At 36.6% G+C, this 54,385-nt stretch overlaps 1 protein-coding gene across 1 annotated transcript; it reads right to left on the bottom strand.

Moving 5' to 3' along the window:
• Positions 1 to 491: 491 nt before the first annotated feature.
• LOC117409518 (WD repeat-containing protein 36) lies at positions 492 to 50,354 on the bottom strand. The gene is made up of 23 exons (XM_034015700.3): positions 50,006 to 50,354; positions 48,434 to 48,461; positions 27,821 to 27,921; positions 21,937 to 22,054; positions 20,076 to 20,208; positions 17,558 to 17,612; positions 17,103 to 17,235; positions 16,688 to 16,863; positions 15,388 to 15,508; positions 14,584 to 14,649; positions 14,221 to 14,304; positions 13,653 to 13,807; positions 11,193 to 11,307; positions 10,170 to 10,335; positions 8,716 to 8,824; positions 8,539 to 8,618; positions 7,902 to 8,009; positions 7,213 to 7,310; positions 6,536 to 6,681; positions 5,790 to 5,909; positions 5,324 to 5,405; positions 4,639 to 4,826; positions 492 to 1,345 (listed from the first exon to the last, which is right to left on the bottom strand). Exons 1-23 carry the CDS (start codon positions 50,159 to 50,161, stop codon positions 1,196 to 1,198), a joined length of 2,688 nt encoding a protein of 895 aa, XP_033871591.2. The 5' UTR covers positions 50,162 to 50,354; the 3' UTR covers positions 492 to 1,195.
• Between the last annotated feature and the right edge of the window lie 4,031 nt (positions 50,355 to 54,385).

The following is a 54,385-nucleotide window of genomic DNA, read 5'->3' as shown; positions in this document are numbered from 1 at the left end:
GAAGATACCATAAAACCTTCAATTTAATTAGTCACACCCTAGAAATAAATGTATGTTGAAGTTAAATTTGAGTCCACTGTTGTCAGTAAACATGCACTTCACTACACTGGACAGGCAGTGTAATTACCTATTCAAAAAAAGGACCACGTGTTTTCCATAAAATCTTGAGTTTAGTTAAAACCAAGTGCTTTATGTGCAACTCTTGTGCAGCAGTGACCCAATTACACACAAAAAAAAAAAAAACATTCAGGAATGTGACCATATGAAGGATAAATCCCATTACGCTGCATTGCACTTCCTGTGTTAAATTTGCGCTTGAAATTGAATTTAGGAGAGTTATGTAAAGGATAGTAAATTGTGAAGATTTAAAGTCAAGAGTGTCATTATATATATTTTTACACCTAATCTAATATGCAGAGATGATAATGTTATTGTTTTGTGCCCCCCACCCACCGAAAAACAAACAAAAAAAAAAAAACACTGGACAGAACTTTGTGCACATACAGAATGCATTGTTTATTACTCAATATAAGAATAACCTTCTGTAATATACAGAATACAGCTTGCTAACAAGGTGATAAGCCCTTTCTCCATCCCACTCTGCTGCCACTGGAGCTGACAGCCCTCCCACTCACTCTAATAATGCAGCAAAGAAAATGCGTCAAATGATTCATGTGGGTGGACATATATAATAATAACAACAAGAAGACACCTAAAATCAATCGTATAGACTGACTTTTCTTGTTTACCTTTCTGCCTCTCTCATTAACTGATTTTAAATCTTATTTGAATCATGTGCAACTGTGTTGCTGCCCAGTTACTGTACATTATCTCACTTATATGTGCTTTCTTGTACAGGAAACCAACACAAAAGCATGTGGTGCTATGGCACAGAGGGGTCTAAAGAGGCCATGGTGAATCTGTTCAGAACTATCTGTCATTAATTAACAAAAATTGCCACATTGAATACAGACACTTAATGAACAGTGCAGCAGTAAAACTGGTTCAAATATTTTTAGCAGCTGGTGGTATAGCACATGGTTACAGTAAGCGGATACAACTGACAGGAGGTGTTCCTGTAAATATCATCAAGGGATAATCCAATGCATGTTGTTTACTGCTCTTTTTTCTAACCTATGAAAACCTATATAAAAAAAAATTCAAAGGGGAGTGTGATGGGGGGAAAAAAAAAGGATCATAGCAAAGCACTTTTCATGTATCCCAACAGACACAGGCTCTGGCTGAAAAGCATCTGCATGTGCGTCCAGGTTTCTTCCAGTGGCCCCAACACTTTGGCTGCTTCTTCCATCAGTGTTGATTCTTCGGAAATCAATTTAAGGTGCAGCTGTGAACAGAACAGGGTTGTTGATCAACAAAGGGATAATGTATTTGTGTTTCAGAATTATAGCACAAGACGCACACACAAACACAATAAATATTTCATTTTATAACACAGAGCGTTATGAAACAGAATAAATACATCAAGGCAACTGAGGTAAAAGGCTTGTTTGTTAACGGATGTTAATCTTTTACAAGAATCGTCATGACTGGAATTGAGTGTTGGTTTTCACAGTATCAAAAAAGGTAAGTGGTGACACATTATATGGTGCGCAGTACGGACATACAACCTGACTTTAAATTGACTGCAGATTGTATATTCAGTGAAGGTCTCGAGAACAGGAACAACTTTACCCTTTAGATCCTACAATACCCGTCAGTATCTGTATCCTTTTAAAAAATGGCAATGATTGTGCAGTTAAATCTTTAAAAATCACAAAAAGACATAAAATCAAAAACATTGTGTTTATGATCCTTACCCACTGATACCGTCTGTCTTTCTGAGCACTTCTTAACATATTATTATCAGCATCAAGTTTTTATTTTGAAGTGCAAATTACTCTTTAAGATATCTTTCATGGTTACAACCTGTCTCTGGTTTGCTTTGGTCACTGGAAACACAGTATGTTAAAACTGACACACTAGAAATACTCCACCATGAAAGAATAATGAAAAAAGCTATTTTATTTCTATTCTCCTTGCTCCCATGGTCATGCATAAATCATTTTACCTGCAGTGTGTAATAATTCTTTATGCAATTTCTAAGAAATGTGCAGAAACCACATCAGGTTAGATACAGATGGTTTGCTTTCACTGAGTTTTGTTTAAATTATTCTTTTCTTCCAGAGCTGTGAGATGTGGGTGTTTGGTATTTAGGGCTATGAGTTGATTGGACTGTACGTAGGTATGCATTTATTTTAAGCTGGATCAATAAATACTAGAAAAAGTAAAAAGATGGCTAGAGCATGGTTTATTCTGAGGAACAAAATGTGAATTCTGACTGTGATATAACACTTGCTGAACATACAGCCACTAGACCAGGTGCACTAATAACTAGGTTACATTTCTTGATGTGAAATGTTTTACATTCCAAACAAACAAAATCTTGAATGAATAACTGGTCTTAATGAACTTATTTAAATACAAATAAATAAATAAATAAATAAATAAATAAATAAACAAACAACAATTCATTAGTATTTGTTTGCATGCAAGACACTTGGGATATCATGCATCTGTCCATTAATATCCTAATACTCATTTTAATTGGAAAAGGGCTCAAGTGCACAAATAAAGATACAACAAATAAAAAACAATGAAGAATAGTTTAATTTGCGGAGTCCTTGAACCCTCAGTACTTCACCACCAGAGAGGCTGGAACAAAATCAGGAAAACTCAAATTAGACAAATTAAATCAGAAGAGGTGCCCACTAAGAAACACAACTCTGGAACCTGGGACTGTAATTTGTTGAGCAAAAAAATCAATCATCCACTAAATCTATTTAGTGGCACCATGCCAATTTTTGGTATTTATGGAGCACTTTAGAAAATACCCATTACTGACAATCTGCAGGTCACTGTCAGTCAATGCCATAGCCTTCACTCAGACTGCTTTAAAAACCCAGTGATTTGCAGATGTAGAAAATCCAAAGGGCAGGTGCCCGGAGAGCTTAAAAGCTTAGGTGCTGTGGTGGTGGTGGTGGTGGTGGTGGGTAATATCTTCAGTCTGTAACTTAACCCTTTGCACCTCTTACTAAATGACAGCAAAACACTCGAAATGAGGACTTTTCATAACCTTTTAAACAAGCATTAATACCAAATAGTTTGGCAAGTTTACCTACCAGCACATCGGACCACTTTTTTCTCCTAATTTATTATCGACCAATTAACAGTCCGTATAAATGTAATCACGTTGTGCCATTTGAATGTATACATTGCACAAAGTGTAATTTGTATTCAGAAATTAAATGTTTTATCTAACCACGTCAACATAATAGTAACTAGTAACTTGCATAATAGTAACTAGTAACATGCATAATAGTAACTAGTAACTTGCATAATAGTAACTAGTAACTTGCAGTAGTCATAAAGTGGTTCAATCCAGATGCTGAACAGAAATCTAAAATTCCAACACACAGGGCTGTCTTGAGGTTTGAACCAGGCGAGCATTGATGGGTCAAATAGCCTCATCTTAGTCATATCTTTTCTTACACTCTTATATTCTTTTATTACACCTTGGAGTAATGCTATAAAGCAGATACCCTGAACAATTGAAAACATATAATACATTATTTTGAACAAGGGGCAGTGGTAATTCTTTCACCTTTTGTTTGATTTTCCATCTCAAGAGTTTAAAACCTAAAATACTTAAAATGGACACTGATGTTAAGTTAAGTTATCTGATCCACAGCTACATAAAGTTTCACTCGGAGTGCTCTCTTTTACACCTGCCTCTCATCTAATGGAGACCATAACACTCTGCTGCCATCTGCTGCTTCTAGTGGCCACTGCAGCCAATCTGTTTTGTTGATGACCCAAAATATAACTTCACTGAATAAAGCAATATAACAAGCGCCAAGTCTGTCACCTTTCATGAAATGAATAATGTATTCCTATCATTTACATTCTAATTCTATACATGCAATAGGCTCCTCTAGTTTAATTGTGAGGAAGTGAGTGTTCCCCAGGCTTCAGTGCACAGTGCTTCACCTACAAGCTTCAGTGCACAACACTGGTCTTTTCAGAGACAATTCTCGCTGGAATACATTCATGACCACATCTAGTCGATTTAAGTACAATCAGTGCCGCCCACAGCTGATAAAACATGTTCATGCCTGTACTCCTACAGTACCACACGCACAGAGCTATATTACAGTTAATTACCCCTCGCAGTCCATTGTTGTGCACAAGCTTTTACTGAACAGCAACGACATTAAAATACGGTAAAGCCATAAATATTTGCAAGCCTTTTATTATGTGTTTTTCGCATATGAAAAAAAACCCAGGTATTTTTTCAAACGATTATATTTTGTGTGCCTCATTAATCGATTGCTATTTGGAGGCTTAACCGACAGTCCTAATGTTCAAGTTCTGGGAAAACATTCTTTGGTTTCAGTCCCAGTATCACTGTGCAAAAAGGCAATAGAGTAGGGAAGCAGACTAACCTATCAGAGATGCCCTTCTTTCCTATGCAGAGATCTCATACCTGAGGATCAACCTGCTTCAGGATCAAGTTCTGTTGCCTGAACACATCAGGCACATCTTTTACATGCATCTTCAAAACAGTACTATCTGAAATACCTTTAGAAACAAAGCAAGGTAGGCTTGGGCCAAGTCAAAATCACGTTTGGAGTCCAGAATGCTGCCAATCATTCTGATGAAGCTCTGCATCACATCCAGGGATCCGCCACCTTCAGGGGCTAGACTTCGCAACTCTGTTTCAATACGAGAGGGTCCCATCTCCTTTAAGAGCCTCACTGTAGAGGAATCTAAAAAAAAAAAAAAAGAAAAAAGACCATTAGGTGTAATCTCTACACAGCCAACACGCATAGAAAAAAAGATAGAAACAAAGGGTGTTTTACAGGACACCCTTGTTTAGTTTGCAGTATTCATTTAGGGTTCTGCCACTCACTTATATGGACAAAGCTGGAGGATCAAGTGCAAAAGGGGATGTTTGCTAAATATCAGTCGTTCAGCCCTTGCTCTCTATATGAGAAAGCACTTTCTTTAAGTCAGCCTAGGTAATGTGATCAGGGAAAAGAGGTGTGTTGTGAAAACAGCAGGAAAGCAGGACTCATTTTAATTAAATAACCTTTCACAGTTATGAACACAGACCTTGATTTAAAAGGCCAAAAACGTAGTATGCCACATTAATCCTGGGTGCTACCTAGAACATCAATTATTTCAGAAAGTGCCGCAGCCCGCATTTCACCTTTACCAACAGGTTATACTTCTTTGAATTAATCTTTATTCATTTATCACTTACAGTTGTTGCTGACTAAGGCATCCTCGAGTTGCATGTAGAAATCAGATTTCTGTGCCAGTACTCCAAGATTTACAATTTTTGACTACAAGATAAAAAAAAAAAAAAATGTTAAAACAATCTTAAATCTCAGATAAAATGACTAACCTATAAACCTATCCTAGTGGTGACTATATAAATGGAATAGAAGCAATCTATTGGCAGAGAGTTACAAAGTGACATACAGCATTCTATTTTATTGAAATAAACGTCAAATATGATGCAAATCCTATAGGCTCATATCTGTTCAGGTTGTTATGCATTTTATTGTAGGTGTAACATACTGTACACTACTGTGAAACATACGTGTTTTCTGTCTGTTAATGATCTCTTCTCTTACAGATGTTGTGTACCTACCCAGCTATTCTTTAAAAGCAAACTCAAAACGACTTACTGCTCATCTATTCTGCTTTGTAAACGTGTTCCTCACCTGCTCTTCAGCATTCTGACCCTCGGACACAGCAAAGCGGGGAACAAGACCGGGCAGGGTAGGAATGAAGAAAGGGGCAGATTTAGGCACCTTCGGGGGCTCCTTGGGCTTGTTTCTTTTCTGAAAATTCATAGGGTTACAAATGTGCACTGTTAATTGTAAGCCCAAGGCATTTTATTGCTTCAGGACATTATAAAAAATACAATTTAATCAAGACACCAAATAGCTGTTGATATTTTTGAAAGTCAGTTTTAGCCAAGTTTCAGTAAGGTCAGTCTCTGACTTGTCTAGTGAGTGTCCCTCATTCATAATATATAGCTTCCATATGTTAACACCAAGACTTGGAAACTGTTTTGATACTTACAGAACAATGCTAGGATCGAAAAATAAAATAAAATAAAAATTATGCTCATTTTAAGCAGTCATTTCAGCAGCACAATATTACTTACGAGGATATGTGGTAATGACATTAATTTTGCATGAAAGGTTTAAATAAAAGGTAAGGTCAAGGTTGTGTTACAGACCATAAGGCAGCTCTGAATATTTTCTTCTTGGTTGTAAAATACTGTTACGTGCAAAAATAAAACATAAAATGTCCGTATTTCTTAGGGCTTGTTGCCTTTGGAGGGGGAAAAAAAAAATCAATTGGTCCCATAGCTCCAAAACTATCTATCATGCAACGGTCCACACTTACAGACACTTAAATAGTCTGTAATGTACTGTACAGCAAGTCTTCAAATAAATACCTTGATGACATCCAAATTGAGGAGGTTTTTCCATCTTGAGTCTGGCAGTAAAGAGAGTGTCACCAACTGCTCTCCCAGCTGCTCCGGGGATTCATATTCGATCATCTCATCACTGGGCTCCTCGTCAACTTCGGGACTGTCCAAATCTGAACACAGAGAGATAAGAGTCACAGACCAAAACTTTCTCAAACTTAACGCCAAAATCTCTGAAGCTGATTTCAATCATGTCTTATAAATCCTGATGAAGGTGAACGGCATAGAAACGTTGATTCGACTTGTTCACTTTTCAATCTTGATGCAGAATTAAAAAAAAAAAAAAAAAAGTTACACATATTTTGGTGAACAATCCGGAATGCGGAGACCCTTTGTTCAACATTTAAATTGATAAAATAAAACAAGCCACCACGTTCACAGGAATGCAAGCAGTTATTTGGGTGCATCAATTTATATTTTATTTGCTACCTAATAACAGCACTTGGTATTACTTTTTACCAATAAGGATTAAAAGAAATCTGCAGAATGTTGGCATGTCAGAATAAGAACATTAAGAGGATATCTGCCATTCAATATTCTAATAAATCTTGAGTGAGAGGGCATATTTTACAATTTATTATATCAAATGTGAAGTAATTATTTAATTACAAAACCCAAAGATTTTGTCCCTGCAGTGCAATTACCTTGTGCAGGACAAGTTCCAGGAAGTGTCACCACTGGGGGCTCGTAATCAGAAGGCAAGGGGCGCAGGGAAACCAGATTAAACAGCGTGTTGTTGGACCTTTAATAAAATAAAAACACAATTCAAATTAACTGTATAATACACATGTATTGTATGTAATAATTAATACACCAATTAATTGTGGTTTGAGATATTATCAAGAATGGAGTCAGAGGTTATTAACAAAAACACAAATAAAATGTGCAGCTTCTGATATATGCCCTTCTACCTTTTACCACTCAAGCAGCACATCAACCTGGAGTCCATCGAACAGATGTTACTGTCTGCTGCAAATGTAAGCACACTGTCCAGGGTGTTGGCTATTCAGTGTTCTGCATTAAAATACTGCTATATTATTTCATGTTCCTGTCCTAGGGTTATTACACTTTATACAGTTGTTGGGACAAAAAAAAAAAGATTAACTGGATATATTAAAACATATATTGCTTAATTAACTAGATTGTACTGCATTATCAGTCCATTAGTGCCACCTTGTGGATTACTTGGGTATGCCATTTTAGATCAAACCCTTTTAGCAGTGTAAAATCATTACAACTACAATATTATATCATGTGCAGAGAGGATATTGTCATTGCTATACATTAGAAGAGAAAAAACAACAAAACCATAAGCACGAAAGAAAAGCCTTACCAGAGATAAATTCCCACATCATCTACGTGCGATGAGACCAGGAAATCTCCAGTAGGTGACATTGTGATGCTCACAGCTGCTGAATCTAACAAAAAGCAGTCTACAAGGCTGCAATGAAGAAAAACATGAATGCATTAGCAAGCTAGGGTGTTTGGATGTAAATACAGCTATCATGATCATGAATAAGTCGACCACCATGACCTACATCCACTGTAAGCACAGCAATCATCCCTGCTGTTCTAATATGTCCTAGCTTGTGTAACCTGTTATACGTCTAAAAAAAGGTTTATTTTAATAAGCCAGCAACTGTCAACATAGGTGAAAGAGTGTGGCCGCTTGGCATGGGAACCTCGGAGAGTTAAAGAAGCTGCATTTATTATTATTATTATTATTATTATTATTTCTTAGCAGGGCGACTTACAATTGTTACAAGATATCACATTATTTTTACATACAATTACCCATTTATACAGTTGGGTTTTTACTGGAGCAATCTAGGTAAAGTACCTTGCTCAAAGGTACAGCAGCAGTGTCCCCCACCTGGGATTGAACCCACGACCCTCCGGTCAAGAGTCCAAAGCCCTAACCACTACTCCACACTACGTAGTTACACACACACACAGAATACAACACTTACCAGCCAGATGGAAGATCCCATGTCCTAATAGTGCAGTCCATTGAGGCAGTTACTAACCATCGACCGTCCGGACTAAAGGCCTGAAGAAGAATTAAATAAATAAATAAATAAATAAATAAATAAAACAAACAAAATTAAAGTAGTAAAAATCAGGAAAAAATAAACAGGATGCTTTACCATATCATTGATTTGTCCTCGATGTCCTGAAAACTTTCTAACTATCTTTCTTGTTTCAATGTCCATAATATTAATACTGAAGTCATCCAGAGAAACGGCCAACATTCCACTGTAAACCAAACAAAAAAATTGACAAGAAATGTCAGGATACACACCAAAATCAACACCACCAAATAGCAGCTAACATCCGTTTACTGACTAGTCAATCTCTCAGTGTCTAAGTAAAACGACAACGTTATACAAGACAGAACCCCAAGCCAGACATATATTGCAAAAGTGGTTAAAAATAAAAGTGCAGCTTAAAGTAAAACGCCTGCATGAATGACAAAATAAGTAAGGCTGTATTTTTTTTTCACGGTTATCACAGATTTACATTAAACCTACCCATTACTATGTAATATGTAGTTCCCTGTGAAAATTCTCAGATCGGAAATAAGTGTAAATATACATATTTTTTATCACGTCAAATAAATACAGCAAACGTTTGCCTTACTGACACACTGGATGTTACACATCATTTAGGAACCTGGCAGCCGGATTAGTTTGCTTCTGGTAAACGACTGAACACACTGCACAGATGTGATTCAACAAAAAAGACACCAGCTGCTTCAAAGATCAGAAATATTTCTGCTAAAGATTGCTCTGTCCAGTACAAGAAGGGGACATGTGTGTCTTGTTATTTTTACATTTATGTTTATTTTGTTTGATAAAATACAATGTCTTTAAAAAAGACAAAAAAATAAATAATATTCTACAATTTAGCACTTCCTGTTTTTCAAGTAAGCAATTATTTAGAAACATTTGTTGTATAATAACTCTTAGAGAACATGATCAATTTTGAATGTGACAACACCAGTTTTTTTTTCAGCTTTAATAAATATTTTATTTAAAATTGTGAAAGGTCTTGAAATACCTATTTTAGACCATGAAATAAGCCATTTTTTTACTGTGAAAAAAATACAGCCCTAAAAATAAGTGATTGTTATATTGGCAAACTGTTACTGATTACTTCAGGATGCTGTGACTCAAATGATTCAGCCACCAGTGCTAGATTGTGCTGCTTGGATTTGGGAAATGTTTTTCCCATTTTAGCACACTGACATCACTTTCTGACTAAACATCTTGATATCCCTGAAGTGGTCACTTTTCTCTCTTGGAAAGGGTGTAAATGTTATTGGTGATTGCCAAGACTGGTATGCATACAAAAATGAAAACCCCTAAAAATGAAATGCAATGCTTGGCTTGGTAGTTAACAATGCAGAAACCCACTCAAATTAAGAGAAAATGCTCCACACAGCCATTGCTAGTAAATGGTCATTGATGGTCTATGGTCAGGAATACAACTATATTTAGGAAGGAGGAGCATCACAAACCAATAGGGGTGGTTGAATATACTGGATCACGGTACTGTGTGTAACAATAATCCACAGCCAGTATGAAACTGTTCAGCTCACCTGTCTCTATGTAAAAGCATGGAAGCAGGTGAGGAACTCAGTGTAGCGGTGTGAACCAATTCCTTAGACTTGAACTTCCAAAACTTGATGAGTCTGTCTGCACCAACACTGATTGTCAGCTGGTTTAGCCCATCTACAGCAACCCCTCGAACAGGACCTTCATGGGCTGAAGAACAAAGATAGTCCACAAGGCATTAATGCCGAAAGAAAAATTTGCACAGCACAGTTTAAATATTTGCCCTTAAAATGTTTGACGTAGAATAAAAAATAGTTAAGTGGCTACAGAATCCAGCTTGACTTGCAGATGAATTCAGTCTTAATGGTACTGAAATGTTTCTAAAAATGTAGCCAGTTTCCCAAAATAGTAAAAAAAAAAAAAAAAAAAAAACAACCTCTGGCATATAAGAAGCTAATAAAGCAAGTATTCTCATGGCATCCATGTTCAGGTTACAGTAAATTATTACAGTTGTTGTAGAAACATCAACTTACATTCAGAAATTCTGTTAATTAATTTGTTCATGTATTTCAAGCTGAAAATGTCCTCTCTTGTAATATTTAGCATTTTTAAGTTATAATTCTCAGCATTTCATCTGTCCCTATACGTTGGGGAGTCTTTCCATGACAACTGGGAACACTACAGCTGGAAAAAATACAGTTTCTTCACCTTCCGTAATTTCCATATGCACAGGGTATTAAGTAACTACTTTGGTACAGTTACAAATATTGTTATACATGCTTGTTAGAAATGTCACGTGTTGGTAGAAAAGAAACATTTTATGATTCAGTTCACTGCCAACTTAAAACACTACATATATAGCCAGGAATTCATTTGTATGAGATTTATAAAAAATACATAAGAGGGGAGCCCACCTTGCTCATTTGTTTGTTAGTAGCTTATGGAACCCAGAATCTCTTAAAAAAAAAAAAAAAAAAAAAAAAAAAGCAGCTTCTTGAAGGATTCCAGGGTGTCAGCTTCAACAACATTACATATAGAAAGAGAAACGATGTGATTAAAACTCTTACCTTTCTCTTTGCCATATTGACCTCTATGCATGCCTGACTGCATGTTATAGACATCAATGTGTCCTGTTGAAAGTGCTACCACACCAAAGTTGCCACAAGATGTTATATCCACAGCCTTACATGGAAGAAAAGAAAAATTCAGAAATAAGACAGACCCACAAAATAAACAATGAATCCACCACAACTGTATAGACACTGGGGCCACTGAAAAGGGCAGCACAAGCTGAACAATAAGATGTACCTGGTGCCAGAGACAGATACCGGCACTTAATAACTATGTGAATACATCTGCAGCATCCATACTACTGCTGGTGGCCTGCTTTGTTCTATTGGCTCGAAGATGATGCTATTGCATTGCTGGCCACCTGGTATTGGTTGTTGCTTTTAGAGTGGACTAGTTGTTTCCCTGTTGCCGTTGCGTAACCCGATACAGCCATACAGCCAAACGGTACAGCCATATTCTTCCTCCATAGTGCTCCCTGCCAACAAGGAGGACTCAAATGATCTTCCTAAGAGAAATTAGTAATATATCTTTTAAAAGAGGTTTCGTGGAGACCACATACTTTTCCAGCTAGTTTCAACACAAGTTGTATTTCTGCCACAGATACTACTCACCCCAAAGTGATTGCAGCTAACAAAATAATTCCATAAATTTGACATGCCACGCACATCCATTTACCACTTTGTTTTCAAACCTACAGGTTTGAGACCTATCTGTTTTAGCAAACATGTATTTTCATTTTAAAAAAAACAGTACCTGGTACTGCACTCTTGTTTGCAGGCCTTGCTACTGATGGTCTGGAGAGTGAAACTGTCCCCACCCCTTCAGGACATTCTTTCCTGTTAGTAACCAATCAGCTGCGTGATCAAATGACTGACATGCTTTAACCCTTAGCGGTCCATTTATTTAGCGCGTCAGGTCCAATTTATTTTCACACGCACAGTTTATCTTAGACACGCTGTTTAAAAGTATTTTTTTTCACAGTAATACAAGTTTAACTAGACACTCAGTACTGCATCTCCAGCCCTGCCCCACCCCTTGTTCGCTGTATTTTTTACATACCTCTACATAGTAGTGCATACCGATAAATCATCTCCTGATCACTCTTTTTATCACCAAACTCCTCAATAATGCGATCCAAGTCATTATTTTATTACTATAAATCTAAAAAAAAGCTCTGCAAATGTCTGTGATATTCTTTGAGCGCTGGATGCAGAAGCAGCTCGTTTGTTTATGTCCGTGTTATCTATGTTGTGTCGGGGCTATCTGTATTCATGAGATACGCCCCTTTTTTTTTCGGCTTCTCTCGGCTCCTATCGGTCTCACTCGGCCATTGAATCATTTTCTCGGCTTTTTCCGGAGAAAAAATGACTAGAGACCTGTTTTTTACGTCTTTTTGATGACTGGAAAGGGAATACTGCAATGTCGGACCAGGTCCAACATAGGACCACAAAGGGTTAAGTAAAAGTGCAAATTATTTCCTGGGAGACAAAGCAAGCAAACCGACTTTCTTTCAGTGTAGTACAGTGTAGTAGTTTTAAAACGAACATATGTATTTGCAATATCTTATTTTATTTCCAAGCTGCACATCTGAAACCTTATATAGTGAATAGAAGTGAATGTTGAGTAAGACTTAGGACAGTGCTTGGTAGCTACAACCACTTAATAATCTGTTCATAAAGCCACTTCCTTGGGCTCCCGAGTGGCGCATCCAGTAAAGGCGCTCCTCGCAGGATGTGCCCTATAGCCTGGAGATCGCAGGTTCGAGTCCAGGCTATGTCACACCTGACCGTGACCGAGAGTTCCTAGGGGGCGGCGCACAATTGCCTGAGCGCTGCCCGGGTAGGGAGGGCTTATGTCGGCAGGGGAATCCACGGCTCACCGCGCATCAGCGACCCCTGTGGCCGATAGGGCGCCTGTGGCTCTGCAGCGGAGCTGGCACTATAGGTCTGGTGGCATTGCTGTGGATCTGCAGTGCGAAAAATGACGGCTTGGAAGGAGCACGTTTCGGAGGACGCGTGTTCCAGCCTCCGTTTCCTGAGTCGGCGGGGGGGTTGCGAGTGGTGAGCCGGGGATACAGATACTAATTGGGCATGCTAAACTGGGGTGAAAACCGGGGTAAAATAATTGGCGACGACTAAATTAAAAAAAAAAAAAAAAAAAGCCACTTCCTTTAAGTATATTTTGGCTTTCTCATGGCATGGATCAACTCAAAATTGCACCACTATGACTTTAAACTTGTTGATGGAAGAAACATTTTCTCTGCCCATTGACACACTGCACAAGTTCTACGGAAGCAAAATCCACAATAAGGTGGTCCAAACGTTATCAGAAACACAGCCCATTTCAACTGTAACTGTAAGTGGAAAGTTGCCATGTGGCTGTTTCCTATCACAAAGGTCACATCTCTGCACGCAGCATGTAAGATAACAAGATCAGTAAAAACAATCAAAGCGTACCGTGGCATGCACATTCAATCCCCGATCTTTGTGGAATCGCTCTGGCTCCAGTTTGTATGCTCCCATGGATGTCTTCTGGTAATTCCAGGTTGTTGCGATAAGATAGCCTCTATGGCAGGCAATGATACCATCCCAATCACTCTGGCGTGCTGTTTCTGTATTAGTAAGAAAAGCATATTAGTCAGAATTCTTAGCAAATCTGAACGGTTAACATTCCCAGAAAACTACATATAAAAAAGATACTGGTATTTATTGGAGACTATGAGTAAATAAATAAACTACGATATAAAAAAAATAATATTACTACTGTATTAGTTTCCAGGTTTGAAAAGCAAATGTTTCATAAAATGTTACACAGTTTACCACAGTAACACTTTTGTTGGCTAATATCATCATTTAAACTGCATAACATTTCTTGTGGTTGCCCACATGTTTATGTTAAACTGAAACAAGAACTGCAATGTTAACTCAGTACAGCAAAATCAAGTTGTTGTGCAGTTTGTGCCAATCTGCTCCCATGCAGCAGGTGCTGCAAATCAACAGATGTTGTAAATGAATGGGAGAATACCTGAAGCAAATGCTGTAATGGGAGGGAGTTTCATGGTATCATACTGAAGTCCTTTCTTCTTGGATTTCTTTTTGTTAATGGAACCTGTTAATTAAATATATTTGTTACAGACACCTAAGCTAACCAAGTTTCATTCTCTACAAATACTTCCTTGTTTCAGAAATACATTACATGTCTTGCATGGCACTTATGCCAGTGAAATTTGTATTTAAAAGACTGAAGCAATTCTCTCTATGAAATGGGCCCTGTGAAGAGCAGTTCATCAGTACCTCCAATCTCGTGTGCGTAACTTTGTACACACTAACACATGTAAAAAACTAAATAAACTTATCCAGGCTAGTATTCAATGCACTGAGGACTCACCACGCCCCAAGCTCTTATTGAACCGTTCATGAACAGTAGAAAACGACTGTAACGTTCCATCTTGACCTGAACAGAAAAAGGTTGGAATGTTAGTTTTTCAAAATTACATTTTTATATGTACTGTTTTTCAAATTGTGTCTGATGTTTTCTGTACAAATGTCCCAACATGTTGGTTACAGTAGCTGGGGTACACATAATATACTAGCTCCTTGTCAAGGCATTCCCTTATTTTTGAGGCAGGGGTTTCCCTCTCATAGATCACAGAGAACTGAAGTTCAAAAATCTTCCCTTTCATGGCTGCGATGAAAGGCTCCCTGATTGGTCAGGTGGATAGCCCCACTTTACATTTCAGCGACAAACGTTTACATAAATAGGGCAAGTGTCTATTTTCATTTAAATATCCTGTCAAAATGTATTGTGCAAATTTGTTTTTGATTGTTGGTTTATTTTGGTTAAAAATGTGCAACGTGCCGCCTACATGTACTGTATCATTAGAAAAAAAAAAAAATCCATGGTGGTAATAAATGTGAAGAGGTATTCATACTTCTTGACATTACAGAACTTTGCATTTCAAAAAGCAAAACATCTTTATTACAGTTACCACTGGGTATATCTTTAATTTAATATACACGTTACTTGACCGATATGTTGAATGATGGGTACATGCTTCCCCTGTCTCAATTAGGTTTTTACAAGTGTACAAAGTAGGGACCATCAAATATATTGTAATACGTATCATATCAGGATTTTAATCCATCAGTAGATCCCTTACTGACACTTAAGTGAACGGCTTTTGGTACTTACCAGCACTGAGAATCTGCTGTCCGTTTTGCCCATGGTGCTGTATTTTGGTAGGAGGAGCACTGTGTCCCATGCGGCTTCTCAACAAGCGGCCACCACCTCCCGGGGCATCAAATATCCACACCTATTCAAGACAACACACAATCTTATCATGAGTATCCAAGAACCAAAACATGCAAGTACTTCACTTACTGAAGAGGTTTACTTGATCAACTTATACTCCACCGGGATGAGCCACTGTGGATCTTAAGAGCATTTTACAACCCTGGGAAACCAAACAAAAGGTGCTTTTAGAAGTCACTGGAAATCCACAATCATGTAACACTGCACAGTGAAGTATTTAGGCTAACGGTGGTATTGGCCGAGGGACGAAGGGAGCCCAAAAAGTCCTACTGTAACTAAATCTTCAATCTTCCATGTCCAATCAATAAATCAAGATGTAACGCAGACACTTATTTTGTTTCTTTTGATCCTTGTTAATGCTAACAATCGAATGAGGTAAAAACAACTTGAGTTTTGCATTTCATTTATTCAGAACAAATTAACTTAAATACTTTTTTTTCAAAATTATTTTCAAAGCAATACTTCTGATCAGATGGCTTAAATCCTGTCACATTCATTGATACATTCGGCCTATTAGAAGAGATGAAATAGACTGTAATTCTAAGAAGGGTGGATTGACTAAGGCAGTTGTGTGACTAATATTAAACCTTTATATAAATTAAAAGGGTTTTTCCCAAGTCTCCCATTTGGTTTACAGTAGATGAATCACTTATAATGTGGTTTAGTGCAGAGAATGTTAGTTTTCCCTTTAACAGCATGAAAAAAGACCATCTACTTCTCAGTATTACTGCACAAAAAAAACATTGAACTTTTCATTAGAAAGCTGTGGTCACACAGTATGTGTAATGTACAGTGCAGTAATAAAATCACAGTGAAAGTGATATTCAGACTGACCCAAAGTACAAAAAAGTAAAAAATAAATATCTTTCTATTTTACTTCAATAAATTTTCTATTTTTTTTGTTAGGATGTCCATTTTGTTTGGGTAATTGTGTAAGCAGGTATTTAAGCTACCCCAAAATTAAGTTACATTTTACACTAAAATAGTTTTTTTATGGGTGACTGCTGACAATATTCTTACATAGTTCATAGTTGCTTGCAATACTGCATTAAAGTAGTTTTAGCTGCAGGCATTCTTAAAGGCTTAACACTTACACTCCTAGATGGGTAGATGGGTAGAAATGTCATCTTGAAACTTTGCTTCGGCTCAAAGAAACACAATTGAATTTGAAAGTACATACCCGTATGGCATTATCAGCACCATTTGTAATCAGAAGTGGCTCCCCATGGACAAACGTCATCCCTGCGATTGCTGTTGTATGAGCATGTCTCATCTGGCTGATTAGTTTCTTATCATCCAAGTCCCACAGTCCAATGTGTCCAACAGGGCTCCCAGCAGCCATTACTGGATGACCATCTAAAAATATAAATAAAACAACATTGGGACATCAACCTGACTTTCAACACTGATCTCCACATGTAAAGTATGTAACAATTAAACTTCAGCCAGTGAGGCCAAATATGTATATTAGTAGTTAGGCTTACATTTTATATTGTACAAGGATACAGGCACCAAAATAAAAATAGATCAGATCAAAGCATTTTCTGCACAGACCTAACTTCAATGTTTGTAGCAGTATTCCTTTGCTGTATCACCTGTGCGGAAGGATATTGCTGTAATTGGGCCCCAGTCTTGCTGAAACTTCATGAGCGACTCGTCACACTTTATGTTGTGAATGACAATCTGCCCCGATGCAAGTCCTACTGCTATTACATCCACTGCTGGAGCCTGTAAACGTACATCAAAAACAACATTTAACACAGTGCTTATTCGAAGAGTAAACACAGTATACAGTTCCCTGTATCCTTTTAAATTGATTTCTTCTTTATTATGTTTTTATTTTTTGGTGCTGGAATCTAAACTGCACTTCAGTGACAGCAACACACTTTCAAGGTTTCCATTAAAAACAAAACAAAAACATAGGTAACAAGTTCCATTAAAATCTGAGATGGTGCTGTGCTAAAATGACCCTTAGGTGTCCTGATTTGTCATGTAATGGCCCAAATGACATTAGATTATCTTGTTAATAAAAGAAAAGTACACCACTCACCTGTTGAAGTACTGTCACTCCTGAACCCCAGCCTGAGAATGTGTACAAAAGTTTGCTGTACAAAAAAAAAAAAAAAAGATGAGATATTTTAATTGTTACTATTAGTTGGTTTCAGCGACTATATGTGCAAACTGTTGCTTACATCAGTGCCACACAGTTAATCCCAAACAGAGACGTTACACATTTTGGACTGCTTGCTATCCTAAATGTTATCTTCAAGTACTACTGTATGTGCCTATCCATAAAATCCAGCTGTTACATGAAATTGTTTATGCAGTCTAATACTTTAACAGCAGGGTGCAGTGTTGATTGACGAACTGTACTAACAGACCTCAAAAATGTGGTTGGTTTGGTTTAGTGTTACAACATAGTTTCATGCCACAACATAGTTTCATGCCCAGTAGCGATGTGTATGGTGTACGTTATACATAGTGAATTATTTCAAGTGTGACGTGGTATACTGAGAAACATCATTCTGTATCTCCTAATGACATTGCTGTGGGGAATTTGTAATGTCTCTTTATGGTACCAAATGACCCCATTATATATATGTGTGTGTAATTATATATATATATATATATATATATATATATATATATATATATATATATATATATATAAAATCAGCTTATACACTATTCCATTAAAAAAAAAACTCATTAGGAGCCATTTGTTTTCTTAAATAAACAATACATTTCCAATTCAGATCAGAATATTAATAGTTTGAAGTGATCAAAGTCTTTGTGTTCAAAGCAAGTTTATCTTTCTTCAGAGTGAAAGTGGGCTACTGCTTTTACAATAAAATATGGTAAAAAGTGAACTTTTTGATTTGCTATTGGTAAAATGAGTATTAGCTCTGCAATAAACAAATACTAGTCCTCAGCAAACTACTACTGTATGTAGACTACTACTGTAAACCATTTTTATTTGGCATTTCCTTATTATTGAGAAAGTGTAACAGTTTGAGTTGATACATTAACTAGACATCAATTTGGAAAGTTATTTTCTTTTTTACTTAATCAAGAAAAATGCCTCAAGTATTTGAAAACATGGTAAATATGATTTTATGAAGGAGGTCATCTGTTGAGTCCACATCAGTAATTACTTTAATACTGCTGTGAAGCCTTGGGCCACAATACCCCTAGACTGTACCCCTACTGTCGGGAGGTTTCAGCTAAAGTACCCTTTATAATTTTCACTCACTGAATGGTACCACAGTTGCAACGAAAGGCAGAATAATCTTATTTACACATTTTTTCCCTGTTTATTTAATATATTGTTTTTCACAACAGTCTGGGGCTGACAAACTGCTGGTTTAAGTCAGGATACTAAAATTCTTAAAACTTAATTACATGTCTTTGGATGCACAGAATTAAAATGACAGTATTTAGGAATCTCTTTGGAAACACTGATATTCGCTTTCTATTCGGCAAATCATTATACGAATACAAAATAGTCTGCACTGTAAATGTTTATCACATTTACTTCCCACCTTAGCATAACTGTGTGCCATTTAAAATATTTGCAACATCAAAAACATAACCTCAAGATAAAACTATAATACCTAACAATGATACACTTTTTTAAAGCCAGCATAATTATCCAAAGGGTATATAACTTTATTGCTTTGTACTTTGTGTTTTCTTCCTTTGTTTTTGTTATGCAAGTAAGAAATAAAAACATAAGAAAGTTTACAAAATGAGGAGGAGGCCATTCGGCCCATCTTGCTTGTTTGGTTGTTAGTAGCTTATTGATACCAGAATCTCATCAAGCAGCTTCTTGAAGGATCCCAGGGTGTGAGCTTCAACAAAATTACAAATCTTTGCAAACCTTTGTTGAAATGCATCCACTTCAAACATCAACATAATCAACCAGTCGCTATTGCTGTTACTAAAATGCAGCCGCAGTAATGAATGAAACAAGAAAGTCAAAGTATGGAGTATGAGTATTGTGATTAGCCTACTATTAAGTTTAGAGGTGCATTTATACTTGCAAAAAAAAAAACAAAAAAAACACAGAAACACTGTGCTTCTACAAGTTAAAAACAGCAAAAATCATGAGCAGGACAGAGCTCTCTCCATACGAACAATCAATCAGCAGACGCCTGCTTCACCTATATGAAAGCCACTCAATCAAAATCATGCGTGCGTACAGGTGGAAAATATGGGCGTGATAGATTTTGTGTACTTGTTTTCATCTGCGGTTCACATTGAGCTGCTAAACAAAGAAATAATTATACACAGTGTTTTACAGAATATATAATACTGTTAAATAATTATTTTCTTTTACTTTCATTCTTATTTGTGCATTTCTGAATCATCCTGAGTCCCCATATGACCCTTAGAAAAACCCTGCCCTAGACAAAGAGTAGCTGTACTCATTTTGGATGGCTTTCAAACTCACTTCTTAGAAATGAGGATTCATAATTCACTAAGTATCTTGTTTTTTCTTTCTTTCATCTTGCATTGGCATGAAAGGTGCTAAATGATTGTTGTTCTTCTTGGAGTGAAATACCTACTTTGATTTGACATTCCATAGCTGAAGACCCCCCTGCTCGCTTCCTAACAGAATTTTATTGAGATACGTGCTTGGATGCATTATGGCAGAGACTGCAAACACCATCTTATCAAAGTTTAACTGTAGGTACTCCTCTGGAAAAGAAAACAAAGAACAAAAAATGTTAGGATATATAAAGCAAAATGGTTATATTAGAACATTTTACTGGAGGTTACCTTCAACCTGATTGGTCAGCAACAAGTACCTAATAGCTAGCATAAAAGTATGTGGCATCTGGAAATATGCTTGATGACCAATCAAGTGAAAATACATTTCTGTTCTAGAAAAGGCTCTCTGAATGTTGTCTTTGAAAACATGCAAGACCATCCTCTGGGTCTTACTGCATTCTGTATTAAACATCTTTATATAAAAAAAAGAGGCCTACAATATGTTATCAATGCAAGAGGAACTAAATAAAAAGCAAAAACATGTATTTACATTTAATTAGGAACACACAAACATCCTAGCAAAATACTGTCCACTCTTTAATATGTTATTGATTGGTGTATTGGTTCTGATAAATCACAATAACAAAAATGAGCCTGCACTTAAATCTCAATTTAAAACTTTTTTTTTTTTTACTTCGAAAGTCACATGACCACAATTCCATTTTGTGGTCAGCTACACATTTAGAATGAAAGCTTTTATATAACTGAGCAAATGTGGCAGCATCAGCTTTGCAAAAAAGAATGACCAGAGGACCACAGAATACAACAGTGTACAGAGTATGAAAGCAATATCTCAAAGCTTTAAGTTAGCTTTATCATACGGAAAGCACAACAGTCTGCAAAATGGCGACCATCTTGGGTCAGGTCAAAGTGAAGGGTGAAATTAGATTCTGTCAGCAGAGTTTCCACAACACTAACAAGAAATTATAGTCGAGACAATGATGTGGGGGATACAGATAAAGCCTGGCAATACATTCTGTAATGACAGGCAGAAAGACATGAAAGACAAAACATGGGACATGAAAGACAAAACATGAACACCACTGACAAAAATATATCAAAAGCAAACCTTACACAAAACCTCATGCCCAGAAGCTAAAAGAAATATCCATTTGCAAACAGATTTCACTGAAAGTACTTTCTGCTTTCATCTAATCTTTTTATAAAAGAAAGTGTTGCATTTAACACTGATGCAAGTGTATTTCTTTGGATACATTATCTTCATTGATCATATAGAAATTTGGTCTTGACTTAACAAGATCACGGATTTCTTCTGAACAGGATATGCCCCCTGAGATGACCGTTCATTTCTAAGGGGGAAAACATTATTCTGACATTAAATAATCCAGAACCTTGTTTCCCCAAGATTTGCTCTAATAGGAACTCGATGTAATTGTGAGCAGCAGCAATGGCAATTGAATAATGACCTACATTTGTAAATCCCTGGTCTCGAACTTCCTATGAGACCTAACTGACTTATGTGTATCACAAATATCCCAGAATGTTCGGTAGGAAGCACCAGATATACAGCACAAAGAGTGCTGGATAGCATTCCGAAGGTTTTATCATTCTCTGGTTTGTCATTCTGGATTTTACCTTTGTGCGCTACTTTCAAAAGATCTGAGTTCCTAATTGGTACATGAGATGCACATTACCTCTAACAAGACATCAATCTGAAGAGTTATTTGCTTTTTTTACCTAATCAAGAAAAATACCCCAAGTATTTGAAAACATACTAAAATATGATTTTATGAAGGTGGTTGTCTCTGTTTGGTCCACATCAGTAATTACTTCACTAGACAATGGTAGTAGCTGGACTTTTTACTATTACCATGAATAAAGGTGGGAAAGTAAACATTTCCAAATAAGTTGTACCTTCAGACTGTACATCCCAGATAACAACAACATTATCTCTATCCACTGAAATCACATGGTCCCCAAATGGCTGCAATAGATGAACTTCTGCATTGTGGCCTTTGTAAGTGTGTACCACCTGAAAAACAAAAACACATTTACATTATACAGGACTAAGACTGAAACCATCAGGGGGGAAATGCTCATGTTACTGTCTGATAAAAAACTATACCACGTCACCACAGCCCTGTCAAAACAATAACTTGGTAGTTTAATCAAAGGAGTGAGTTTGCACAGATCTGTTGTGAGGAGTCCCCCTTGTTGCATTGCAAATGCAAAAAAGGAGATTCCAACCACAAGGGAGTGGCTGACAATTATTACAATGAAGCCTTCCGTGCAATGTCTGTTTTACTATCTGATAAAATAAAGATACTTCCACAATGGCACAGCCTAGTCACAATTATAATCAGTAAGTGAAAAGATAAAACAAAATAAGAAGTGAATTTGCAAATTCCAGGAGTGTGAACTTCCCCTTGTTAAACATGCAAATGCTGACTGAATGACCGTCTAGCTTCCCTCAATAGGTATCCCTCGTACACAGGGGTCTGCCTTGTGGATCACCCCAGTCGGGAAAGTACCCTCTCTCATTGTTGGCCAGCTCATTGAAAACGTCGGCATGAATCATCAGAAAGCAAATCTGTTACTGATGGTGTGATAAAGCATGCATTGAAAAAGACAAGAAAGTACTTGCAACTGAAAATAAAACAGCAAGTACAAAGGAAACAAGGAGAAATTTTTTTTCTTCCCTTTCATCCACCACATCTAACATTAGAACACCAATTACTGTAAACTGGAATTTGAAACATGTTTTGTTGAATCATTTTTCAACAAAACTGAGGGGGAAGCACGACTACATTATGCAGGGATTTAAACCCGCCCAATCAAAGTCAAATACATTATTTACTACATCCCAACCAACCAATCATTTTACAGTAACTGAACAACTGACCAACACTTTGCACCTTTCTTTCAAATGTTAAACAAAAACACGAAATCTTCAAAAAGTACAAAAACAAACATACTCCACTGTTTGTGAGAAGTTTTACTGACAAATTAGTGTTTGCAGCTGTTTTTGACATTTGTTTGCTTGTGTGAGTCACATCTGCGAGTACAAGGTGATCTGCATCATTTTTCAGTGGCAGTATTCCCATTAAAAGAGCCAGTTAATGCACGTTATATGTAAATTAGCAATGTGCATTTCTATATGCACTGTACTCCACTACAAAAGTACCTGAGTGCACAATAATGCTTCCTTAAGTAACCGATTTATTTTTATTATTATTATTATTATTATTTATATCTTAGCAGACGCCCTTATCCAGGGCGACTTACAATTGTTACAAGATATCACATTATACATTATTTCACATTATACAGATATCACATTATTTTTACATACAATTACCCATTTATACAGTTGGGTTTTTACTGGAGCAATCTAGGTAAAGTACCTTGCTCAAGGGTACAACAGCAGTGTCCCCCACTGGGGATTGAACCCACAACCCTCCGGTCAAGAGTCCAGAGCCCTAACCACTACTCCACACTGCTGTCCATTTTTGTATGTATTATGTACTGCTTAGTAGTAAATGTAAATATATTTTTTTAATCTTTTAAAAATGTACACCGAGAAGACCCCTTTTTTAGATGCCAGCCCTCATTTCTATCATTTCAGCGCCAAAAACAAAACAGTAAGTACAAAATGGTGAGTCGACCCTACATTTAACACCAGAGCTAAAGAAAAAAATCTGCATGTCTGCATCTGAAAATAATAAAGCAAGTCAGCAAGACATCGCAAATGTTTTCTCGCCTAAGTGAGGCATATACTGTTAATCAAAGGACAATTGGAGACATTCTAATGGATAAAAACAAATGGCTTACCGTAATGGAACGGGTCGATTTGTTTAACCTGAAAAAGGCTTGACGCAGTCTAAAATAAGTGACTTTTATAAACCACAGTAAATGTTAAAAATAAAAAAAGTACAGCAAGAGGTTTGTTTGCTTACATGCAAGTTTTGCACAAATAATGGTTGACAAACCAAAGCATCAGTTTTGTAAACAGCAGAATAGTTTTTTTTTTTTTTTTTTACTTTTCTTTAAAGAAAAAAAGTGGTTTGCCTGTACATAATTTTTTTTTTTTTTTTTTTAACTGCTTAAAGAATGCTTTTGACCTTAATTTGTGTGTGTTTTTTTGGGGGGTTTTTTGACCTTCACTTATACCTGGCGGTATAAAGAGGGTGGACTGTACAAGGCTTTTATTAAATGATGTAGTTTTGTAGTAGCTATTTTGGTTTTGAAAAATGTTCTGGGATGTGTATAAATGTAACTGGTGTAATCATGTATTGGTATAAGGGTAATGGCCTGGTGTTAAATCAGGGTTAATTAGGAATACAAAAGCCAACTAACACCTGAAGCAACAACTCTACTCAATAAGATACACATTACCTTTTAGCTGATCAGCTAAAAGGTAATGTTGTACACATTTTGAATACTCATTTTGGAGGTACCCACTCCCCCGTGTTTCTTGCATCCTTGATCTAACAGGGTGGGGTCTTTAAAAGGGTAAAAAGAGGCACTCTGGTTACAGATTCGGACTCCTGGCAGTGAAATTAGGTTAAAAGCTCTATAAACTACAAATGCAGATGAGCAGGGCTCTTTTGCAAGGTGCTCACTTGCGCCCCCTTGATATCATTTTTAATAACAAATCTATTAAAGTAAAAATGGAAAAATAACACAGCTTCATAGTTGAGGTTGACAGATTCCAGCTACATCAGTGGTGCACAGTGTGGGCCATTCAAGCCCATATATTTGATCCAATTACTCCCCTATTCAGGAAATAATTAATTAGTTATTAAACCCATAACCTCGTAAATCTGGAATGACGTTCAAAGACCCAGAGATGTGCACCCTGGGTTACACCATTCCTTTCATAGAGATTTGGTCAGGACCAAAAGATCGATCCAGGATGCCGATCTGCAAAGACTGGATTAAACAGGTTTTACTGTAGCTTCCCTTATGAACCGACTACTCAAAACACTCTTGGCTTTACAATAGAAATACACATTTGAGAAGACAAGCTTCAGTATGGAAGTGGAGAGACAGAATTTAGTAAGTCAGTAACTGGCTTTTTTTTTTTTTTTTTTGGTCAAGAGGTTAATAAAATCTTCACACCTTGTCTTTGTTGATTTAATAAACAAATAAAATGTATATCTGCAAAAATCACATTTACTAATTATTCAGTAGAAAAAACTCAACAGGAAACTGTTTTCGCTTCTTCCATCTGTCATAATTACTGACAACAAGCAAATGTTTCTCTTTTCTGCTAATTATACAGTGTGCATTTGTTGTTTTGTCAACTACTTGACTCATCAGTATACATTTTTATCAAAGGCAAATAAGTAACATCATGGTTTATTTACTTTATGTACCGATGAAAAGGTTCCTCTATACTATCTTAATAGATAAGGCTTAAGGTTATCATTCCTTATCAATTGTTATTGCTGTGTTTGTTTCTATGGAAGCATTAGCAACTAATGCAACATTATACGTGCACCCTATTGGTACTGTATTGCAAACCCATGTCAAACAAATAAAGCAGACAACATTTGAGGAGATAACAGAAAAGACCTCTTCATGTTGACTGAAAGTACCGTCAAACTGAACAGAACAAAAGGACCGTCTGCTGAGTCAGCAATACCAGTTGGCCTGTGCATTCCACAACTATCATGTACTTTCCAAATACTCTCTTACAATACAAAATGCTCTTTCTGATCCAAGTACTGGATTGGAGATCTGTAATTTCCAAAACTACCTACTCAGTGAAACAGAAGAGACTTCTTTATGCCGACTGAAAGTTTTAGAAAATGTGACAGATACAAGATTCTGACTGGCTGTCAGAAACCAGCATCTGATTTAAAAGTTATTGACCCTTTGTCAGCAGCAAGGGGTGCAAATCACCCCAGCATGATTAGAATGAACATATCTCCTAACTTTCTGAAGCTCGTGGAATATCCTTAAATGTGATTAAATGTTAAATTGATTATTTTTATTTTGATAACAAGCACGTCCTTGTCTGACTTGGGGAAACGGGAGTAAATAAAGAGCACATGGTAAACTTTTGGGGTGTAACTGTTGACTTGCAGAATAGTGCAAAGAGTTGTACAGGACCTATGGTAGCCTTACAGATTATTTTTTTAGCCCTATGTAGTCAATTTCCAATCTCAAAATGAGTGTCTATGTGTATAATACATTAGGTTCAACCACTGTATTTGATTACTATATTCTTTACAGGTACAATATCAGTACTTAAACATCTATCCAAAAAGTTGCATAAAACATTAGAAGCATGTGAAGAGGCATTGGAAAAGAGAGCAGATAAGAACATGATACCTACGGACGAAATATTAAATATGACCAAGATAGTTTTAGAAAATAGTTATTTTACATTTGGAAATAAAAGTTACAAACAGAACGATGGCACAACAATAGACTCAAAATTAGGTATGCATTTTGCAAGCACGTATATGGGCAAATGGGAGGAAATGTTATTGAGTAAACTAGACAAGAAACCATTAGAATACAGAAGATATGTGGATGACATATTTGGAATATGGACGCATGCAGAAGTAGTTTCATAAATTAGAAAATTATATTCACCCTGACATTTCGGTGGATTTAAGGGGGACAAAATATGAAACTGAATTCTTAGACACCTTGATTAAACTTGATCAAGGATCTATTAAAACAGATCTTTACTCGAAACCTACTGATATGCATCAATACCTACATCTGTCACCTGCACATCCTATCTATACTAAAAGAGCAATCCCTAAAGGACTGGGTATAAGGATAAAAATAATCTGTTCTGATGAAAATGACTACAAATAACAGAGACAGGAAATAAATCTTAAGAAACGAGGATATAAAAGAACAAATTAAATCAAGAGAGAATTGAGAAAAGTTGACAAACTCAATAGGAATGAACTACTTGATTAGAAGAAAAGAGAACAGAGGGTTAAGAGAGTACCATTAATAATTATATATTCTAAATGATTACCCAACACTTCAAAAATAGTTTGGAAACATTTTCATATACTTCACAATTTAGAACGAAAGCACCGATCGTAGCTTTTAGAAGAGATGCAAATTTTAGTCCACAGTAAACAAAGGGATCATAGATACATGAAGGGACATTGCAACTTGTAAAAGCACATATAATATAATATTCAGTCATGCAAAAGATAGCAATCTTGCATATGGTATATTTTGCATAAAATGTAATAAAATAAAATGTAGGAGAGACAGGTACATCATTCTATAAAAGAATATAGAACCACCTATCAAACATAAGAAATAGAAAAAAAAATGAAACAATAGTTCAGCACTTTACAAGGAACAGCCACACCATGGAGGACCTAAAGTGTGTGGTTTTAGTAAAAATAAAATTAGATAATGTACAATATAGAAGAATAAAAGAAAATAAATGAATAAATAGACTAGATGCCTGTTTAAATAGAAATGAACAGTAGATGGTTATATCTAGGTGCCCAGAATAATAAGTTTAAGTTAGTTCTGTTCAACTATCTGTTTTGTTGCATGCTGAATATGTTAAAAGAGGTTTCTCTAAATGACTTCTCAGTGGCATAGTCTGTGTTTTTTTTTTTTTTTTTTTAATAAATAAATTATATATATAAGAATGCTCATATTGCAAATAATGGAAGGCCCACCAGCATCCTTTTTTGTTGCTAGATTTAATGGCAATTATCAGGCCATCTGAATGCGAGTATTTGTTTGTATACCCTGTGCAATCCCCTTAGACCAAAAGTGTCAGATTTAAGTATCAAGTTACCTCTTTGCTTCTGGCAAATGCCTTCACAATTGTTCCATGAGCAACGAAGACCAGCATTCTATCAGCTGCCAGGCAAGTGATGTCCCCAGAAAGTGCATTGCCTTGAAAAAACAGAATAGTGTTTTGTTAAACCAGAGAGAACAGTTAAATAGAGAAATAGAGATACAGTAAGAGCAATTCATGGAATGGAAGATGTTTTTTTCTATTCCTTGTGACCAACAGACAAACGAACATACAAATGTAAATCAGTGCATAAGGGCTCCTGATTTTGCTAATCCAAAAAATATACAATATAAATGCCTAGCCAAGGAACAATCGGCATTTCATTCACCAGCAATAGCTTGAGTTTACAGCCGGGCAAGCCTTATTTTCAACAATCATAGCACAGCTGTTTCTTTTAAAACACTTGCTTCTCTTACTTGGTTCCTGAAATTTTGCATTTTTCGACTCATTAATCCTAAATTTACAAGTTAAGTCTCGTTCTCCTTATCTGCATATGGATTTTGCATTATTTCTTGATGTGGTTTTCTATCTTAATTTATTTTTGCTTAGGTAAGACATGCATTGTTCTGTACAATTTACTGCAGAGATGCCACATTTCTACAGAACCAAGCATAAAACAAATGGTTTGTTACCGTAGTTTGACTGTTAGTTAACAGGTTATACTGTATATTACGCCACACTGTCAGATTGTTATTAACTGGCACTCAATATAGTATCCCACCAGGATGGGATGGTTCTCAACCACATAAAAAAATGTAAAAAAAAAACCTGGAAAAGAAGAAAAAGAATATCCACCCAACACCCACAATGTGGCCTAAATACTGAATTTCATGAATCAGTAGATATGAATCACTGGTGAAGTTGTTTTCAGGCCATGCATATTATTTATTTATTTGCAGTTATGATTTATTTCTATTCAGGATTGCAAATCCGCATTAATAAATGAACTTGGAGATGATCATCCTGAAATCAAACCTTGTTTGCTTAAACAAATGACATACCTGTATGTACATGATATAATATTTGCAGTAAGCATCACTTTCGGCTTACTGATGATATGTTAGGCCAGTTTCAGACGGATGCTCCAGAGGCATGCCGAACTCAATTGAAATAAAGTACGCGTTAGAGCCGCACTTCATTAAATTCCATGAACCAACTGGTTTCATAATGGCGAACCGAAAGCGTATTGCACTTATTCCAAAGGTGTCTTAAATAAAGTCGCATCGCAGACAAATGATGACATATGGGTATTATAAAGAAAAACTCTGTTATTTGAGAACAGTAGGTCTACACAGCGCAGTTCGCTCCTGTCAAACAAATACAGCAAAACAAGTTTTAAATCACATTTAACCATCATTAATGTCTCCTTTATTGTAAATAATAATAAGTCTGTGTTCACGTTAATATATATGCAAACGAGGACTGATTTCCGTGGTTTATTTATTTATTTTAGTAATAAGCTGTAATACGTATACGGGTATAAATACAGTGCCTATAGTAAGTATTCACCCCCCTTGGACGTTTTCACAGGTTGTTATGTTACAACCTGAAATCATGATGCATTTAAACAGGATTTTTTTTCCTTTGATTTACACAACCTACTCAACACTTTGAAGAGGCAAGAGAATTTTTATTGTGAAACAGTTAATGAAAAATAAAAAAAAAACTGAAATGTCTTGGTTAGATAAGTATTCACGCCCCTGAGTCAATACTTGGTAGAACCACCTTTGGCAGCAATTACACCTGTGAGTCTTTTGGGGGTAAGTCTCTACCAGGTTTGCACATCTGGATCATGCAATATTCGCCCATTCTTCTTGGCAAAATTGTTCAAGCTCTGTCAAGTTGGATGGGGATTCCCAATCGGTTTCAAGTCTGGGCTTTGACTGGGCCACTCTAGGACATTCACTTTCTTGTTTTTAAGCCACTCCAGTGTCGCTTTGGCTGTGTGCTTGGGGTCATTGTCCTGCTGAAAGGTGAATCTCCATCCCAGTCTTAGGTCTTTTGCAGACTAAAGCAGGTTTTCCTCAAGGATTTGCCTGTATTTAGCTCCATCCATTTAGCCCTCTACCTTGACAAGCTTCCCAGTCCCTGCCGATGAAAAGCATCCCCATAACATGATGCTGCCACCAAAATGCTTCACAGTAGGGATGGTGTTACCTGGGTGATGTGCTGTGTTGGGTTTGCGCCAGACACAACGCTTTGGATTTAGGCCAAATAGTTCAATTTGTGTTTCATCGGACCACAGAATCTTTTGCCACATCTTTTCTCCCACATGCCTTTCTGCAAATTCCAAATTACATGGGCTTTTTTCAGAAATGGCTTCCTTCTTGCCACTCTTCCACACAGGCCAGATTTGTGCAGTACCTGAGCTATTGTTCACACATGGACAGTTTCTTCCATCTCAGCCATGGAACGCTGTAGGTCTTTCAGAGTTGTCATTGGCCTCTTGCTGGCTTCTCTGACCAATGCCCTTCTTACCCGGCTGCTCAGTTTGGATGGACGGCCTACTCTAAGCAGATTCTGGGTGGTGCCATATACTTTTCACTTCTCAATGATCGACTTGACTGTGCTCCAAGGGATATTCAATGCCTTTGAAATCTTTTTATACCCCTCCCCTGATCTGTGCCTTTCCACAACTTTATCCCAGAGTTGTTTTGAAAGCTTCTTGGACTTCATGGAAGTATCTTTGCTTTGAATGCACTACCCAACTGTGGGACCTTACAGCGACAGGTGTATTTAATCTGAAATCATGTGAACCACTTATTGCACACAGATGGACTCCATTTAACTTATTGTGTGAATTCTGAAGGCAATTGGTTGCACCAGAGCTTATTTAGGAGTGTCATAGCAAAGGGGGTGAATACTTATCTAATAAAGACTTTTCAAGTTTTTATTTTTAATTGATTTGTTTTTTCACCCCCCACCCCCATTTTTTCACAGCATGAAGTTGGTTGTGTAAATCAAAGGAACAAAAATCCCATTTAAATGCATCAAGACATCCAAGGGGGATGAATACTTACTATAGGCACTGTAAATACATACATACATACATACATAAATTAAAATAATGTATGTTTAGATAAATCACAATGTATTTTAAATTCAGTTTGTCTTAGGCCTATATTACTCAGGAATTTTTTTTTTTTTTTTTTTTTTTTTAAATGCCTGACTACAATTGTGTGTGTGTGTGTGTGTGTGTGTGTGTGTGTGTGTGTGTGTGTGTATATAAGTCAGCACGGGTAGAAAATCCGGAACCGGGTACCCACTGTGAAAAATACCCGGGTACTTGGATCTTTTTCGGGTAATGATTTAAAAAAAATCACATATATTAAAGTCCATGATACATATTTAAATACTACATAGTACACATGCATTTAGTCCCTTCAGATCTTTTTTAGTACTGGAAACATTTAAATATTATTTATTTGTATTATTATTATTATTATTATTATTATTATTATTATTATTATTATTATTAAATTTAAAAAAATCTGCATTTAAATAGTTATTAATGTTAAATGCGCATCATGCTGCAGGATTTTTTGTGACACATATTGGCCATATTCCGCTGTTGTTGTTGTTGTTGTTAACATGGCTGTTATGTTCAGTTTGAAAACTAGTGCAGTAGTACAGCACCGCTATTATGATACGGACTGTCGCAATAGCTACCGTAAATTGAGCCAGCTGGGTTTTGATGACAGTCGCTAAGGAGACATGTGCGTCTGTTTGGAAGTGCCGTTTCTGATCACTAAAGTCTGCCTTGTGAATACATAACAATGGCACCCAAGCAAAACATTAGGTGGAATTTCTTTACCAAGCAGGAGAAAACGGAATTTGCAAACTCTGCCACGGAAATATTTCATTCAAAAGGAAGAAGCACACTTGCTTAATGTGTTCCACATTATTTCATTTTTATTTGATTTATTTGCTTATTTATCTTTAAATAAAGGCTACTTATTTGATCTTTTTGGTAAGAAACTATATCTGTGCAATAACTGTAGATAAAGCATTCTGCATTGGTATTAATGGATCACAGAGTTATCACTGACATAAACCAACAGGATGCTGTTTTCTTTCCGATTAAGAGAAGAATAGTTGCCACAGTTCTTATTATTGAGGTGTACTTGCCACTCGCTGTGTTACTGTTTTCTGTAAAACATTGATATCCTGTCAGTTAAGAAAAGGCTTAATGCAAAAGCTTGTTTTAATGTTGTCTTTATTACACCGGCCAGAGACCTGCACTTACAACTGCACTGTCATATTTGCTACATTTTCTTTAAATTCTCAAATTAATAAATCGATACCCAGGTAGTAAAAAGAGACCCGGGTAGCGTCGGGTAATTTAAAACCCGACGGGTACCCGGGTTTTCGGGTACCCATGCCAACCTCTAAAATAATATATATCTATGTTCCTTCTAGGACTTTCATTTAGTTAGCCACTGTGGCTAAAGTAACAAAATTATTTAGCCACACTAGAAAAACTTACCCCTATAAACAAGTTATAAACATACTGTTTCAGCAAGGCAAAAAGAAGTGTATTTTATTTGAAAACACGTAGATATTTAAATGCCATTTACAATACACATACATATTATATTTAAATTGCCCTATAACTCCGATTCACATTTAATAAATGCCAAACTCAGTCCCACGTGAAAAAACGTCATTACAGATTTCCTAAATTCTGAATAGGTTTGCAGATAATATTCATGTACTCGTAATCCTTTACATTATTTTGACTGTGACGCGGTTTTCGTTCCACAACCGAATGGTAAAGCAAAATTGTGCCAGTAGACAGTGCTATTAGTGTATGTTACTATTAATGCCTCCCTGACCAACCGCAGCTCTAGTTACACAAGATTGTACTGATGTGATTAATAATATTAGTAGGACTGTACAGCCACGACTGTGTTTAAAAAATGTTTGTTTTTTTTTACCGTGTTCTTTCACCTGTGACTACTGACAGTAATATTGCACCGATTCTGACATTAAAACTCAAATCATAGTGAGACGAATCCCTCTTTTTAAAATAATAAATGTTTATTTTATTAAATTGTTCCTCTTTCCAATCCACTCTGTTACTATTTCCAAAATATATTTCGGCACATTTTGAAGAGATAGCAAACAAAAGGGGAAAAAAAAAAAAAAAAGAAAACTTAGCTGTGATCTTTTGAAGCTGCGTGTTTTGCTGTCTGTGAAAAGGTATGTTTGAAACCATGACTGCCCTCCCTATGACTAGCATCACGGTCATATTTTAGTTGTGTGTAGATGGGTGACTGGTATTCCTTGAGCTACATCTTTCAGAACATGATTCTAATTTGTCTACAATTTTTCTTTATAACATTTTTTTCTGTTTGGATGCCATGTGTTTTTTTAGGTTTTTTTTTTACAAGCAGCGCCGTCTGCTGACTGTTTCTAATTAGAGCCTCTGTCCTCCCGCCAAACAGAATGTTTGAAGCATGCATATGTTATGTGATCAAGCTAAAGGGCTTTCATTGGGCAAAATGAAATCAAATTAAATAGTCTGTAGTGATTCATCTACCACCAGACGTTGAATGTACTGGCAGTCTTACACAAGTACATTTTTCAAAGCCTTCGCCACCGTGGCGAAAAACAGTTGAGCCACAGGGGAAAAGGTTTTGCTTGTGTCGACGTGGCGAGCGGGAACGTAGTGTATATGTGACCCAGGACAGCAAAATCAGTCGGAAGTCGCATATGTAGATTTTACACAGCGGCCAGATTACTGAGTGAAGTCATGAATTATCGATTTTGAGTTTTACACGTTTTTGTGTACTTAACAGTCCAAACTATCGTTTTATCAAGTTTATTTTGTGAAATAATGTCTCTATTATACTGTAAATAGACAGTTTGGTAACAACAGCGACCTATAGATTGTCAAAAGTAGCTGAAACAAAGACTAAAATCCGTACAATTCACGGAATCACAGCAACAGCGTCCTTCCACGCATACACATCATCCGGGTATCTTTTGAAAGCTGTAGTTTCCCTCTTTCCCGCCTTGTAGGTCATTAATAGACTGACATCTTATTTAGCCAATGAAAACGGTTTTAAGAAGTGGTTGCAGTGTAAACAGTTCTGCTTGTTGCTATGCGTGACGTCATTTGGCTTCTTGTAGTATCCACCGATTGGCTGAATGCCTCCACGCGCATTGACTTCTGGGACAGCGGCATTGCTGTGGTTGTGAACGCAGAGAACTTGTGATATTAAACCCCGGCAATAAATAAATAAATAAATAAATAAATAAATAAATAAATATAAAAAATCACAGGCGAATTATGTCTTTATCAAAAGAACAGGATGTTGCAAATTCTCTTAACATTTTACGATCCAGCAACATGGAATCTGATGCGACTGACAGACAGTGGATGCAGCTGGTTTCGGAATATTTTTGTGATGTGATGTGCATGCTCGTCTGAGTCTGACAGTGAGAGTGGTGATGTAGATGACCCTGATAATGTTGACAGCATAAGCGAAAGTGATCGTTTCAGTGCCGATAGTGATGACGACGCGGCTGTCATTGATGAAGTAGCTGTGGTGATGGAGAATCATGTCGCTGACATTGTTATTGATAACAATACTAGAACCGAGTTGCAAAAAATACATAATTACAGCTGTGTAAATAAGTCATCTAAATACAACTTCAAACTGAATGACGGGAAACCCTGTGTTAAGGTATTTTCTGATGAATATATACTTGACCTGAGGACATCAATGGGTTATTTGCCAGACTACGAGAAGGATCTGATTCTCTTAGGAAAAATCAGCGCCACTATCAGCAATGACAAGCTAACTACAAACTCAAAAAGAAAAGAACAGATGCCTAGAAAACACCAAAGAACAACCTACTACATACAGGGCCATCGTGTTTGCAGAGAAGCGTTTAAGTTTCTACACTGGTAAGCACTTTGCCATTGAACACTTTCTGAAAAAAATTCTGAATTTAAATTACTATGAAAATGATTTGTATTAATCTTTTTCAGCATCAGCCAGGATAAGCTGACAGCACTGCTGAAGCATTACAAACAATTTGGTTTGGTACCTCGGTACAAGAAGTCAGGAGGCAGGCAAGCAACAGATGTCAGGCTGCTTACGCGCATGCTGCAATAATTAATTTGCCTAATCAGAGCTTTTTAATGATTTTTAACTCTTAAATGGCTGGTTTCACATACCGATTAGCACTAATCCTGGACTAGCTAATGTTAACTGAGGTAAGGTAGACCAAGATATGTATTTCAGAATATGCAAATACCAAGTGAAATGTAAATAGTAAATGTAAATGTAAATAGTTCAGCACTTTTAATTTAAAAGCATTTACATTTTTGTTTAAAAAAAAAAAATCGCTATGAATTGTAAAAAAAAATGAATTTTTCTATGTTTCAATAAATTAAATAAATATTTGTATCATATAATTTCTTTGTCATATTTTGCAGAAAGGTATGAGGAGTTATTGGTGAACATTTGGTGTATGTGTCAGAATTCTAACAATGGTTGCTAAGGAAATAGCTGGAAAGTAGGTGTCCCATGTTTCAACTTAATTTTCTCAAAATGCCGTCTTCTGGCTTTGCTGATCTCCCCATTTGAGATATATCAATAAGTTTGGTATTATTTTAAAGCTTATTATATGCCCAATCCATTGCCACAATAAAACAGTTTTTGAAATTTTTGACCAAGTGACTGATTTCGCTGTCCTGGGTCACATATATAGTAATTAATTAATTTGTTTATAGTGTAACGGAGCCAGACTGCCCATCTACACACAGTACTGTTATACATACAGTTTAAGGGTAATTCCATACTATTTATAAAAAATAAAAATAAAAATAAATGTAGTTGCACATATTCCCAAAAGATGACCAAATCCAATATACCGATCTGAACCAAAAACAAACAAAAAAATATTTTAGTGACGTACTTCAGCAAGCACCAAGGAAAGTGTCTCCCCTTGTCGTACATACGCAACGCAGGGCTTGTCAAAACACAATACAATGAACATACACACTGACAAGAACACCATAATGTCACATGGTACACAACAGGCTGATTTACTAACTGGCGCAAGCCGGGGCTATTCAACGAAATGACGCGAATACCAGTGTTTGAAATGTACTATTGCAGCATGCACGTTCTTTAAGCATAATAGCAAAACTGTCACAAGTCAAAGAAAAGAAAGAATATGAATTGACAATTGAATAATTATTTAGCACATGCATTGCGTCTGGCATCATTATAAATTTCTAGCATTGCTTCGAGGCGAATACCCCGGAAATGCTATATCAATTCTATTATTATTATTTATTTCTTAGCAGACGCCCTTATCCAGGGCGACTTACAATTGTTACAAGATATCACATTATACATTATTTCACATACAATTACCCATTTATACAGTTGGGTTTTTACTGGAGCAATCTAGGTAAAGTACCTTGCTCAAGGGTACAACAGCAGTGTCCCCCCACCAGGGATTGAACCCACAACCCTCCGGTCAAGAGTCCAGAGCCCTAACCACTACTCCACACTGCTGCCATAACACCGACATGGTCGATTCACACAGGAGTAAAAAGACACAGGACGCTTCAGTTTGAAATTTTACAAAAGGTCCCGATGCCCTGTAAAAATAAAATCGGAGGACCTCTGAGAAATGATATGGTATTAAAAGAAACTGATGATTTGGACGGAATTACATTTCACCGATGTGGTAAAAATTCGGAAACCTGTTTATGTGGTTCTTTTTAGTCGTGTGCGAATCGGGCCTTATGGGTTATCTTCATTCACATAGAAGCTTATTGGGTGATTATTTCCCCATCAGCCTGTTTTATGAAGAAATGTATAGTGCAAACAGATATAATAAGGACATTTCAAGGCCGTACACAGCTGTGAGGCACCCAAGGCACGGGCCTCAGTAAAAAATCATTCTAATAATTATTTATTTAGGCCCTTTTACATGTTGCTTTTAGGTGCAGGGTAGCCTATATTTGTATTGTATTGCATTTTTTGAGGTACATTATTATTATTTATTTCTTAGCAGACGCCCTTATCCAGGGCGACTTACAGTTGTAAACAAAAATACATTTCAAGAATCACAGTACAAGTATTAATACAATTAAGAGCAAGATAAAATATAATGACTTTGGTTCTAGCAAGTACAAGTATATGACAAAATACGATTCAATAACAGAGCAGATAACATTGTCAGTGATAGTTACATCAGGATATAATTAAATACAAAATACTACAGATTAAATAACACTTGTGACAAATTACAGTACTCTGTAAAGTACAGGATTAAATGTAGTAAAATAGGGAGCAGATAAGAGCAAGTAAAGCGCATTAAGGAAGAGTGATAAAGTGTCCAGAGGGAAAAAAGGAGTTCTACAGGTGCTGCCTGAAGAGGTCAGTCTTGAGGAGGCGCCGGAAGGTGGTCAGGGACTGGGCAGTCCTGACATCTGTAGACGCATTATGGATAGACTTGCTCCTTTTCAATGTTTATTTTTCAGTGGCTTACAAAAATACTGTAATAAAATTACCTTTAAGAGTAAATTATTGATTTTTTTAGCCACTTTCAGTTCTTTATTGATCATGAAACCGGTTAATTCAGGGTTTTCAAAATAAACCAGTGACCAGCGTAATCTATACGCTAAAACGATATTTGCCCCGGCTACTTTTATTTAAAAATATTAAGATTATTTTTAGGTATTATCGGAAGGCGATACATAGTACATAACAGCTATACATACATTGTTATGAGATATTGGAAAGGCATGCTGGGATATCAGCTGAGCCATTGTCAGTTGACAGCAAAGACGAATGAGAGAGGGAGATCTGAGGAGGAGGAGGAAGAAGAGTTTGGAAAGACAGCACGCCAAAACTTTAGAAATAAATCTGGGTCAGACTCCAACACCAATAGGCACTAACATTTGTTCTAGTTGCATTATTTTTACTTTTAAGTATACAGTAATCAGTTGCATATCCACCCTAACCGTTTATCCGCCATGATCAATCTCTTCAGCAACGTTAGTTTATTATTGAACACAGAAGATTAGTTCAGAGACTGGAGAGCCTATCAAGGTTTTCGTACACTGTGTTGTACGTGATCCGTGCGCTGCCATTGCTGGTAGGGTCACGTGAGCTGTTCACTGTGTTGATATGTAAATAAATCCTTGTATCAACTTCAACCTTCGTCTCGATCTCCTGCCTGTTACAAGCATTAATACCCTGTATCTTTCTAAACAAGGTATTTAGCGCCCTAATAAAAGCTAAATCTTAAAACAATAATTGTTACAGCTGTGTACAATGGTATTTAAAACAAGATTCATTTATCCACCTTTTTACTTATCCGCCCTTACTCTGGTCCCACCGCAGTCGCATACGCAAAGTACTACTATATTTAGAAATCTTGTCAAAAACAGTGTATGTCATGAAAAAAAAAAAAAAAAAAAAAAATTGGTATTTGTGACATGTACCTTCAACGTGTATTGTTGCGCTCTCATTAAATCCAAAATAACAACATTAATTAATTACTCCCCCTTCTTGTGAATATCAGAATATGATATGTCACAGTTTGTGGTAAAAATGTATTTAATTAATTAGACATTTAGCAGACGCTTGTATCCAAAGTGACTTGAGACTAGGGGGTGAACTATGTATCAACAACAACTGCTGCGGCTGCAGAGTCACTTCCAATAGGACCTTGTTTATTTTATGTCTCATCCAAAGGACGGAGCACAAGCAGGTTAAGTGACTTGCTGAGGGTCACACACAGTGAGTCTGGCTGAGTCGGGATGTGAACCGGGAACACCCTGGACCACCAAGCCGCAACTAAACACTGTGTTAACTGTGCAACAGGTTTGCCAGAGGCTTTCCTACTAATGCAATATGCCTCACTGAATCACACCATCATCAGCATAGCTGGTCACAAATTACTCAAACTGCAGTGATGAAACCCGTTGTAGAAGTGTTCCAATGAAGAATCTGAGTCAGATATATACTTTCAAGGCAAGTGACTAACTACTGTATTTGTTAAGACCCAGGAAAAATAAAGGAGCAAGCCTACAGAAAGCATGGATTACTGTGGTGCTATAGCAGGGCTCGAAATTAATGGTGGCCATGCAACAACTGTGCGAGTACCCTTCTAAATTCCAGCAATGCTCATCAAAGTCTATTCACGGCAATTCTGTCCGCAGTGCCCTTTTTGCTACAGCAGCTACAGACACCTGTACCCACCAAATTAGTAAGTGTTTGGATCCAAACAATAACACGATTACTTGATTTGCATGGTTAAGCCACATCAGTGAAAACTAGTGGTGCAACAATTAATCTATGCATAGGCCTCTACATCCGCGTTGGATACACCCCCTGTAAAATAAGTTGAGTTGCTTCACTGGTGAGTCTATGCAATTTTTTTATGCACTAAAAAAAGTGACATGAACACAGCATATACCTTTTTATGTTATGCATAACCATGTCAAAAGAATGCATTAAATCATTAAATCTACAGATTACTTTCTTTTGTTTCAAAGAATGCTTTGTTTGGATTATATGGCAATATTATATAAAAAGAAGCTGAAATTTAGTATGATACTTAAATTAAACAGGATTTGTGGGATTAATTCAAATGTTTTGCTTTGACATAAAATGTTAACAGTAATGACCAACCATAGTTCAGATAGAAATGACTTCTACGAAAATATAGTATTTATTAATATTACAATGTTAAAGGGACATCCGATACAGATGCACGCATCTTTTCAGTTGTTAAAAACTCAAGTCCTTTGTATTTCTTTTTTTTTAATAAATTCAAAGTGTTTTAATTTGAATGTAAGTTGTGCCTTTTTGTTTAAAGGGTACATAAGGACCTTTTTATTTTATTGTGTTACATGTCCCCATGTGTTGCTACAACTGTTTACGTAAGGTGTGTGTATTGTTTTATTTTTTTTTTATAATTTTGACCACTTTTTTAAACTTTTAAATTGTATTCCCTGCCTCAAGATGGCTTCACATGTACCTCTTAGAACTACATTTCCCATCATCTTCCTGCTCACATATGTAACTGAGATGGATTTACCAGTGAGCAGGAGGATGATGGGAAATGTAGTTCTGAGAGGTCCATAGGCAGGGAATGTCATTTAAAAGTTTAAAAAAGTGGTCAAAATGTAAAAAGAATTAAAACACACACCTTACGTAAACAGTTGTAGCAACACATGGGAACATGTAACACAATAAAAAGGTTCTTATGTACCCTTTAACTATTACGCACAACAGTGTTTTTAGTTATTGGATCTTCTGTTTTAAAAAAATAAACTAATGTTTGTTATTTTGAAAAATAAAACGTCAATGCATCGATTATCGTTGATAAATGCCTATACGATAATTGAATAAGAAATTAAGGTGTCAATTGCACTACTAGTGAAAAACTAAAACTACCTTTTCAAGCACATTGATTTGTACCACACGTAATAATGCCATCTTTAAAAAAAAAAAAAAAAGGAAAAAATAAACACAAGTTTAAGGTCTTGCACAACCTGCAAAATAATAGCAAAACGTAATCATTTTTTTCAGGTCAGTAGTTTAGATAGGTTTAAGAAATGTACTTATAATTGGTTTTCTTTCAGGTTAAAAAAAAAAAAAAAATGTACTGCAACTAACTTTAATATGGTTCAATTGTCATTATCCCCTTATTTTCATTTCCTTGTACCTACCCCAACAAAACCAAAAACGGTAGGAAATACTATTCTACATTGTATTACAGTGTTTGCTATCATTATTTGTCCATCTCAGGGCATTTTCAGGACAGTCCATTCGTTCATATATACAGACGTGCTCAAATTTGTTGGTACCCCTCCACAAAAAACGAAGAATGCACAATTTTCTCTGAAATAACTTGAAACTGACAAAAGTAATTGGCATCCACCATTGTTTATTCCATATTTAAGAGAAATCAGACTTTGCTTTTGATTTTTTATTCAACATAATATTGTAAATAAGAAAACAAATGAAAATGGCATGGACAAAAATGATGGGACCGCTAACCTAATATTTTGTTGCACAACCTTTAGAGGCAATCACTGCAATCAAACGTTTTCTGTAGCTCTCAATGAGACTTCTGCACCTGTTAACAGGTAGTTTGGCCCACTCTTCCTGAGCAAACTGCTCCAGCTGTCTCAGGTTTGATGGGTGCCTTCTCCAGACTGCAAGTTTCAGCTCTTTCCATAGATGTTCGATAGGATTCAGATCAGGACTCATAGAAGGCCACTTCAGAATAGTCCAATGTTTTGTTCTTATCCATTCTTGGGTGCTTTTAGCTGTGTGTTTTGGGTCATTATCCTGTTGGAGGACCCATGACCTGCGACTGAGACAGAGCTTTCTGACACTGGGCAGTACGTTTCGCTCCAGAATGCCTTGATAGTCTCGAGATTTCATTGTGCCCTGCACAGATTCAAGGCACCCTGTGCCAGGCGCAGCAAAGCAGCCCCAAAACATAACCGAGCCTCCTCCATGTTTCACTGTAGGTATGGTGTTCTTTTCTTTGAAAGCTTCATTTTTTCGTCTGTGAACATAGAGCTGATGTGACTTGCCAAAAAGCTCCAGTTTTGACTCATCTGTCCAAAGGACATTCTCCCAGAAGGATTGTGGCTTGTCAATATGCATTTTAGCAAATTCCAGTCTGGCTTTTTTATGTTTTTCTGTCAAAAGTCGAGTCCTCTTGGGTCTTCTTCCATGGAGCCCACTTTCGCTCAAAAAGCGACGGATGGTGCAATCAGAAACTGACGTACCTTCACCTTGGAGTTCAGCTTGTATCTCTTTGGCAGTTATCCTTGGTTCTTTTTCTACCATTCGCACTATCCTTCTGTTCAATCTGGGGTCGATTTTCCTCTTGCGGCCGCGCCCAGGGAGGTTGGCTACAGTTCCATGGACCTTAAACTTCTTAATAATATTTGCAACTGTTGTCACAGGAACATCAAGCTGCTTGGAGATGGTCTTGTAGCCTTTACCTTTACCATGCTTGTCTATGATTTTCTTTCTGTTATCCTCAGACAACTCTCTCCTTTGCTTTCTCTGGTCCATGTTCAGTGTGGTGCACACAATGATACCAAACAGCACAGTGACTACTTTTCTCCATTTAAATAGGCTGAATGACTGATTACAAGATTGGAGACATGTGTGATACTAATTAAAGAAACTAATTAGTTTGAAATATCACTATAATCCCATTATTTATTATCTTTTCTAAGGGGTACCAACAAATGTGTCCAGGCCATTTTAGAATATCTTTGTAGAATAAGCAATAATTCATCTCTTTTCACAGCTTCTTTGCTTTATTCTATGACATACCAAAGGCATGCAAGTATACATGATAAAATAGCTTTTAATTTCATCACTTTTCAGGAGGAATGAAGCATTATTTCAATGAGCTGTAAGGGTACCAACAAATTTGAGCACGTCTGTATGGTGTGTGAACCGGATGTTTACAATATCTGGCAAGGCATATTGAAAGATGACAGCTATTGATGTGTTGCTCTGATTTGTAATATAGCATGTTTTAGATTATTACATATTGCTGTGGAAGAAAGCACTGGGGAGTAGTGTTCTGCAATACCTCATTTCGGGAGTATCGATACGATACCATACACAGTATCATGATATTCAATACTATCACGATACTTTGGATCTTATATCCATTACATGTTAAATGGCTACCAAATTAATTTTTTTGAAAGTACAAAGTGCATAAGAGGCTAATACACAGTTAATGCTACAGACTATCATTTCTCCCTACACCCCTTCTCACCCCTCCACCAGACTAGCTGTACCCCCCAAGCTCAATATGACTTCCAGATATTTTCAATCACACGTGTTCACTGGCAGTGTCACAGTGTGATTTTTCCGTCTGTGAGTACCATGCCAACTCAAAAACGTTTAAAAACAAAGAAGGAAACAGAGCTGTCTAAATCGGCAGCGAAGTGTTCTAGGGTTGACCTAATGTTCAGGTAAGAAATGGGTGTACAACAATTCGTCCCCGACAATAATAATAATAATATTAACGTCAATTTCCAGTTGTCAAGTACTGCAGAAAGGACGAGATTAGACAGAACTAAATTGAATTGTGAAAGAACGGGCGTAAAATTGCAGTACTTTAAAATGCACCAGTGCAATACACATTCTAACTCCTTTCATGTCTTCAATATATATTACTAATTCATATAGACATTTCAATGACCGTTGTAGTCTTGTAATTCTGTGTTATTCCCCCCGAAACACCAACGCTAAAATTGAACACACAACAGGTAGATAATTATTGTTTTGCTGAAATTCCTACACCAACCCCCCCCCCCCCCCCCCAAAAACTGAGCAAGTAGCTATGACATGGTTCAAGTAGCAGCTCTGTCTGCGTTATGAAACGAGTAGGAGAGATAGTGAACAAAACACAATCTTGAGAAGTGTATCGATTTCTGTTTTCATTTGTGTTTGTGTAATACATTGTCACTACCTTACATAGTTCTGCTTTTTAACCAGTAAAACGGGTGCTTTCACGAAAGGGGTTAGAATGTGTATGCTTTAAAACAGCATGCCTTTTTTTCCTGAATTGAGTGTCCAGCAGTACACCATAACAAACTGTAAATCCTTTACAACCGTACATTTCAAGAACTGTGAAACTATACAAAGTCTCTCAAATGTAAACATCTAACAGCTGTTCATCACTGTGGTGCAGAGCACTCTCCTTTGCCTGACGAAGTTTCTATTCAATTTTTTTTTTGTTTGTACAGGTTTTGTAACAGCGGTTAGCAAATTACAGTTGAGCAGACATTGCAGACCACTATCATTATTAAACTCCAGCCATGGGTAAATCTTCAGACAGTTTGCATGAAAATCTTTTCATTATGAAAGTTTGTTGTTTTTAAATTGGATTTTTTAAATACCATTTTATTTTTACAATGAAAAATTACCTATATTTTTATTCTTGTAACAATTAGTGTGTGAATCACTCAGAAAATATTGATTTGTGTTTGTTTGAATTAAAATTTCATCAACACAATAGGCTTTGTTTTATGAATGCGTATGAAATCACCTTGGTGCCCTTGGGATAGATTTATGTTTTGCCCCCTAGAACTGCCTTGGTGCCCGAATCTTCACGCCCAATGAAGGCAACATTGCCTTGCCCTTCATGACCCTAACTTCATGCCCTGTGTATCTTAGATTTGATTTTACTCTTATAGGTAACCATACTCGCATTTTTTGTAATTGCTTTTATTTGATTTATTTGAAAATAAATAAATAAATAAATAAATAAATAAATAAATAAATAAATACAATTAAATATGCTATTGCAGGGTTAGCAACTAACAAAATTGTGGCAGACGACCCCGTCACAAATGTGCCACTCTGGGTTTTGTCATACTGGACACAAACTTCGTATTACATCATATTTTCTGAAGGCGTAAACTACTGCAGCCAGTCAAATTGTAAAAGCCAGGTTACTTGAAAAGTATGCTGTCTCTTTGTCATATTCCTTGTGTTTGTGAATCGTCGTCTTTTTTTTTTCTTTTTGTGGTGGGGGTATAAAACGCAACATTTTTGAAAAATTACTTTACACTTACAATTAGTAGCGTATTGCACCTTTTGAAGTATTTATCGCCATAGTTTAATCAGTATTATAAACTAAATCTACTTTTTAGACATCAAAAACAGTATACAAACGTCAAAACAAAATAGCTCAAGTGAATAGCTACTTCCTCACATTGTTTCTTTGAAACGGACCACATGGAATTGTTGTTTTAATATTTTACACTAAATCTTGTAATACGAATACATTAGTAAATACAAAGTTAAGCAATCATCCCTTAAGTCTATATAGTTTAAAATACTTTAATATCTTAAAGATCAACCTACCAAATAAGTGTGTTCTGTTCAAGCAATTGGGCTTTTTCATTCTTTTTCATTCAAAAATAAATACATAATTGAAAAATGAAACGTAATGTGAGGAAATGGCCATTTTGATACTGTTTTGATGTCTAAAATGTACATTTTGTTTTCACCTAAAGTGCAGTTAAACCACGGTGATGAATAAATGAAGCGCTTAAGTAATCACAGACAAAATTCAATGAAACGCGGATGCATTTGCATATCTGAAAATACACAGTAATGCAAAATTCAGCATGACAGGGGAGATGAAGGGAGGTTTCAGTTCTGAGTGGCTGTTTTGTAAGCATTATGAATGCTTGTTCATCACTGCTACACCCCCTTTAGAAATGTGATTTTTCCTGTATTTTTTAAACGTAAGCCTGTGAACATGAGTATATCTGTACACATTTTTTCACCCACAGAACTATTGAGACACAGACATCAGTTTGTCCTCATCCGTCTTAATTTGCCTCGGTCGAATGGGCAACCCTCTTTTGGCAGTTACTAGCTCAGCAGGTCATAACTTGCCACGACTCTGTTACACTGAAATTTCCATGAGTTTCGCTTTTGTCTGACTCAGACTTTCACTTTTTTTTGTACACTTTCAAACCAGTAAAATGAATGACATTTCTAATGCTGCAGTTCATGGGAGGAGCCATATTAAGATTAAAACACAAACTGATGATTAACATCAATAAAAAAAGTATGCTATTAAAAATGTTAATTTTAAAGCATTTATGCAGTAATACCTACTACACTTTGGTAGGGATGTGCTTTAGGTAAATTTCTATGAACGTTTAAACTCTTTGCAATGGCAGCATTTAAACCATATCTACACACACAGTCACATACACTTTATATACATACATATTGAACACATTTTCAAATAGTATAATGTTTTTAGAATAGGTGTGTTTCTTAAATGTTTATTTAACAACAACAAAACAGGAACCTATTATGTTTTTTTTTTTTGTTCTAAGTAACTTTGCCCCAAAGTATAAGTTTGCCCCAAAGTTTAAAACAAATAATAATAATTAAAAGAGATGAACACCACCCACTGTACAGCACCAAGCGAAAGCGAGTTGTGCTTACAATTGAAAAAAAGTTGGAAATACTTTCACTTCTGGAAAGTAATTACCAGGGATAAAATAGCACAATATGTTGGATTTTTAAAGAGCACTGTGATATTAAAAAGTCTTTGATAATAGCGGTGGGATTTTTTAGATCTATTGTTGCTCGAGATGAGTACTTGAGCATTACAATTTCCGAATGCTCAAATCAAACGCCACTCTCCTCTACATACTGTACTAGTGTATATAAACCTCCCAAACATTGCCACAAGTCCTATTTTAAATGCCAAACTAACATACAATCAAGTAATATATTAAGTAATTAATGTAATATATGCCTTCTTGTGCAGTTAATTGTATATGGTCAAGTATTACTAAATAACGTAAAGTATTCAAATTCACGTAGCCACACAACTTTACATTAAATTGTAAAAAGACATGACTGGCCTACCTGTTTGAAGTGTGCCTCACTTTAGTGATAACGTGATCACGCCCAATGTTCGGCCAAATATATGTGAAGCATTGAACTTGTGTTTTTGTGGTACGGCAATTTTGTTTGGCATAATTATTTACATACCATGGTTTTCTCGTCCGCTCCTCAAAATACTTCCAAATGTGGCTTCCTTTGTTTAGATATGCCATTTTAAATACAGAACAAACTCTGAAAAAAACGCTTGGTTTCTTTTGTTTAGAGATGCCATTTTAAGAAAAAAACCGCTGGTCATTAACATTATTTAACCCCACCGTGGAATTGATACCATACCACACCTACTACAGGCATAAACACACAGTGCACCAATGAAGCGCCAAATCGACCGAGAATAAAACCCGCCCCAGTGTCAATCTTTCTGTTGCACCAATTTGAAAAGCTACTTGGAGGCAATTGCCAAACCCCTTCCTTTTTATAATATCCGCCCTTACTGTGGCACTAGAGCAGTCTCATACGTGACGGACTACTGATGATAAATTACTAAAGCATAAAAAAAAAGAATTTGGTGACATTTGCCATGTGACCGGTTATACGTCTAGCATATTATGAAACGTTTTATCACTTGTTTAGAGTTTATACGTTTAAACGTTTAAAATTCCCAACCCTACACCTTGGCACTCACTTCTACAACTTCATTCATTTTTTTTTTTTTTTTTAAACATTTATAATTAACTCCAAGTGCGTAAGTCTCAGTTTCAACTGTGAAGAGAAGACTTCAAGCTGCAGGTTTGACAGGTCGAGTGGCAGTAAGAAAGCCATTGCTAAGATGGCAAAATAAGAAAAAGAGGCTTGCCTGGGCCATGAACACCGCCAGTGGACTACTGAAGACTGGAAGAAGGTCTTATGGACCGATGAATCAAAATTTGAAATCTTCGGTTCATCACGCAGGGTTTTTGTACGCCGTCAAGTAGGCGAAAGGATGGTTCCTCGGTGTGTGACACCAACTTTGAAACATGGAGGAGGAAGCGTGATGGTCTGGGGCTCTTTTGCTGGATCCAGAGTCGGCGACTTGCACAGAGTGAGTGGCACCCTGAACCAAAACTGCTACCACAGCATTTTGCAGCGCCATGCAATACCCTCTGATATACGCCTAGTTGGTCAGGGGTTCATCCTACAGCAAGATAATGACCTAAAACATACCTCCAGGCTATGTCAGAACTACCTTAGAAGAAAAGAACAAGACGGTAGGCTTCAAATCATGGAATGGCCAGCACAGTCTCCAGACTTAAACCCCATCGAGCTGGTTTGGGATGAACTGGACAGAAGGGTGAAAGCAAAGCAACCTACAAGTGCAACACATTTGTGGGAACTTCTGCAACAGTGTTGGGAAGAACTTTCCGAACAATATTTGATTTCCATTGTAGAAAGAATGCCACGAGTGTGTTCGGCTGTTATATCTGCAAAGGGTGGCTACTTTGATGAGTCAAAAATTTAGATTAAATTTTGTTAAACAAAACGATTCCATGATTTATTTTTTATCTCCAATTGTTTATTTGTTCTATGCTTTAATTTCAGAGTACATTGAGACATTAAACTGCGTAAATTTCAATAAAAACTGGAAAAATGGAGGTGTTCTAAAACTTTTGATCAGTAGTGTATATATATTATAGATAGATAGAGATATACATATACACACTAAATACAGTAATCCGTCGTGTATCCGCCAGTCACATAGCCTCCCTAACCACCCTTTATCCGTCATGGTCAGCTTCTTCAGCAATGTTAGTTTATTATTGAACAGACAAGATTCGTTCAGAGATTGTAGATCCCACCAAAGATTTTGTACACCGTGTTGTATGTGCTCTGTGCGCAATAATTTCTGGTAGTGTCACATGAGCTGTTCAGTGAGTTGATATGTAAATAAATCCTGTTCGTCTGTGGGGCTTATTAACTTCATCCTCCGTCTCTATCTCTCCTGCCTGTCACTAAGCAGCGAATGCACGCACCCGCAAGGCTACTCTCACAAGCATTAATACCGTGTATCTTTCTAAACAAGGGATTTATGGGAGCTCCCTAATAAAAGCTGAATCTCAAAACAACAGGATTCATATTCGCCCTTGCTCTGGTCCCATCGCAGTCGGATACGCGACGGACTACTGTACATTAAAAAAATATTATAATAATATGAACTTACTGACTGCAACAATCCCAAGCTTCTTTACCTGTTAAAAAAAAAGAAAGAAATTTAAAGTCATAAAACAATGTACATGTTTACTACAAGTGCACCGATCATCGGAATCGCTGTCATCATCATCACCATGACGATCAGCTTTGCCGCCCTTCTCAATGAAGCAGGTAACACAGACGGTATTATTGCACACGGTAGAAATACATGTGATTGAAAGGTCGTGTTCTTAGGTGTTTGTTGTTGTTTTTTTCACCCTCACGAGACTTAACCATGCAAATCCCGTAATCATGTTATTGTTGGGATCCAAACACTTCCTAATACAAGCGTCTCTAGTTGCTGAAGCTGAAAGGGCGCTGCGGCCATATGGCCGTGAATAGACATACATTTTGAGGGGGACCCACAGCAACTGCCGCCGTTAATTTCGAGCCCTGGTACTTTATATAAATGTTTAGGTTCGGTGAACATATCACATACCATTTTATTTACCAGTGTTACACATTTGATTTGCTGTTTGTATTTTAACAGATAATACATTCTTTTAGAAGTGCACTTAGGGGAGAATGTATTGCCTGTCAAAATACAAATAAGCAAAATGCTTGTGCGATGTGTTAACCTTAAAATATTTTTTACGCCACTGTTAAGTAGATGTAGAAAGGTGAGTGTAAATGGGGCTACTCTGTCTGAATAACAAAACTACATTTTTACGAAATAGGAGGGTGAGACAGGGAGCACGATGCAAGAGAGATGCGTTTAAGAAATAGGAGGGCGAGACAGGGATCACGATGCAGTTTTTCAATATGCATATTTGAAATTATAGTAGGTGTACTAGCAAATAGTGTTTTCTCTGTAGCCAGGAACTGCTATGACAGGTATCACCAGAACAATTCTGACAGACTAAGAAAGGCTCCGGCTAAAAATATCTTAAACATTTAAAAACTGCACACCTCAATAAAAACACTTGTAATTTAATTGTATAATAAATCACAAGAAAACACGTATATCCTGTGGTATTCTGTATTTGGGTCATTAGTGCTGATAGAGTTAGGTTAACTATTGCTTTAGTTTTTAAAATAGTAAAACAATTTAAAAGTCACTTCTAAATTTATGACAGTGACCTGAAACTTAGGTATTTATTCTAATTAACTGGATTAACATTTGCACGCTCAGACATGTAATCACCACACTTCCCTCGCGAAAGACTTACACCCCACAATGCATTCGGGGTTTCAATGACATTTTCATGTTGATGCGTCTCTGAGTCAGACCTGTGTCTGTGTGTGTATGTCACCAAACACCCACACTCGAGAAATATTTAACCCAGCCTCTTAATTTTTAATTTATACTTTTCAAGATACCGTGACTTAAATTGTGCACCTGAAAGACAGATGTGGTACTGATAATAAGCACAGAATGAAGCAACACGACTAGCATCACTGATATCTACGGTCCATGACCTATCAACACATGGTGACGTCCGGGATTGTACGGACTGCGTTATGTTTACCATTTTGTATCATTTACCGCCGTTACGTTTAACTATTTTCAGTCGAAAATACGATCACTTTTACAAATACTCACGTTGTAAGTATGGAAGCATTTTCCCACAGCAGTGACCACGTAGAATTCACGGTGCCTCTTGTGATAGCGAACCACATGGGGCAGATGGTTGGAGTACAGCCCCAAAGCTCTAAAGCCAGAGAATATAGCGCTTCCTTTCCTGTGTCCGACAGACATCTCTCACAAGCAGTTACGATACTCTATATCCACATGAAAAACACAAACCTGACTGGCTTTGTTATTTTTTAATAATTGTGAAACATTAAAAGCACGTCTTTACAACCACACTCAGTCTTACTAGCGGCACGTTTAGTTGTTGTACCGGACAAATAGCTCCTTCCGCTCCCTCGAGCTCTCAACTTTGGTTCCTCCTGTATAACGACAGAAGTAAACCACCAGGAAAAAAGCTCTCAATTTAGAAGTACCGCACTGTTTTGAAAGTATACCGGTGCATTTTGTGTATTCGTTTATAACATTGATGGATTCATATATAAACACGATAAAGGAAAAAACACAGTTTTACACCTCAATAACCCATTAAATGAATAAAAAGGGAGACCGATTTAACATGCAAAAGCCAGTATGACTCCATGCATATCTTGCAAAGCAATGTGATATCAAAGTATACAGGTGTCCCAATATAAATATACGTTTTACCTTTAGGAATACAGATATCCTGCAGGATAACCAGTTTCTTATTTAGGAAATGTCAGCTAATCGTCTCCAATTGCATATATCTATATTATAAAAATATATTCTTTTGGTTAATATATAGGCCTGAGCAGAACTGTGCTGAAGACGTTTACCAGCTAGTTGCAATCATAAAAAAATGTGTTTTTTTTCACGACAACTCTACATTAAGCACCTTTGCAACTGCTATTTTGTTTCTGATCTGCAATTTACTAACGTACAGTTGTAGAGGGGGAAGAAATTATTGTTGCACATCCCTAATGGTCAATTCAGACAATCTGGTTTTAGATTAGTTAAAATAACTTTAAATATGACATGTTTCTAGCAGTGCATTACATTTTCTAAAAATGTAGACACAAATGTATTTCACGTATCCCTTAAAATGTAAATCAATATTTTTTATCGGTTCCGGTATTATAACTTTAAATTCAGATCAGGTCATATGCAGGTGTAAGTCATGTTGAGTCACCAAGGCTTTTTTCATTCTATGTGCTTTGCCTCGTTTGCATATTAGGGTGAGTTCAGTTAGGTGCAAGTTTAAGCAAGCAATATAAAACTATATTATACTGTAACTATTAAATGGCATAAACAAACTTCATAAAATGCGTATTGTAATTGTACGTTTTTAATGTTCCACTTAGATGGCTTTTTAATATATATATATATATATATATATATATATATATATATATATATATATATATATATATATATATATAATCATTAATACTGGCCAGCTGTTCACTATTCCTGACACCAGACAGCGTGAACACCTGATCAGTGTTATTATTTAGTTGGGAGATTCAGTGTAAATTAGGGTTATATATTACTAATGAACATGTTTTAGCAACTTTTAAATATTGATAACGGAAATACTAATTTTACAAAATAAAAAATATCTTGAATAAACCAACACACATGTTTATTCAAGATGCTTTTTTATTTTGTAAGATTTGTATTATCACAATGATTCGAATAATTAAGAAGCAGTATAAATTAAGCAAGTGTTTAGTGCTCAATTCATGTGTTTATTTATTTCAGTTTAAGGGCAACTTAAAAGCCCTGTCCAGTCCCAAAGTGTTCCGGAATTATGGAGCCAGGTGGCAACCCTAAGCCCTATATATGCAAATGAGCCGACTCTTTTGTAAAGCGGTATTGGCGCTATGTTTTCATGCGAGAGGATTCAGGTTCGCGCCCGCCCTCCACCTGTGTGTGGATGGCCTCGCCCTGTGTGATGCGCCTACCTGCAGGAACTGAGGTTTGCTACATTGGTGTCAACAGTGGGATGCAGGTACCCCGGCACGTGTCTGACTGTGGCCATGGTGAGCAAGTCCGGGTTGGACTTGAGGCTGTACATTAACAACTAGTGATAAACTGCGGTTCTGTTGAGTGTATGGGAAAACTGCACGTGCACGTATTTCGATATCTATATCGATAATATCAAAGTCTTCCAAAACACAGAAAAACACAATAACACAATTGCAATATGAAACATACTGTGTATATACATATAGACGTTAACAGATATTTACATAAGAAAAGCAATAACTTACTTTAACTTAGTTTTGCTTCACAATATCAATGGAGAAAACAAGGTCTTGTTATATTGTTTTACTATTCCATGCCATCACCAGCTACCTCAAAACTGAAAGTACACAGAAAGAGTACTTGGAACTGCAAACACAAGTCAAAAAGGAAGTTAGAAAGGTCAAGAGAGAGATAGAAATCAATATTGCTAAGGGGGCTAAAACCAATTCCAAAATGTTTTTCCAATATTATAACAGCAAGAGAACATTCAAAGAGGAGGTTAAATGTCAAAGAGACACAAATGGCAAAATCATAGATGAAGAAAAAAAAATAGCAAATATATTAAATGATTACTTTTCACAGGTTTTTACAAAGGAGGACACGGACAACATGCCCCACATGTCGACCCGTTCCTATCCAGTTTTAAATAACTTAAGCATAACAGAGGCAGAAGTGTTAAAGGGACTAGGAGCTCTTAAAATATGGGCCGGGTGAGATCCTCCCAATAGTACTCAAAGAAATGAAAGAAGTTATTTACAAATCGCTAACCAAGGTCATGCAACAGTCTCTTGACACAGGGGTTGTACCAACAGACTGGAAAATTGCAAATTTAATACCGATACACAAAAAGGGAGACAAAACCGAACCAGGTAACTACAGACCAATAAGCCTGACTTCTATTATATGTAAACTTATAGAAACTATAATAAGATCCAAAATGGAAAATTACCTATATGGTAACAATATCCTGGGAGACAGTCAGCATGGTTTTAGGAAAGGGAGATCGTGTCTAACTAACCTGCTTGATTTTTTTGAGGATGCAACATCAACAATGGATATTTGCAAAGCATACGACATGGTTTATTTAGATTTCCAGAAAGCTTTTGACAAAGTCCAGCATAAAGATTAATTCTCAAAATGAACGCAGTAGGGATTCAAGGAAATGCATGCACATGGATTAGGGAGTGGTTAACAGGTAGAAAACAGAAAGTACTGATTAGAGGAGAAACCTCAAAATGGAGCAACGGGGATCAGTATTAGGTCCTCTGCTATTCCTAATCTACATTAATGATTTAGATTCTGTTATAGTAAGCAAACTTGTTAAATTTGCAGACGACACAAAAATAGGAGGAGTGGCAAACACTGTTGCAGCAGCAAAGGTCATTCAAAATGATCTAGACAGCATTCAGAACTGGGCAGACACATGGCAAATGACATTTAATAGAGAAAAGTGTAAGGTACTGCGTGCAGGCAATAAAAATGTGCCTTATAAATATCACATGGGAGATACTGAAATTGAAGAAGGAATCTATGAAAAAGATCTTGGAGTTTATGTTGACTCAGAAATGTCTTCATCTAGACAATGTGGGGAAGCTATAAAAAAGGCCAACAAGATGCTCGGATATATTGTGAGAAGTGTTGAATTTAAATCAAGGGAAGTAATGTTAAAACTTTACAATGCATTAGTAAGACCTCACCTAGAATATTGTGTTCAGTTCTGGTCACCTCATTACAGAAAGGATATTGCTGCTCTAGAAAGAGTGCAAAGAAGAGCAACCAGAATTATCCTGGGTTTAAAAGGCATGTTGTATGCAGACAGGCTAAAAGAATTGAATCTATTCAGTCTTGAACAAAGAAGACTATGCGATGATCTGATTCAAACATTCAAAATCCTAAAAGGTATAGACAATGTTGACTCAGGGGAATCCTAAAAGGTATAGACAATGTTGACCCAGGGGACTTTTTTGACCTGAAAAAAGAAACAAGGACCAGGGGTCACAAATGGAGATTAGATAAAGGGGCATTCAGAACAGAAAATAAGAGGCACTTTTTTACACAGAGAATTGTGAGGGTCTGGAACCAACTCCCCAGTAATGTTGTTGAAGCTGACACCCTGGGATCCTTCAAGAAGCTGCTTGATGAGATTCTGGGATCAATAAGCTACTAACAGCAAAACGAGCAAGGTGGGCTGAATGGCCTCCTCTCGTTTGTAAACTTTCTTATGTTCTTATACAGTACTTCACTGCGCAGGCTAGCCGATCCGGAAGTAATTTAATCTGCTCTGTGTATAAATGCACGACACATCTAAAAGTATTAAGTATGGTGTCATGCTGAATGTTGCATTATTTTGAGAGTGTGTTTTGATGTTTTAAAAGTACATCTCATTTATAATACCGAAAGTTG

The sequence above is a fragment of the Acipenser ruthenus genome, chromosome 1 (assembly GCF_902713425.1).
Source record: "Acipenser ruthenus chromosome 1, fAciRut3.2 maternal haplotype, whole genome shotgun sequence".
Classification (NCBI taxonomy): Eukaryota; Metazoa; Chordata; class Actinopteri; order Acipenseriformes; family Acipenseridae; genus Acipenser; species Acipenser ruthenus.
Note: the sequence above shows the minus strand (reverse complement) of the source record. Positions and strands in the feature narration are given on the sequence as shown.

What these genes read in the sequence shown, in the direction of transcription:
- LOC117409518 (XM_034015700.3), bottom strand. Translation starts at nt 50,161, where the DNA reads ATGTCTGTCGGACACAGGAAAGGAAGCGCTATATTCTCTGGCTTTAGA. An exon ending in ACAGCAGATTCTCAGTGCTG is followed by an intron (nt 14,650 to 15,387) that starts GTAAGTACCAAA and finishes TTTTCTGTTCAG; the next exon opens with GTCAAGATGGAACGTTACAG. An exon ending in ACCTTGCTTTGTTTCTAAAG is followed by an intron (nt 1,346 to 4,638) that starts GTATTTCAGATA and finishes TTCTGTTCACAG; the next exon opens with CTGCACCTTAAATTGATTTC.